Below are 72,089 nucleotides of genomic sequence, written 5' to 3' on the forward strand. Positions count from 1 at the left end.
AAGTAAGTTTGTGCTAGATTCTACGTTGATATGCGCTCCGCAGCAAGTTGGAGCCCGGTTTTCCTCTCAGCGTGCAGTGAATGTCAGAGGGATGTGAGGAGAGTATTGCCTATTTGAATGCAGTGATCTCCTTCTACGGGGTCTATTTCATAGGTTCTCTGTTATCGGTCGTAGAGATTCATCTCTTACCTCCCTTTTCAGATCGACGATATACTCTTATATATACCATTACCTCTGCTGATTCTCGTTTCAGTACTGGTTTGGCTTTCTACAAACATGTAGATGAGTGTCCTGGGGTAAGTAAATCTTATTTTCTGTGACACTCTAAGCTATGGTTGGGCACTTTGTTTATAAAGTTCTAAATATATGTATTCAAACATTTATTTGCCTTGACTCAGAATGTTCAACATTCCTTATTTTTTCAGACAGTCAGTTTCATATTTGGGATAAATGCATCTGTTTCAATCATTTTTTCTTACCTTAAAAAATTTGACTTTTTCCCTGTGGGCTGTTAGGCTTGCGGGGGCAGAAAATGCTTCATTTTATTGCGTCATTCTTGGCGCGGACTTTTTTGGCGCAAAATTTTTTTTTCTGTTTCCGGCGTCATACGTGTTGCCGGAAGTTGCGTCATTTTTTGACTTTTTTTGCGTCAAAAATGTCGGCGTTCCGGATGTGGCGCCATTTTTGGCGCCAAAAGCATTTAGGCGCCAAATAATGTGGGCGTCTTTTTTGGCGCTAAAAAATATGGGCGTCATTTTTGTCTCCACATTATTTAAGTCTCATTATTTATTGCTTCTGGTTGCTAGAAGCTTGTTCACTGGCATTTTTTTCCCATTCCTGAAACTGTCATTTAAGGAATTTGATCAATTTTGCTTTATATGTTGTTTTTTCTATTACATATCGCAAGATGTTCCACGTTGCAACTGAGTCAGAAGATACTTCAGGAAAATCACTGCCCAGTGCTGGAGCTACCAAGCTAAGTGTATCTGCTATAAACTTTTGGTATCTGTTTCTCCAGCTGTTGTTTGTATTGCATGTCATGTCAAACTTATTAATGCAGATAAAATTTCCTTTAGTACTGTTACATTACCTGTTGCTGTTCCGTCAACATCTAATTTTCAGAGTGTTCCTGATAACATAAGAGATTTTATTTTTTAAATCCATTAAGAAGGCTATGTCTGTTATTTCTCCTAGTATACATAAGTCTTTTAAAATTTCTCTTTTTTCAGATGAATTTTTAAATGAACATCATCATTCTGATACTGATAATGGTTCTTCTGGTTCAGAGGTTTCTGTCTCAGAGGTTGATGCTGATAAATCTTTGTATTTGTTCAAGATGGAATTTATTCGTTCTTTACTTAAAGAAGTATTATTTGCATTAGAAATAGAGGATTCTGGTCCTCTTGATACTAAATGTAAACGTTTAAATAAGGTTTTTAAATCTCCTGTAGTTATTCCAGAAGTGTTTAATCACCCTGATGCTATTTCTGAAGTAATTTCCAGGGAATGGAATAATTTGGGTAATTTATTTACTCCTTCTAGACGTTTAAGCAATTATATCCTGTGCCATCTGACAGATTAGAGTTTTTTGGGACAAAAATCCCTAAGGTTATGGGGCTGTCTCTACTCCTGCTAATGTACTACTATTCCTACGGTAGATAGTACTTCATTTAAGGATCCTTTAGATAGGAAAATTGAATCCTTTCTAAGAAAAGCTTACTTATGTTCAGGTAATCTTCTTAGACCTGCTATATTTTTAGCGGATGTTGCTGCAGCTTCAACTTTTTGGTTAGAAGTTTTAGCGCAACAAGTAACAGATCATAATTTTATAGCATTATTATTATTCTATAACATGCTAATAATTTTATTGGTGATACCATCTTTTGATATCATTAGAGTTGATGTCAGGTATATGTGTCTAGCTATTTTAGCTAGAAAAGCTTTATGGATTAAACTTGGAATGCTGATATGTCTTCTAAGTCAACTTTGCTTTCCCTTTCTTTCCAGGGTAAATAATCATTTTCGTTCCTTTCCTCACAACAAGGAACAAAAGCCTGATCCTTCATCCTCAGGAGCGGTATCAGTTTGGAAACTATTTCCAGTTTGGAATATATCCAAGCCTTATAGAAACCTATAGCCAGCTCCTAAGTACCTATGAAGGTGCGGCCCTTATTCCAGCTCAGCTGGTATGGGGCAGATTACGTTTTCTTCAAAGAAATTTGGATCAATTCCGTTCTCAATCTCTGGTTTCAGAACATTGTTTCAGAAAGGTACAGAATTGGTTTCAAGTTAAGGCCTCCTGCTAAGAGATTTTTTTCTTTCCCGTGTCCCAGTTAACACAGCAAGGCTCAGCATTTCTGAAATGTGTTTCAGATCTAGAGTTGGCTGGAGTAATTATGCCAGTTCCAGTTCTGGAACAGGGGCTGGGGTTTTATTTTATCTCTTCATTGTACCAAAGAAGGTCAATTCCTTCAGACCAGTTCCGGATCTACCATTATTGAATCGTTATGTTAGGATACCAACATTCAAGATGGTTACTGTAGGACTATCCTGCCTTTTGTTTAGCAAGGGCATTATATGTCTACAATAGATTTACAGGATGTGTATCTGCATATTCCGATTCATCCAGATCACTTTTAGTGTCTGAGATTCTCTTTTTAGACAAGCATTACCAGTTTTGTGGCTCTACCGTTTGGCCTAGCCTCAGTTCCAAGAATTTTTTTCAAAGGTTCTCGGTGCCCTTCTTTCTGTAATCAGAGAACAGGGTTTTGGTATTTCCGTATTTGGACGATATCTTGGTACTTGCTCAGTCTTCTCATTTTCGAAGAATCTCATACGAATCGATTTGTGTTGTTTCTTCAAGTTCATGGTTGGAGGATCAATTTACCAATCAGTTCATTGATTCCTCAGACAAGGGTAACCTTTTTAGGTTTCTAGATAGATTCAGTGTCTATGACTCTGTCCTTGTCAGACAAGAGAAGTTTAACATTGATATCAGCTTGTCAAAACCTTCAGTCACAATCATTCCCTTTGGTAGCCTTATGCATGGAAATGTTAGGTCTTAGGACTGCCGCATCAGATGCGATCTCCTTTGCTCGTTTTCACATGCGACCTCTTCAGCTCTGTATGCTGAACCAATGGTGCAGGGATTACTCAAAGATATCTCAATTAATATCTTTAAACCGATTTTACGACACTCTCTGACATGGTGGACAGATCACCATCGTTTAGTTCAGGGGGCTTCTTTGTTCTTCCGACCTGGACTATAATCTCAACAGATGCAAGTCTTACAGGTTGGGGAGCTGTGTGGGGGTATCTGACGGCACAAGGGGTTTGGGAATCTCAGGAGGTGAGATTTCTGATCAATATTTTGGAACTCTGTGCAATTTTCAGAGCTCTTCAGTCTTGGCCTCTTCTGAAGAGAGAGTTGTTCATTTGTTTTCAGATAGACAATGTCACAACTGTGGCATACATCAATCATCAAGGAGGGACTCACAGTCCTCTGGCTATGAAAGAAGTATCTCGAATTTTGGTTTGGGCGGAATCCAGCTCCTGTCTGATCTCTGCGGTTCATATCCCAGGTATGGACAATTGGAAAGCGGATTATCTCAGTCGCCAAACGTTGCACTTGGGCGAATGGTCTCTTCACCCAGAGGTATTTCCTCAGATTGTTCAAATGTGGGAACTCCCAGAAATAGATCTGATGGCTTCTCATCTAAACAAGAAACTTCCCTGGTATCTGTCCGGATCCCGGTATCCTCGGGCGGAGGCAGTGGATGCATTTTTCACTTCCTTGGAAGTATCATCCTGCCTATATCTTTCCGCCTCTAGTTTTTCTTCCAAGAGTTATCTCCAAGATTCTGAAGGAATGCTCGTTTGTTCTGCTGGTAGCTCCGGCATGGCCTCACAGGTTTTGGTATGCGGATCTGGTCCGGATGGCCTCTTGCCAACCGTGGATTCTTCCGTTAAGACTAGACCTTCTGTCGCAAGGTCCTTTTTTCCATCAGGATCTGAAATCCTTAAATGTAAAGGTATGGAGATTGAACGCTTGATTCTGGGTCAAAGAGGTTTCTCTGACTCTGTGATTAATACTATGTTACAGGCGCGTAAATCTGTATCTAGAGAGATATATTATAGAGTCTGGAAGACTTATATTTCTTGGTGTCTTTCTCATCATTTTTTGGCATTCTTTTAGAATACCGAGAACAGTTTCTTCAGGATGGTTTAGATAAGGGTTTGTCCGCAAGTTCCTTGAAAGGTCAAATCTCTGCTCTTTCTGTTCTTTTTCATAGAAAGATTGCTATTCTTCCTGATATTCATTGTTTTGATATTCATTGTTTTGTACAAGCTTTGGTTCGTATAAAACCTGTCATTAAGTCAATTTCTCCTCTTTGGAGTTTGAATTTGGTTCTGGGGGCTCTTCAAGTTCCTCCGTTTGAACCTATGCATTCATTGGACATTAAATTACTTTCTTGGAAAGTTTTGTTCCTTTTGGCAATCTCTTCTGCCAGAAGAGTTTCTGAATTATCTGCTCTTTCTTGTGAGTCTCCTTTTCTGATTTTTCATCAGGATAAGGCGGTGTTGCGAACTTCTTTTGATTTTTTACCTAAAGTTGTGAATTCCAACAACATTAGTAGAGAATTTGTGGTTCCTTCATTATGTCCTAATCCTAAGAATTCTAGGGAGAAATCGTTGCATTCTTTGGATGTTGTTAGAGCTTTGAAATATTATGTTGAAGCTACTAAGTATTTCCGTAAGACTTCTAGTTTATTTGTTATCTTTTCCGGTTCTAGAAAAGGCCAGAAAGCTTCTGCCATTTCTTTGGCATCTTGGTTGAAATCTTTATTTCATCATGCTTATGTCGAGTCGGGTAAAACTCCGCCTCTAAGGATTACAGTTCATTCTACTAGTTCAGTTTCTACTTCCTGGGCGTTTAGGAATGAAGCTTCGATTGATCAGATTTGCAAAGCAGCAACTTGGTCCTCTTTGCATACTTTTTCTAAATTCTACCATTTTGATGTGTTTTCTTCTTCTGAAGCAGTTTTTGGTAGAAAAGTACTTCTGGCAGTGGTTTCAGTTTGAATCTTCTGCTTATGTTTTTCATTAAACTTTATTTTGGGTGTGGATTATTTTCAGCAGGAATTGGCTGTCTTTATTTTATCCCTCCCTCTCTAGTGACTCTTGTGTGGAAAGATCCACATCTTGGGTAGTCATTATCCCATACGTCACTAGCTCATGGACTCTTGCTAATTACATGAAAGAAAACATAATTTATGTAAGAACTTACCTGATAAATTCATTTCTTTCATATTAGCAAGAGTCCATGAGGCCCGCCCTTTTTTGTGGTGGTTATGATTTTTTTGTATAAAGCACAATTATTCCAATTCCTTATTTTATATGCTTTCGCACTTTTTTCTTATCACCCCACTTCTTGGCTATTCGTTAAACTGAATTGTGGGTGTGGTGAGGGGTGTATTTATAGGCATTTTTAGGTTTGGGCAACTTTGCCCCTCCTGGTAGGAATGTATATCCCATACGTCACTAGCTCATGGACTCTTGCTAATATGAAAGAAATGAATTTATCAGGTAAGTTCTTACATAAATTATGTTTTTTGGGTCAGTGATAGCATTATTTATTTTCATTAGATACAATAGATGCATATCTTCATTTTCTGTTTTCATTCAGATTATTTTTATTTTCTGAGACTGCGGAATCTCATATGATTCAACTTTGTTTTTTCAAGACATGGTTAGAGGATCTTTTTATCAAAAGCTCTTGATTCCTCACACAAGGGTCACCTTTTTTAGGTTTCCAGATAGTTTGTGTCACTGTCTTTGTCTCTAACAGACAAGTGACAATTTTATTGGGTTCCGTCTGTTGGTACCTTCAGTCTCTATTATTTCCTTCAGTTGCTATATATGCATGGAAGTTTTAGGTCTTATGGCTGCAGCATTGGATTCAATTCCCTTTGCTCATTTTCATAGAAAACCTTTCCAGTTTTTTATGCTGAATAATGGTGCAGGGATTCTAGGTTTTCACTTTTTAAATCTTCGAATCCTAATGTTTATCTATCTTTGATTCGGTGGTTAAGATCACCATCATTTAGTTCTACATGTCTCTTCGATTCTTTCAACCTGGATCATGATCTCTACAGATGCGAGTCTTTTAGGTTGGGAGGCTGTCTGAGGATCTCTGTCAGCACAAGGGGTTTGGAAATCTCAGGAGGCGAGATTACCATTTGATATTTTGGAACTCCGTGCATTCTCAGAGTTCTTCAGTTGGTTTCTTTTTGAAGAAGAGACGTTTATTGTTTTTTTCAGACAATGTCACAACTGTGGTGTATGTCAATCATCAGGGTGGGACTATCAGTCCTTAGGCTGTGACAGAAGTATCTCGGATATTTGCTTGGGCAAAATCCAGCTCCTATCTAAATTCTGTGGTCTTTTTCCCAGGTATAGACATAGATGTGAGGGCTTCCAGAAATAGATCTGTTGGCATCTCATCTAAACAAGGAACTTCCCAGGGGCCTATTCAGGTCCGGGGATCCTCAGGCGGAAGTAGCGTATGCATTGACACTTCCTTGGAATTATCATTCTGCCTATATCTTTCTGCCTCTAGTTCTTCTTCCAATAGTTATTTCTAAAATTCTAATGGAGCGTTCGTTCGTACTGCTGGTGGCTCCAGCATGGCCTCACAGGTTTTGGTATGCGGATCTCATTCGGATGGCCAGTTGCCAACCTTGGACACTTCCGTTAAGACCAGACCTTCTATCTCAAGGCCCATTTTTCCATCAGGATCTCAAATCATTAAATTTGAAGGTATGGAGATTGAACGCTTGATTCTTAGTCATAGAGGTTTCTCTGACTCAGTGATTAATGCTATGTTACAGGCTCGTAAATTTATTATCGAGTTTGGAAGACTTACATTTCTTGGTGTTCTTCTCATAAATTCTGTTGGCATTCTTTTAGAATTCCTAGAATTTTACAATTTCTTCAGGATGGTTTGGATAAGGGTTTGTCTGCAAGTTCTTTGAAAGGACAAAACTACTCTTTCTGTTCTTTTTCACAGAAAGATTGATAATCATCCTGATATTCATTGTTTTGTACAGGCTTTGGTTCGTATCAAGCCTGTCATTAAGTCAATCTCTCCTCCTTGGAGTCTCAATTTGGTTCTGAGGGCTTTACAGGCTCCTCCGTTTGAACCTATGCATTCTCTGGACATTAAATTACTTTCTTGGAAAGTATTGTTCCTTTTGGCTATCTCTTCTGCTAGAAGAGTTTCTGAGTTATCTGCTCTTTTTTGTGGATCTCCTTTTCTGATTTTTCATCAGGATAAGGCAGTGTTACTTCCTGATATTCATTATTTTGTTCAGGCTTTGGTTCGTATCAAACCTGTCATTAAGCCAATTTCTCCTCCTTGGAGTCTTCATTTGGTTCTGAAGGCTTTACAGGCTCTTCTATTTGAGCATATGCTTTCTCTGGACATTATTTACTTTCATGGAAAGTATTGTTCTTTTTAGACATCTCTTCAGCTATAACAGTTTTTGAATTATCTGTTCTTTCTTGTGAATCTCCTTTTTCTGATTTTTTTCATCAGGATAAGGTGGTTTTTGCTGTCGTCATTTCAATTCTTACCTAAAGTTGTGAATTCTAACAACATTAGGGAGGAATTATTGTCTTTTCCTAAGACTTATTTGGTAAGATTCTTACTTTCTTTGGATATGGTAAGAGTTTTGAAATCCTATGTTGAAGCTATTCAGATTTCAGACAGACTTCTAGTCTGTTTGTTATCTTTTCTGGTTTTAGGAAGGTCAAAAGGCTTCTGCCATTTCTTTGGCATCTTGGTTAAACTTTTGATTCATAATGCTTATTTGGAGTCTGGTTGATTCCCGCCTCAGAGGATTACGGCTCATTCTACTAGGTAAGTTTCTACTTCCTGGGCTTTTTAAGAATGAAGCTTCTGTTGATCAGATTTGCAAAGCAATGACTTGGTCTTCTTTGCATACTTTTACTAAATTCTACCATTTTGATGTTTTCTCTTCTTCAGAAGCAGTTTTGGTAGAATGGTACTTCAAGCAGCTGTTTCAGTTTGATTCTTCTGCTTATAATTTCAGTTTTTTTTCATTATAAAAATTGAAACTTTTGATTTGGGTAGTGGATTAATTTTTCAGCGGAATTGGCTGTCTTTATTTTATCCCTCCCTCTCTAGTGACTCTTGTGTGGAAGTTCCACATCTTGGGTATCTGCTATCCCATACGTCACTAGCTCATGGACTCTTGCTAATTACATGAAAGAAAACATAATTTATGTAAGAACTTACCTGATAAATTCATTTCTTTCATATTAGCAAGAGTCCATGAGGCCCACCCTTTTTGTGGTGGTTATGATTTTTTGTATAAAGCACAATTATTCCAATTCCTTATTTTTGATGCTTTCGCTCCTTTCTTATCACCCCACTTCTTGGCTATTCGTTAAACTGAATTGTGGGTGTGGTGAGGGGTGTATTTATAGGCATTTTAAGGTTTGGGAAACTTTGCCCCTCCTGGTAGGAATGTATATCCCATACGTCACTAGCTCATGGACTCTTGCTAATATGAAAGAAATTTATCAGGTAAGTTCTTACATAAATTATGTTTTTTCAAGGTTGTTTGGATAAATTCTGTCCAAAATCAATGGATTCTGAGTATTGTCTCTCAGGGGTACCGAATAGGATTTAGAGTAAGACCTCCTGTGAGAAGATATTTTCTCTCACTCATCCAGTAAAGGCTCAGGCTTTCATGAAGTGTGTTTCAGACCTGGAGTTTTCAGGGGTTATCACGCCAGTTCCGTTTCAGGAACAGGGTCTGGGGTTTTATTCAAATCTATTCATTGTCCCAAAGAAAGAAAATTAATTCAGACCAGTTCTGGATATGAAAATTTTGAATCGTTATGTAAGAGTACCAACTTTCAAAATGGTGACTATAAGGACTATTCTGCCTTTTGTTCAGCAAGGACATTATATGTCCACAATAGACTTGCAGGATGCATATCTTCATATTCCGATTCATCCAGATCATTATCGGTTTCTGAGATTGTCTTTTCTAGACAGCATTACCAATTTGTCGCTCTTCCTTTTGGCCTAGCAACAGCTCCAAGAATCTTTTCAAAGGTTCTCGGTGTCCTACTCTCTGTAATCAGAGAGCGGGGTATTGCGGTGTTTCCTTATTTGGACGGTATCTTGGTACTAGCTCAGTCTTTACGTTCTGCAGAATCTCACACAAATCAATTAGTGTTGTTTCTTCGAAAACATGGTTGGAGGATCAATTTACCAAAACGTTCTTTGATTCCTCAGACAAGGGTCACCTTTTTAGGTTTCCAGATAGATTCAGTGTCCATGACTCTGTCTCCAACAGACGAGACGTTTAAAATTGGTTGCAGCCTGTCGGAACCTTCAGTCTCAGTCATTCCCTTCAGTAGCTATGTGCATGGAAGTTTTAGGTCTCCTGACTTCAGCATCGGACGCGATTCCCTTGTTTTCACATGAGACCTCTTCAGCTTTGTATGCTGAACCAATGGTGCAGGGATTATACAAGGATATCACAATTAGTATCCTTAAATCCCAATGTTCAACTATCTCTGACCTGGTGGTTAGATCACCATCGTATAGTTCAAGGGGCCTCTTTTTGTTCGTCCAACCTGGACTGTGATCACAACAGATGCGAGTCTTTCAGGTTGGGGAGCTGTTTGGGGATCTCTGTCAGCACAAGGGGTTTGGAAATCTCAAGAGGCGAGATTACCAATCAATATTTTGGAACTCCATGCGATTTTCAGGGCTCTTCAGATTTGGCCTCTGTTGACGAGAGATTGTTCATTTGTTTTCAGACAGACAATATCACAACTGTGGCATATGTCAATCATCGGGGGGGGGGGGGGGACTCACAGTCCCCAAGCTATGAAAGAAGTATCTCGGATACTTGCTTGGGCGGAATCCAGCTCCTGTCTAATTTCTGCGGTTCATATCCCAGGTATAGTCAATTGGGAGGCGGATTATCTCAGCCGCCAGACTTTAAATCCGGGGGGATTGTTCATTAAATCCATATGTGCTTTCTCAGGTTGTTCAGATGTTGGGGTCTTCCAGAAATAGATCTGATGGCTTCTCGTCTAAACAAGAAACTTCCCAGGTACCTGTTCAGGTCCAGGGATCCTCAGGTGGAAGCAGTGGATGCGTTGACATTTCTTTGGTGTTATCAACCTGCTTATATTTTCCCGCCTCTAGTTCTTCTTCCAAGAGTGATCTCGAAGATCATCATGGAGCAATTGCTTGTTTTGCAGGTGGCTCCAGCATGGCCTCACAGGTTTTGGTATGTGGCTCTTGTTCGGATGTCCAGTTGCCAACCTTGGCCACTTCCATTAAGGCCGGACCTTCTGTCTCAAGGTCCATTTTTCCATCAGGATCGCAAATTATTAAATTTGAAGGTATGGAAATTGAACGCCTAGTGCTTAGTCATAGAGGTTTCTCTGACTCAGTGATTAATACTATGTTACAGGCTCGTAAATCTGTTTCTAGAAAGATTTATTATCAAGTTTGAAAGATATATATTTCATGGTGTTCTCATTAATTCTCTTGGCATTCTTTCAGAATTCCTAGAATTTTACAGTTTCTTCAGGATAGTTTGGATAACGGTTTGTCTGCAAGTTCCTTGAAGGGACAAATCTCTGCTCTTTCTGTTTTATTTCACAGAAAGATTGCTAAACTTCCTGATTTTCACAGTTTTGTACAGGCTTTGGTTCGTATCAAGACTGTCATTAAATCAATCTCTCCTCCTTAGAGTCTTAACTTGGTTTTGAAGGCTTTACAGGCTCCTCCTTTTGAGCCTTTGCATTCTTTGGACATTAAACTACTTTCTTGGAAAGTGTTGTTCCTTATGGCCATCTCTTCTGCTAGAAGAGTTTCTGAATTATCTGCTCTTTCTTGTGAATCTCCTTTTCTAATTTTTCATCAGGATAAGGCGGTTTTGCGGACTTCATTTAAATTCTTACCCAAGGTTATGAATTCTAACAACATTAATAGAGAAATTGTTGTCCCTTCATTGTGTCCTAATCCTAAGAATTCTTTGGAGAGATCCTTACATTCTTTGGATGTGGTAAGAGCTTTGAAATATTATGTTGAAGCTATTAAAGATTTCAGGAAGACTTCTAGTCTATTTGTTATCTTTTCTGGTTCTAGGAGAGGTCAGAAGGCTTCTGCTGTTTCCTTGGCTTCATGGTTAAAGCTTTTGATTCATCAAGCTTATTTGGAGTTGGGTCAAGCCCCGCCTCAGAGAATTACAGCTCATTCTACTAGATCAGTCTCCACTTGGGCTTTTAAGAATGAAGCTTCAGTTAATCAGATTTGCAAGGCAGCAACTTGGTCGTCTTTGCATAATTTTCAAAATTCTACAGTTTGTGAGATGCCCATATTTCAGATGGCTCTGCTGTTTAGAAGGCTTCTTGCTGTTTTTGCTTCTCTGGAAATCCGGATTTTAAACGGGATTGTTTTTTCCTCAGTTTGCTGCGGGTTGCAGGACAGGTAGGGCACCTCAGTAATTCTGCTGAGGTGTAGAGTGTTGCCTGGGGTATGTTTTCTTCATTTGGTAAATTATTTATTTTAGAACTTTTTTTGTTCTGTATTATATCCTTTGTTAAAAGATTAAAAAAAAAAAGTTGTTTTTTTTTTATATTTGCTTCTTTTTGTATTATGGATCCGGAGGCTTGCAGGATGTTACCTGTAGCTTATGTTTTGATGCCCAGGTGGAACCCCCAGTACCTTTTTGTTCTTCATGTATTGAAAGAACTTTAACTTATAGAAATAGACTTTTTGACCCTGAGCCATCATTAGCTAAGGCGGATGCTGTTCAGGTGCCTCCTGTTTCAGATGTGCTGCAACTTTCTCCTCAAGCGTCCCAATCCTATTCATCTGCACATGCAGTGCCCTGCATGTCCTCTCATGCTTTGTCTGGAGTTATTTTGTAAGATATTGCTGCCCAGGTATCTTCTGCAGTATCTGAGGCGCTGCCTGCTTTTTCCCATGTTGCAGGGAAAACACAAAAGGACATTTAAAGGGACAGTCTAGGCCAAAATAAACGTTCATGATTCAGATAGAGCATGTAATTTTAAACTATTTTCCAATTTACTTTTATCACCAATTTTGCTTTGTTCTCTTGGTAATCTTAGTTGAAAGCTTAACCTAGGAGGTTCATATGCTAATTTCTTAGACCTTGAAGCCCACCTCTTTCAGATTGCATTTTAACAGTTTTTCACCACTAGAGGGTGTTAGTTCACGTATTTCATATAGATAACACTGTGCTCGTGCACGAGAAGTAATCTGGGAGCAGGCACTGATTGGCTAGACTGCAAGTCTGTCAAAAGAACTGAAAAAGGGGCAGTTTGCAAAGGCTTAGATACAAGATAATCACAGAGGTTAAAAGTATATGAATATAACTGTGTTGATTATGCAAAACTGGGAAATGGGTAATAAAGGGATTATCTATCTTTTAAAACAATAAAAATTCTGGTGTCGACTGTCCCTTTAAAGAAACAGTAAGTAAGGTTTCTGATCCTGAAGTGGCTAATCAAAGTATTTCCTCTCAGAAGTCTGAGGATGAAGATTCTTCGGGTGCATCTGAGGGTGAAATTTCAGATTCAGGCAGTATAATTCCTTCTACTGATTCTGAAGTTGTGTGGAAGGCTTGCTCAACTAAGAATTGGTTTAAAGATTTATTTTCTTGTAAAGGTGTATCCAGTCCACGGGTTCATCCATTACTTGTGGGATATTCTCCTTCCCAACAGGAAGCTGCAAGAGGACACCCACAGCAGAGCTGTCTATATAGCTCCTCACCTAACTGCCACCCCCAGTCATTCTCTTGCAGCTCTCGACAAGAAAGGAAGTATCAAGAGAGATGTGGTGACTTAGTGTAGTTTTTACCTTCAATCAAAGGTTTGTTATTTTTAAACGGTACCGGCGTTGTACTGTTTTTACTCTCAGGCAGAAATTGGAAGAAGAATTCTGCCTGGAGGTTTTGATGATCTTAGCGGTTTGTAACTAAGGTCCATTGCTGTTCTCACACATAACTGAAGAGTATGGAAAGAAAACTTCAGTTGGGGGGACGGTCTGCAGATTGCCTGCTTTGAGGTATGTTCAGTATATTTTTGTCTAGAGAGATGATAAGGTCTAGAAAATGCTGACAGTGCCTGGTATATTTAAGGTAAGCCTGATACAGTGATTTAACAACAAATGGGATCATGCTTGCAAATAAGGGTAATATTCATGTTAATACTTATATTACTTAGTGTAAAAACGTTTGCATGATTTATAAAAATAAAAACTTTTTTCTCTGAGGGTGATAAATCTTTATTTGGGGCCTAGTTTTCCACATGGCTTGTTAGATTACTCCTAGGAGTACTCTGACTTTGAGTGCATGGTAGGGAGGGGCCTATTTTCAAGCTCTAAATATGTAGTTGATTTTCAGTCTGAGACATCCAGCTTCCCTGAAGGAGTCCTCTGGCTTATAGGACCTCTATAGAGGGTTTTGTTCCTGCAAAAATCGTTTTTAAGGACAGGTAGGAGCCACAGCACAGCTGTGGCAGTGTGTTTGACTGTTTGTTAGCAGCTTTAATGTTTTTCTAATTCGTTTTTGGGCCTGAGGGGTTAATCATCCATTTGCAAGTGGGTGCAATGCTGCTTTAGTCCCTTATACACACTGTAAAAATTTCGTAGAGTTTATTACTTTTTATCACTGTTTTGCAGTTTATGTGGTAGTTTTTTTTCTCTTAAAGGCACAGTACCGTTTTTATATTATTGCTTTTTTCACATTTATTAAAGTGTTTTCCAAGCTTGCTGGTCTCATTACTAGTCTGTTAAACATGTCTGACATAGAGGAAACTCCTTGTTCATTATGTTTAGAAGCCATTGTGGAACCCCCTCTTAGAATGTGTACCAAATGCACTGACCTTTCTATAAGTTGTAAAGATCATATTATGGCTTTTAAAGATTTATCACCTGAGGTTTCTGAGACTGACAAAAGGGAGGTTATGCCATCTAGCTCTCCCCACGTGTCAGAACCTATAACTCCCGCTCAAGGGACGCCAAGTACATCTAGCGCGTCCAATGCGTTTACCTTATAAGACATGGCAGCAGTTATGAATCATACCCTCACAGAGGTATTGTCCAAACTGCCAGGGTTACAAGGAAAGCGACAGCTCTGGGGCTAGAACAAATACAGAGCTTTCTGACGCTTTAGTAGCTATGTCTGATATACCCTCACAATGTGCAGAAGTTGAAGCAGGAGAGCTTCTATCTGTGGGTGACTTCTCTGATACAGGGAAGGCGTTACTTCAGTCTGACTCTGAAATGACAGCATTTAAATTTGAACACCTCCGTGTGTTGCTCAGGGAGGTTTTAGCGACTCTGGATGACTGTGACACCATTGTAGTCCCAGAGAAATTGTGTAAAATGGACAAATACTTTGCAGTGCCTGTTTACACTGACGTTTTTCCAATCCCTAAGAGGTTTTCAGAAATTATTACTAAGGAATGGGATAGACCAGGTGTACCGTTCTCTCCCCCTCCTGCTTTTAAAAGATGTTTCCTATAGATGCCGCTACACGGGACTCGTGGCAGACGGTCCCTAAGGTAGAGGGAGCAGTCTCTACCCTAGCTAAGCGTACAACTATTCCTGTCGAGGACAGTTGTGCTTTCCTAGATCCTATGGATAAAAAATTAGAGGGTTTCCTTAAGAAAATCTTTATACAACAAGGTTTTATTCTCCAGCCTCTTGCATGCATTGCCCCAGTCACTGCTGCAGCGGCTTTCTGGTTCGAGTCTCTGGAGGAGGCTCTACAGGTAGAAACCCCGTTGGATGATATCCTTGACAGGCTTAAAGCTCTTAAGTTAGCCAATTCATTTATTTCTGACGCCGTTTTTCATTTAACCAAGCTAACGGCTAAAAATTCAGGTTTTGCCATTCAGGCGTGTAGGGCGCTATGGCTTAAATCCTGGTCAGCTGATGTCACTTCAGAGTCTAAACTTCTCAATATCCCCTTCAAAGGGCAGACCCTATTTGGGCCTGGACTGAAGGAGATCATTTTTGATATTACTGGAGGAAAAGACCACGCCCTTCCCCAGGATAGGTCCAACAAGTTAAGGACCAAACAGACTAATTTTCGTTCCTTTCGAAACTTCAAGAGTGGCGCAGCTTCATCTTCCTCTTCTACAAAACAAGAGGGAAATTTTGAACAGTCCAAGCCAGTCTGGAGACCTAACCAGGCTTGGAACAAGGGGAAACAGGCCAAAAAGCCTGCTGCTGCCTCTAAGACAGCATGAAGGAGTAGCCCCTGATCCAGGACCGGATCTAGTGGGGGGCAGACTTTCTCTCTTCGCCCGGGCTTGGGCAAGAGATGTCCAGGATCCCTGGGCTCTGGAGATCGTTTCCCAGGGATATCTTCTGGATTTCAAAGCTTCATCTCCAAAGGGGAGATTTCATCTCCCACAATTATATGCAAACCAGATAAAGAGAGAGGCATTCTTACATTGCGTTCAAGACCTACTAGTTATGGGAGTGATCCACCCAGTTCCAAAGGAGGAACAGGGGCAGGGCTTCTATTCAAATCTGTTTATAGTTCCCAAGAAAGAGGGAACTTTCAGATCAATCTTGGATCTCAAGATCCTAAACAAATTTCTCAGGGTAAGAGCAAAAAAGCGGGTCTCAGGCAAAGAAGTTTTGCAAAACAAAAATAGCACATTTATTGTAGTCAGCACATGTAAAGATTACAATAATGATAAAAACAAGCTACATGTAGCAGGGAATGGTCAGACGCGTTTCGGCTCACGCCTTCATCCGTCATCCTTCAAGATGGAGACTATTCGAACCATCCTACCTATGATCCAGGAGGGTCAATATATGACTACCATGGATTTAAAGGATGCTTATCTACACATTCCGATACACAGGGATCATCATCAGTTTCTCAGGTTCGCCTTCCTAGACAGGCATTACCAGTTTGTGGCTCTTCCCTTCGGGTTAGCCACGGCACCAAGAATCTTTACGAAGGTTCTAGGATCCCTTCTGGCGGTTCTAAGGCCGCGGGGTATAGCAGTGGCCCCTTACCTAGACGACATCCTGATACAGGTGTCGAATTTTCAAATCGCTAGGTCCCATATGGACATTGTTCTGGCATTCCTGAGGTCTCACGGGTGGAAGGTGAACGAAGGAAAGAGTTCTCTCTCCCCTCTCACAAGAGTTTCTTTCCTAGGAACTCTGATAGACTCAGTAGAAATGAAGATTTATCTGACAGAGGTCAGGTTGTCAAAACTTCTAACTTCCTGCCGTGCTCTTTATTCCACTTCACATCCGTCAGTGGCTCAGTGTATGGAGGTAATCGGATTAATGGTAGCGGCAATGGACATAGTTCCGTTTGCCCGCCTACATCTCAGACCACTGCAACTTTGCATGCTCAATCAGGGGAATGGGGATTACACATATTTGTCCCCTCTACTAAATCTGGATCAAGAGACCAGGGATTCTCTTCTCTGGTGGCTATCTTGGGTCCGTCTGTCCAAGGGAATGAGTTTCCGCAGGCCAGAATGGACTATAGTGAAGACCGATGCCAGCCTTCTGGGCTGGGGTACAGTCTGGAACTCCCTGAAGGCTCAGGGTTCGTGGACTCAGGAGGAGGCCCTCCTTCCGATAAACATTCTGGAACTAAGAGCGATATTCAATTCTCTTCAGGCTTGGCCTCAGCTAGCTGCGGTCAGGTTCATCAGATTTCAGTCAGACAACATCACAACTGTAGCCTATATCAACCATCAGGGGGGAACAAGGAGCCCCCTGGCAATGTTGGAGGTTTCAAATATAATTCTATTGGCACAATTTCACTCTTGCCATCTCTCAGCTATCCATATCCCAGGAGTAGAGAACTGGGAGGCGGATTTTCTATGTCGGCAGACTTTTCATCCGGGGGAGTGGGAGCTCCATCCGGAGGTATTTGCCCAGTTGATTCAACTATGGGGCAAACCAGAACTGGATCTCATGGCGTCTCGTCAGAACGCCAAGCTTCCTTGTTACGGGTCCAGGTTCAGGGATCCCAAGGCAGCGCTGATAGATGCTCTAGCAGCGCCCTGGTCCTTCAGCCTGGCTTATGTGTTTCCACCGTTTCCTCTGCTCCCTCGTCTGATTGCCAAGATCAAGCAGGAGAGAGCTTCAGTGATCTTGATAGCCCCTGCGTGGCCATGCAGGACTTGGTATGCAGATCTGGTGGACATGTCATCTTTTCCACCATGGACTCTGCCACTAAGGCAGGACCTTCTACTTCAAGGTCCCTTCAAACATCCAAATCTAATTTCTCTACGTCTGACTTCTTGGAGATTGAACGCTTGATTCTATCAAAGCATGGTTTTTCTGAATCGGTCATTGATACCTTAATTCAGGCTCGAAAGCCTGTCACCAGGAAGATCTATCTTAAGATATGGTGTAAATATCTTCACTGGTGTGAATCCAAGGGTTACTCATGGAGTAAGGTCAGGATTCCTAGGATATTATCTTTTCTCCAAGAAGGATTGGAGAAGGGATTGTCAGCTAGTTCCTTAAAGGGACAGATTTCTGCTCTGTCTATTCTTTTGCACAAACGTCTGGCTGAGGTTCCAGACGTGCAGGCGTTTTGTCAGGCTTTAGTTAGGATCAAGCCTGTGTTTAAACCTGTTGCTCCGCCATGGAGTTTAAATTTAGTTCTTAAAGTTCTTCAAGGGGTTCCGTTTGAACCTTTGCATTCCATAGATATTAAGCTTTTATCTTGGAAAGTTCTGTTTTTAGTAGCTATCTCCTCGGCTCGAAGAGTTTCAGAGTTATCTGCTTTTTAATGTAATTCCCCTTTTCTGATTTTTCATGCAGATAAGGTAGTGTTAAGTACCAAACCTAGGTTTCTTCCTAAGGTGGTATCTAATAAGAATATCAATCAGGAGATTGTTGTTCCTTCACTATGTCCTAATCCTCCTTCAAAGAAGGAATGTCTATTACACAATCTTGATGTGGTTCGTGCTTTAAAGTTTTATTTACAAGCTACGAAAGATTTTCGCCAAACATCTGCTTTGTTTGTTGTCTACTCTGGACAGAGGAGAGGCCAAAAGGCTTCGGCAACTTCTCTTTCTTTTTGGCTAAGAAGTATAATACGCTTAGCTTATGAGACTGCTGGCCAGCAGCCTCCTGAAAGAATTACAGTTCGTTCTACTAGAGCAGTAGCTTCCTCATGGGCTTTTAAACATGAGGCCTCTGTTGAACAGATTTGTAAGGCGGCGACTTGGTCTTCGCTTCATACCTTTTCGAAATTCTATAAATTTAATACTTTTGCTTCTTCGCAGGCTATTTTTGGGAGAAAGGTCTTACAGGCAGTGGTGCCTTCCGTTTAAGTTCCTGCCTTGTCCCTCCCTTCTCCCTCCCTTCATCCGTGTCCTAAAGCTTTGGTATTGGTATCCCACAAGTAATGGATGAACCCGTGGACTGGATAAACCTTTACAAGAGAAATCAAAATTTATGCTTACCTGATAAATTTATTTCTCTTGTGATGTATCCAGTCCACGGCCCGCCCTGTCATTTTAAGGCAGGTGTTTTTTATTTTTAAATTACAGTCACCACTGCACCCTATAGTTTCTCCTTTTTTTCTTGCTCGTCTTTGGTCGAATGACTGGGGGTGGCAGTTAGGGGAGGGGCTATATAGACAGCTCTGCTGTGGGTGTCCTCTTGCAGCTTCCTGTTGGGAAGGAGAATATCCCACAAGTAATGGATGAACCCGTGGACTGGATATACCACAAGAGAAATAAATTTATCAGGTAAGCATAAATTTTGTTTTTTCTGTACCTCTGATTTTGCAAATGCTAATAAATTTACAGATTGGTTTGAACTTTGTCTCCAAGGATGTTGCTGTCAAGGCACTGCCACAGCTTTCTCTTTTTATGTCCCAAGCCTATATGGCGTCACATGCAGTGCCCTGTGGTTCTTCTCAATCTCCTGGAGGAGTGTATTTGCTTACAGAAGTTGCAAGCTCAGGTATCTTCTGCGGTATCTGTGGCTTGGTCTGTTTTCCTTTACTTCAGGGAAAAGGCAAGAGGACATTTTAAGTCTCAGATAAGAGAGTTTCTGCTCCACATGCTGCTACGCAGGTTTGTCTTCTTCCAAGTTAGTGAGGAGGATTCGCCAGTAGTTTCTGAGGCTAAAATCTCAGATCTGGACAGTATAATTCCTTTATTTGTTACTGAAGTGGTATCCTTCAGTTGTTTGGTTCAAAGCCTCTATTGTCCGGAGGTCTTGGCTGACTGGATGACACCGATCCTTATCGTTATATATATTTTTCTTTCCTCTCTGGAAGGGTTCTAGACGTACTTAAAAAAGAGAGTGGATAGTAAGGGCGCTAAGAGCTGAAGATCTTAGGGGGTAGTGTTTTTCGTTAATCTGCTATTATTGCATTAATATTAGTGGTGCATTGGGTATAAGAAATTAATTTCTAAGTGATTTTACATATACACTCTAAACATGTTTTAAATATTTTTAATAAAGGTTAAAATTTCCCATTTATACATAGATACTTGTATGAAATAATTATTAGAGACGTCTCTCTATTATATTGGGGATCCAACCAACAATATCACAAATCAGCAAGGTTTATGCAATCATAAGAAAATTTGTATGATTTAAGAAATGTATCAGTTTATGACAATCTATACAGTGTTAAAAATTAAAAATTAAAAAATTGTAGCAGCCTTGTATATAAAAACAATGTTGAATGAACTTAGTTGTGTTCTTATATAAGAAAGCTCCTCTCCATTTGGAGAGATATAGTAGCTGCAGTTCTTTTACAGCGGTGCTGTGAGAAACTAGTTTAGTGCGTCTGAGTCCAGAGAGTATTAAGTTAAAAGTTTTTTTATTTATTAAATTCAATAAATTTAATACGTTTATCCTCGTGAAAAAATTCGTAAGGAATTTGACCATAAAAAGACACTATCTTAAAAATCCAATAGAAAAACAACTCCATATACAAACCAATGTAATACATTCCAATTTGAAACCTAAATCAAAATTCAACCCGATACAGTCAAAAGGTAACTTTATCGATACATTTCAAAAATTGGTGATAAGATATCACTAGAATTGATCCCCCTTGTCCAAAGAAATTTAATTTAAGTATCAAAGAAAAAACTATAATAAATGACTTACAAAACAACAAAGAGCTAACAATTAAATCTGCGGACAAGGGTGGAGGCATAGTTATAATGGATACTAAGAACGACCTAACAGAAGCATACAGACTTTTAAATAACACAAAGACATATAAAAAATTAAATTTCAATCCTACTTCCAAATATTTAAATCAATTGAATAAGTTATTGGTGGGAGGTAGAGGATCGGATATTCTAAATGAAAAGGAATTTCAATTCCTTTCGCCAAAACATCCCAGAATACCGATCTTCTACTTCCTACCAAAAATTCATAAAAGCCTCACCAATCCCCCTGGGAGGCCAATTATATCGGGGATCGACTCTATATCATCAAACCTTTCTAGATACGTTGATGGCTATCTGCAGAAATATGTGGTGAAATTAAATTCATACCTAAGAGACTCCACTCAGATACTAAACATATTAAACACTTTAAAATGGGAAGAAGACATGTATATGGTCACATGTGATGTAACATCACTGTATACAGTGATCAACCACACACAAGGTCTTGAAGCAGTCAAACATTACCTAAAACAGGATAAAGATATGCCAGCGACACATAGAGAGTTTATTCTAAACAGCATAAAGTTTATTCTTGAAAATAATTACTTCTCATTCGATGAAAAATGTTATCTCCAAATAGAGGGAACAGCTATGGGCACAAGGTTTGCACCTAGCTACGCGAACCTATTTATGGGCTTCTGGGAAGAGGAGTTTCTGGGATCGGGTAGCTATGGTGCAAACCTTGTGCTCTTTAAGAGATATATCGATGACCTGATATTAATCTGGAAGGGAACAAAGAATGACCTTATTAAAATGATAGAAGAGATGAATAAAAATAATTATGGCTTAAATTTCACTTATAATTACAGTAAAGAGTCAATTGTGTTTCTAGATCTAGAAATTATGTCCATAAACAATAAAATTGAAACAAGAACCCATTTCAAAAAAGTTGTCTGCAATAATTTACATGCCAATAGCTGTCACTTAGCTACTTGGAAAAATAATATCCCTATAGGGCAATGTTTAAGAGTAAGAAAGAACTGCTCAAGAACAATAGATTTTGAGGAACAGGTAGGCACACTAGTGGAAAGATTCACATCTAGAGGCTATAATACTGAAAATACTAAAAAAGCACTAGAAAGAGCCAGGAATACCGATAGAGAATCTCTGCTGGTATATAAAGAAAAAACATCTACAGATATGGACACAATAAAGGTCCCATTTGTTACAGACTATAACATTGACCACAATTTAATTAAAAAAATTGTCAGGAAACATTGGCACTTGATTAAAGAGGACAGTATACTAGGAGAAAAAAATATCTAAGAGCCCTAGCTTTGTCTTTAAGAAAGCAGCTAATTTAAAATCACTACTTGCTCCTAGTGAAATGAAAAGACAAAATTAACCAAAAAACCTGATACAAAAAAACTTTCATGGACAAAAAATAGCAGGATTTTTTCCATGCTATTCTTGCAAAGCATGTAAACACAGTAAAAAACAAAGTACTATACAGATAGGGAGCATAGAAGAGTCCATCCAAATAAAAGAAATAATTAGATGTACAAGTAAAGGTATTATATATATTCTAAAATGTACCTGCAACATGTTCTATTTTGGAGAAACAAAAAGAGCAGTAAGGGATCGAATAAGGGAGCACATTTCCAGTATAGAAAATGGAAATGAGGATACATATCTCTACAAACATTTTAAAAATGTCCATAAAGGCAAAACTAAAGATATGTCCTATTGGGGGATATATAAAGTAAAAAATCATTGGAGGGGAGGAGATATCCAGAAAAAACTTTTACTTAAAGAAGAAGAGTTCATCTTTAAGTATAATACCTTATCTCCAAAAGGGTTGAACTCAGAACTAGATATATCACCCTATTTGTTAGATTAATACACTAATTATATTTTCCTAAATTTTCATTAAATTCTTAAATTTTTCCAAAAATTTTTATATTATATTTTCTCCAACATAGGTGTCCGGTCCACGGCGTCATCCTTACTTGTGGGATATTCTCCTCCCCAACAGGAAATGGCAAAGAGCCCAGCAAAGCTGGTCACATGATCCCTCCTAGGCTCCGCCTTCCCCAGTCATTCTCTTTGCCGTTGTACAGGCAACATCTCCACGGAGATGGCTTAGAGTTTTTTGGTGTTTAACTGTAGTTTTTATTATTCAATCAAGAGTTTGTTATTTTAAAATAGTGCTGGTATGTACTATTTACTCTGAAACAGAAAAGAGATGAAGATTTCTGTTTGTAAGAGGAAAATGATTTTAGCAACCGTTACTAAAATCGATGGCTGTTTCCACACAGGACTGTTGAGAGGAATTAACTTCAGTTGGGGGAAACAGGGAGCAGACTTTTGCTGCTTGAGGTATGACACATTTCTAACAAGACGATGTAATGCTGGAAGCTGTCATTTTCCCTATGGGATCCGGTAAGCCATTTTTATTACATAAAGAGAAAAAAGGGCTTCACAAGGGCTTTTAAGACTGTAGACATTTTCAGGGCTAAAACGATTTATATATAAGCATATTTTATACTCCATAGCCTTGAGGAATTATTTTAATCTTGGGAACTATGTAAAATAACCGGCAGGCACTGTATTGGACACCTTATTCTCTAGGGGCTTTCCCTAATCATAGGCAGAGTCTCATTTTCGCGCCTCTATTGCGCACTTGTTTTTGGGAAGCATGACATGCAGATGCATGTGTGAGGAGCTCTGATACATAGAAAAGACTTTCTGAAGGCGTCATTTGGTATCGTATTCCCCTTTGGGCTTGGTTGGGTCTCAGCAAAGCAGATACCAGGGACTGTAAAGGGGTTAAATATAAAAACGGCTCCGGTTCCGTTATTTTAAGGGTTAAAGCTTCCAAATTTGGTGTGCAATACTTTTAAGGCTTTAAGACACTGTGGTGAAATTTTTGGTGAATTTTGAACAATTCCTTCATACTTTTTCACATATGCAGTAATAAAGTGTGTTCAGTTTAAAATTTAAAGTGACAGTAACGGTTTTATTTTAAAACGTTTTTTGTACTTTGTTATCAAGTTTATGCCTGTTTAACATGTCTGAACTACCAGATAGACTGTGTTCTGTATGTGGGGAAGCCAAGGTTCCTTCTCATTTAAATAGATGTGATTTATGTGACACAAAATTTAGAGAAAATGATGCCCAAGATGATTCCTCAAGTGAGGGGAGTAAGCATGGTACTGCATCATCCCCTCCTTCGTCTACACCAGTCTTGCCCACACAGGAGGCCCCTAGTACATCTAGTGCGCCAATACTCCTTACTATGCAACAATTAACGGCTGTAATGGATAATTCTATCAAAAACATTTTAGCCAAAATGCCCACTTATCAGCGAAAGCGCGACTGCTCTGTTTTAGAAAATACTGAAGAGCATGAGGACGCTGATGATATTGGTTCTGAAGTGCCCCTACACCAGTCTGAGGGGGCCAGGGAGGTTTTGTCTGAGGGAGAAATTTCAGATTCAGGGAAAATTTCTCAACAAGCTGAACCTGATGTGATTACATTTAAATTTAAATTGGAACATCTCCGCGCTCTGCTTAAGGAGGTGTTATCTACTCTGGATGATTGTGAGAATTTGGTCATTCCAGAGAAATTATGTAAAATGGACAAGTTCCTAGAGGTCCCGGGGCCCCCCGAAGCTTTTCCTATACCCAAGCGGGTGGCGGACATTGTAAATAAAGAATGGGAAAGGCCCGGTATACCTTTCGTCCCTCCCCCCATATTTAAGAAATTGTTTCCTATGGTCGACCCCAGAAAGGACTTATGGCAGACAGTCCCCAAGGTCGAGGGGGCGGTTTCTACTCTAAACAAACGCACCACTATACCCATAGAAGATAGTTGTGCTTTCAAAGATCCTATGGATAAAAAATTAGAGGGTTTGCTTAAAAAGATGTTTGTTCAGCAAGGTTACCTTCTACAACCAATTTCATGCATTGTTCCTGTCACTACAGCAGCGTGTTTCTGGTTCGATGAACTAGAAAAGGCGCTCAATAATAATTCTTCTTCTTATGAGGAGATTATGGACAGAATTCATGCTCTCAAATTGGCTAATTCTTTCACCCTAGACGCCACTTTGCAATTGGCTAGGTTAGCGGCGAAAAATTCTGGTTTTGCTATTGTGGCGCGCAGAGCGCTTTGGCTAAAATCTTGGTCAGCGGATGCGTCTTCCAAGAACAAATTGCTTAACATTCCTTTCAAGGGGAAAACGCTGTTTGGCCCTGACTTGAAAGAGATTATCTCTGATATCACTGGGGGCAAGGGCCACGCCCTTCCTCAGGATAGGTCTTTCAAAGCCAAAAATAAACCTAATTTTCGTCCCTTTCGCAGAAACGGGGCTTCCCCCAAGGGGGAGGTTCCACAGGTCTCAATTGTCTTCAGACCACATAAAAAAACAGGCATTCTTACATTGTGTAGAAGACCTGTTAAAAATGGGAGTGATTCATCCTGTTCCATTAGGAGAACAAGGGATGGGGTTCTATTCCAATCTGTTCGTAGTTCCCAAAAAAGAGGGAACATTCAGACCAATCTTAGATCTCAAGATCCTAAACAAGTTTCTCAAGGTTCCATCGTTCAAAATGGAAACCATTCGAACAATTCTTCCTTCCATCCAGGAAGGTCAATTCATGACCACGGTGGATTTAAAGGATGCGTATCTACATATTCCTATCCACAAGGAACATCATCGGTTCCTAAGGTTCGCATTCCTGGACAAGCATTACCAGTTTGTGGCACTTCCGTTCGGATTAGCCACTGCTCCAAGAATTTTCACAAAGGTACTAGGGTCCCTTCTAGCGGTGCTAAGACCAAGGGGCATTGCAGTAGTACCTTACTTGGACGACATTCTGATTCAAGCGTCGTCCCTTCCTCAAGCAAAGGCTCACACGGACATTGTCCTGGCCTTTCTCAGATCTCACGGGTGGAAAGTGAACGTAGAAAAAAGTTCGCTATCTCCGTCAACAAGGGTTCCCTTCTTGGGAACAATAATAGACTCCTTAGAAATGAGGATTTTTCTGACAGAGGCCAGAAAATCAAAACTTCTAAACTCTTGTCAAATACTTCATTCTGTTCCTCTTCCTTCCATAGCGCAGTGCATGGAAGTAATAGGTTTGATGGTAGCGGCAATGGACATAGTTCCTTTTGCGCGAATTCATCTAAGACCATTACAACTGTGCATGCTCAGTCAGTGGAATGGGGACTATACAGACTTGTCTCCGACGATACAAGTAGATCAGAGGACCAGAGATTCACTCCGTTGGTGGCTGTCCCTGGACAACCTGTCACAGGGGATGAGCTTCCGCAGACCAGAGTGGGTCATTGTCACGACCGACGCCAGTCTGGTGGGCTGGGGCGCGGTCTGGGGACCCCTGAAAGCTCAGGGTCTTTGGTCTCGGGAAGAATCTCTTCTCCCGATAAATATTCTGGAACTGAGAGCGATATTCAATGCTCTCAAGGCTTGGCCTCAGCTAGCAAAGGCCAAGTTCATACGGTTTCAATCAGACAACATGACGACTGTTGCGTACATCAACCATCAGGGGGGAACAAGGAGTTCCCTGGCGATGGAAGAAGTGACCAAAATCATTCAATGGGCGGAGACTCACTCCTGCCACTTGTCTGCAATCCACATCCCAGGAGTGGAGAATTGGGAAGCGGATTTTCTGAGTCGTCAGATATTTCATCCGGGGGAGTGGGAACTCCATCCGGAAATCTTTGCCCAAATTACTCAATTGTGGGGCATTCCAGACATGGATCTGATGGCCTCTCGTCAGAACTTCAAGGTTCCTTGCTACGGGTCCAGATCCAGGGATCCCAAGGCGACTCTAGTAGATGCACTAGTAGCACCTTGGACCTTCAAACTAGCTTATGTATTCCCGCCGTTTCCTCTCATCCCCAGGCTGGTAGCCAGGATCAATCAGGAGAGGGCATCGGTGATCTTGATAGCTCCTGCGTGGCCACGCAGGACTTGGTATGCAGACCTGGTGAATATGTCATCGGCTCCACCATGGAAGCTACCTTTGAGACGAGACCTTCTTGTTCAAGGTCCGTTCGAACATCCGAATCTGGTCTCACTCCAACTAACTGCTTGGAGATTGAACGCTTGATCTTATCAAAGCGAGGGTTCTCAGATTCTGTCATTGATACTCTTGTTCAGGCCAGAAAGCCTGTAACTAGAAAAATCTACCACAAAATATGGAAAAAATATATCTGTTGGTGTGAATCTAAAGGATTCCCTTGGGACAAGGTAAAAATTCCTAAGATTCTATCCTTTCTTCAAGAAGGTTTGGAGAAAGGATTATCTGCAAGTTCTTTGAAGGGACAGATTTCTGCCTTGTCTGTGTTACTTCACAAAAAGCTGGCAGCTGTGCCAGATGTTCTAGCCTTTGTTCAGGCTCTGGTTAGAATCAAGCCTGTTTACAAACATTTGACTCCTCCTTGGAGTCTCAATTTAGTTCTTTCAGTTCTTCAGGGGGTTCCGTTTGAACCCTTACATTCCGTTGATATTAAGTTATTATCTTGGAAAGTTTTGGTTGCAATTTCTTCTGCTAGAAGAGTTTCAGAATTATCTGCTCTGCAGTGTTCTCCTCCTTATCTGGTGTTCCATGCAGATAAGGTGGTTTTACGTACTAAACCTGGTTTTCTTCCGAAAGTTGTTTCTAACAAAAACATTAACCAGGAGATAGTCGTGCCTTCTTTGTGTCCGAATCCAGTTTCAAAGAAGGAACGTTTGTTGCACAATTTGGATGTAGTTCGTGCTCTAAAATTCTATTTAGATGCTACAAAGAATTTTAGACAAACATCTTCCTTGTTTGTTGTTTATTCTGGTAAAAGGAGAGGTCAAAAAGCAACTTCTACCTCTCTCTCTTTTTGGATTAAAAGCATCATCAGATTGGCTTACGAGACTGCCGGACGGCAGCCTCCTGAAAGAATCACAGCTTATTCTACTAGGGCTGTGGCTTCCACATGGGCCTTCAAGAACGAGGCTTCTGTTGATCAGATATGTAAGGCAGCGACTTGGTCTTCACTGCACACTTTTACTAAATTTTACAAATTTGATACTTTTGCTTCTTCTGAGGCTATTTTTGGGAGAAAGGTTTTGCAAGCCGTGGTGCCTTCCATCTAGGTGACCTGATTTGCTCCCTCCCTTCATCCGTGTCCTAAAGCTTTGGTATTGGTTCCCACAAGTAAGGATGACGCCGTGGACCGGACACACCTATGTTGGAGAAAACAGAATTTATGTTTACCTGATAAATTACTTTCTCCAACGGTGTGTCCGGTCCACGGCCCGCCCTGGTTTTTTAATCAGGTCTGATAATTTATTTTCTTTAACTACAGTCACCACGGTATCATATAATTTCTCCTATGCAAATATTCCTCCTTTACGTCGGTCGAATGACTGGGGAAGGCGGAGCCTAGGAGGGATCATGTGACCAGCTTTGCTGGGCTCTTTGCCATTTCCTGTTGGGGAGGAGAATATCCCACAAGTAAGGATGACGCCGTGGACCGGACACACCGTTGGAGAAAGTAATTTATCAGGTAAACATAAATTCTGTTTTTCTTAAATTTTCACAAATACCCCCAGATTAGCACCCTATCACTTTTAGCTTAAATGCACTTTAAATAAAGTTTAAACACATAAAAACCTCACATATTAATAAGTTTCCTGCAAAATAAAAAATTTTCCTTACATAAAACCAGTTAGATATCTCACAATGTATAAGTAGAATAAAACAAGCACAAAGTATATATTTACAATGTACAAGTAGAATAACACAAGCACAAATTATAAATATATTATATACCCCTAAGTAAAAATTCCTCTCAGACATTTACTATTTATTTTATCTATTAGTAATATTGCATTCATTTTTATTTTTATGTAATTATATAATAATTTATGTAACAAATGACACTTTATGGAATTAGAAAGCCTTGTAAAAATGTTTATAAGAAGGTGCATCTAATAGTGCTGAAGAGAGTATATAGAAAAAATCCACCTTAAAAAATGAAGAAGAGAACACATATGACAAAAATCAAGTTAAAATTCAGCCAATAAGAAAAGGACTGTCCCTTTAAAAGAAAGGTGCATAATGGTCTCAGGTCATTCTTGATAAAGCTCCTAAGGGAGTAAAATGCGTAGAAGTGAGAGGACCTTGCACCAGAGTTCTACTGCAATTTGACAACCCGGGTTGACCCTTTAAAATTGGAACTGTTCCTGGTAACAGAACACCTGTTGAACAAAAACAACCTGCGTGCCCAAAGCACTAAGAGCAGGTTACCACAAGATAAGGGACTTGTCCTAAGGATCGCCAATACTGGCGGCATCAGAATACATTTTATTTGGAACTAACTGCATCAAGTGGTAACTACCTAAGAGTGTCTCCGGGGAAAGTGATTGACACCTGTGGGGCGGCTCCTGTGGATAACCGGGTGTGACGTCAGACGCCTGTTTCACAAGGCAAAGACAAGCCGCGGAAGAAGCACAGCTCACCTCACGGCCTTTGGATACCAGAAAAGAGAGGTACGTTACCACTAGAAGATAACAAATATCATCTGAGAAACACTGTATCTGTGGGACGCTTATACATATAAAAAAACTTTTAACTTAATACTCTCTGGACTCAGACGCACTAAACTAGTTTCTCACAGCACCGCTGTAAAAGAACTCCAGCTACTATATCTCTCCAAATGGAGAGGAGCTTTCTTATATAAGAACACAACTAAGTTCATTCAACATTGTTTTTATATACAAGGCTGCTACAATTTTTTAATTTTTAACACTGTATAGATTGTCATAAACTGATACATTTCTTAAATCATACAAATTTTCTTATGATTGCATAAACCTTGCTGATTTGTGATATTGTTGGTTGGATCCCCAATATAATAGAGAGACGTCTCTAATAATTATTTCATACAAGTATCTATGTATAAATGGGAAATTTTAACCTTTATTAAAAATATTTAAAACATGTTTAGAGTGTATATGTAGAATCACTTAGAAATTAATTTCTTATACCCAATGCACCACTAATATTAATGCAATAATAGCAGATTAACGAAAAACACTACCCCCTAAGATCTTCAGCTCTTAGCACCCTTACTATCCACTCTCTTTTTTAAGTACATCATTGTTGCTTAGATTGAAGGATCTAAGCATACCCAGTAAGGTGTTTGATCTCTTCCCCTGACACTAGCGCACTATTCCACTCACCTTTTTAATAAGGGTTCTAGATGTGCTGTGAGATGTTCACAGGATTGTTATAGAGAATCTGGGCATATTTCTCCCTGTCTCACGTCCTTTTTAGGATTTCCTGTCACTATCTCTCTTGAAATGCATGGTGTCTTTAGTAGAAGGGAACTTTCTACTTTTAATCAGAGAACTTAGATCTCTGCGGAAATAATCTAGTTTTCTTTCTGACATAGGTAAGAAGCTGGAGGTTAATATTGTTCTTTTAGGTCTTATTAGACTTGCTGTACTAGCCGCCGAGCATTGTGGCTGAAATCTATGGTCAGCTGAGAAGCCTACCAGTGGTTTAGTGGTGCAGCCTAGGCTTTATAGTTCTGCAGTTGCAGATTCAATTATTTCTGTTTTCTCCAAATACACACTTCTAGTGTCTCCTTTTAAGGATGAGACTTTGTTTGGGCCATGCCTTTTCGAGTCCAATCTAAGTTTTCCTCCCAGGGGCAGATTTCTCTTTCTAGAGTATCTGCAATCCAAGTAGGATGAGAGGCATTCCTTGAACTGGATTCAGGGTCTTCATCTCTGGGAGTGACAGTTCCAGTTTGAGAAAGGGATATAGGTATTTACCTCATATATTTCAGATTCTGTCCTTCAAAGTAGTATCCTTTGGTTCTAGTGGGCCTGTTTATAACAAATTTAGTCCTGAGAGATTTATTGTTTCATTTATCAGAATCTTCTCTACTTTTCTTAGTTTGCGCCATCCCAGTCAGACCTTTAGGTCTTGGGATATTGCAAGTGTGTTTTTCTGGACAATATGTAGTTCAGGTATCATCCTGACTTCGAGCTAACTCTCTTTTAAGAGATCTTGTCCAATCTTCTTTTCTGGGGATGGGAAATGAATCTGGAAAAGAGTTACCTTGTTTTGTTTGATCTTGGAAGTTATGCAGGGTCAGGTCTAGTCAGTACCTGTATAGGAGACCGCCTAGGAACACCAGGTGCGGTATGCTTGGACCTTATTTGATTCTTTATCTAGGAGATTTCTTTCAGAGGTCAGAAAATCAAGGATTTATTCCTTATCACCACTCTACATTCTTCTGTACGGCCAACAGTAAGCTCTAGTGGCCGGTGGATAGCTTAGCCATCTTGCAACCAGGAGTTTGGATTGAGCTGCACTTTATATTTTTTCTCTTTTCTGTGACCCTGTGTATGGAGGGAATTGGTTTGATGGTATTCCATGGACATCATTCCTTTTGCTTTTCTCCATGACATGGAGAACTTTTGGATCGGTCTTAAAGGATAGATTTAGATCAGATGACAAGAGACTTCCTTCTGAAGTATTTTTTCAGGTGTATCTATCTCTGGGCACGTGCTTCTGAAAATATTCCTGGGTGATGTGACCACGGATGCCAACCTGCTGGGCTGGTAAGCTGTCTGGGTCTTGTTTAAGGATTATGGACTCGGAATTGTCTGCTGACCTCAGTCGTCCCTAGCTTGGTTCCAGTCGGACAATATCACCTCAAGAGTTTATATCAACTATTAGGAAGGAACTAGGGGTTCCTTAGCCATGTAGGAAGTGACTTGGATTGTTCAGTGGGAGAAAGCTCACATTTGCTGTCGGTCATCCACTTTCCAGGGGTGGACAATTGGGAGTTTGACTTCTAAACAGACTGATAATTCATCCCGGGGAGTGAGCATTTCCATCCGGAAGTTTTCTCTAGGTAGACCCTCACATGGGTTTCAGGAGTTGGCTTCTGTGGGCGTTTCAACAAAACTCCAAGTTTTGAAGGTACGGTTTATGGTCATGTGATGCGCAGACCGTCCTGATAGATGTTCTGACGTTTTTCTTGGTTTTCAGTCTTGCATACCTTTTTCCTCTGTTTGTTCTCTTTCCACAAGTCATTACTCGTATTTTCAGGTGAGAGTGGCAGTGATTTTATTAGCCCCTGCGTGGCCTCGCAGGATCTGGTATGCAGACCTAGTGGAAATGTTGTCTCTCCACCTTGGAGACTACCTCTGAGGAAGGACTTCTGATTTTTGGTCTCTTTCCTTCATCTAAATCTCTGAAGCTGACTGCTTGAAGATTGGTCGCTTAGTTTTGTCTAAGCGGGGGGTTTTCTGATTTTTTTTATCCTTTCTCCACGGTGGTCTGGAGAAGGGTTTGTCAGTCATTCCCCTGAAGGGTCAGTTTTCTGCATTGTCTTATTTGCTACATAAGCATCTGGTGGACGTGCCAGATGTGCAATCTTTTTGCCAGGCACTGGCCTACATCAGGCCTGTTTTTAAGTTGGTTGCTTCCCCTTAGGGTTTTACCCTTGTTCTTAAAGTTTTGCAGTAGGCTCTGTTTGAACCTTTAAACAAATAGGTGGGTGGGTGTACACTATTCCTTAGAGATTGCAGTGCAAGCCTCCTAACTATTCTAATTTCTCACAAATTAGAATAAAAGTAGTAGATAGAAAGTGGTGTGTTGTTAGGGGCGCCCCAAAAGTTGACTGTGAATGTGACTCTACTAAGAGTGTTTATGCTGAAAATTTCGATTATTCAAAAATTGCTGTTAGTACCATGTACAAAAAAAAAACTTTTTATGTGCGAGTTATTTTGCTAGCTCTATATTATGAACCTAGGTTGGAATAGGAATCTAAAGATCAGAGAATATTTGACTAAAGGACCCAATGTTCGCTCTAATTGTAGTTGCCAAATAAAGGGTGTAATACCATAGATAGAAATAATTAAATTTTATTCTATACATAAAAAATAAAATAAAAATGTAAAATATAAAAAATAAATTGACAGACAGATATCTCGCTAATTACTAAAATTATTAAAAAATGGACACCGGTGTCCCCAACTATTAAATATTCAGTTATTTAAAGCTTTGCATAAAAACATATGTGTACATTTTAATGATTAAGGCGTTTCTGAATTAGCTACTACTAGCCATGTATTACATGCATAGAGTAAATCTTAAGCACTTCTGATGTATTACACAATGCTCAATTCTATCTCAGTATATATGTTCTTATCTTCAGTAGATTATAAATATTACATTAGTCCATAAATTTTGACTTTTTTCTTCAGCGTGTGAGAGATGAATATTAAATGTCAAATGTCCAATCCTTGTGAAGTATGATGAGTGCGCGCACTTTTTGAAAATTGTCAACAATTTTCAAAAAGTGCGCACACTCATCATATTTCACAAGGATTGGATAAAGATTCGACACATCACAAACAGACTGTAAGCGGTCCAGTCGGTCAAAGCAAAGAATGAAACAAAGTAGCTTCTAAGAGTAAGTACACGAATAATATCAACAGCTCTGAAGCCGAAGAAACAACAGTGAGTATCAATTGAAGCCACAATATAGCCACCACCTGGATTATAAAACAAAGTACATCTCGAATTAACTGCTCATCTAACGATACAATTGAACAGTTGATAATTATTGTACTCAAACACACTACGATACAGACCTGGACATTTGACATTTAATATTCATCTCTCACACGCTGAAGAAAAAAGTCAAAATTTATGGACTAATGTAATATTTATAATCTACTGAAGATAAGAACATATATACTGATAGAATAGAGCATTGTGTAATACATCAGAAGTGCTTAAGATTTACTCTATGCATGTAATACATGGCTAGTAGTAGCTAATTCAGAAACGCCTTAATCATTAAAATGTACACATATGTTTTTATGCAAAGCTTTAAATAACTGAATATTTAATAGTTGGGGACACCGGTGTCTATTTTTTAATAATTTTAGTAATTAGCGAGATATCTGTCTGTCAATTTATTTTTTATATTTTACATTTTTATTTTATTTTTTATGTATAGAATAAAATTTAATTATTTCTATCTATGGTATTACACCCTTTATTTGGCAATTACAATTAGAGCGAACATTGGGTCCGTTAGTCAAATAGTCTCTGATCTTTAGATTCCTATTCCAACCTAGGTTCATAATATAGAGCTAGCAAAATAACTCGCACATAAAGTTTTTTTTTTTTTTGTACATAGTACTAACAGCAATTTTTGAATAATCGAAATTTTCAGCATAAACACTCTTAGTAGAGTCACATTCACAGTCAGCCTTTTGGGGCGCCCCTAACAACACACCACTTTCTATCTGTTTGAACCTTTACTTTCAATAGATATTAAGTTGCTTGGAGAGTCTCGGAGCTCTCAGTATTGCAGTGTGATTTGCCTTATCTTATCTTTCATGCAGTTAAGGCGGTTATTCTTACTAGTTAGGTTTTCTTATTAAGTGGTTTCGGATAGATATATTAATCAGAAAATTGTTGTTCCTTCTCTGTGTCCTTATCTTTCTTCTTATAAGGAACGTTTGTTGCACAACTTTGCATGCTTTTATTTTCTATCTACAGGCAACTAAAGATTTTCGCAAGTTTGCGGTTTCTCTGGCAAACATAAAGGTCAGAAAGCTTCAGCTACTTCTTTCTCTTTGGTTGAGTAGTATGTGTTTGGTTTATGAGACTGCTGGACAGCAGCCTCCTGAGAGAATTTCAGCTCATTTCACTAGGGCTGTCCCTTCTTCTTGGGCTTTCAAGAAGGAAGTTTTTTGTCGAACAGATTTGCAAGGCTGCAACTTGGTCCTCTCTGCATACTATTTCCAAATTTGATATTTTTGTCGTAGCTGAGGCTTCTTTTGGGAGAAAGGTTCTTTGTGCAGTGGTGCCTTCTGTTTAAGTCTTGTCCCTCCCTAATCATCTGTGTCCTCTAGCTTGGGTAATGGTTCCCACTAGTAATTGACGTTTCCGTGGACTCACCATATCTTAGGAAAGAAAACATAATTTATGCTTACCTGATAAATGTATTTCTTTCCGGATATGGTGAGTCCACCCTTTATTTTAAGACAGTTATTTTTAACTAAAACCTCAGGCACCTCTACACCTTTGTGTTATCTTCTTTTTCCATTTTCCCTTAGGCTGAATAACTGGAGGGTATGGGTAAGGGAAGTGACATATATAGCAACTTTGCTGTGGTTCTCTTTGCCTCCTCCTGCTTGCCAGGAGTGATATTCCCACTAGTAATAGATGTTTACGTGGACTCACCATATCCGGAAATAAATAATTTTATCAGGTAAGCATAAATTATGTTTTTCTTACCTGGGGTTCCAGTTAATTGTAACTTGGAATCTGTTTTTCAAAATTTTTGACGTGAAGTTGCGCCTCTCGTGGCGCGTCGCCTCATTCCTGAGCATTGTTCTTTTACTTCAACATGCTAATCATTTCATTTGTGATGCTATATGTGATATCATTTAAATTGATATTAAATCTGTCTTTAGCTATTCTAACTAGAAGTGTTTTATGGCTTAAATCTTGGAATGCTGACATGGTGTCTAAATCTACATTACTATATCATTTCAGTGTAATAATTTATATGGTTCTCAATTGGATTATATTATCTCCACTATCACTGGGGGAAAGGGAGTTTTTCTGCCCCAAGATAATAAATCTAAGGGTAAGTTTTTAAAGCTCCCAATCGTTTTTGTTCCTTTCGTCAGAATAGAGAACAAAATACATCTCCTTTCCCTAAGGCCCCTGGCTCTAATTGGAGACCATCTCTGAATTGGAATAAATCCAAGCCTTATAAGAAACCAAATCCAGCCCCTAAGACTGCATAAAGGTGTGGCCCTCAAACCAGTTAAACTGGTGGGGGGCAGTTTGAAATTATTTCAAGACATTTGGACAGATTCTGTTCAAAATCAGTGGATTCAGGACATTGTTTCTCATGGGTATCAAATAGGTTTCAGAATAAGAACTCCCATGGGAAGATTCTTTCTTTCTCATGTTCCAGCAAACCCTGTGAAGGCTCAGGCTTTTCAGAAGTGTGTTTCAGACCTAGAGCTTTCAGGGGTGATTGTCCCAGTTCCTCAGCAGGAACAAGGTTTGGGGTTTTATTCAAATCTGTTCATTGTCCCAAAGAAAGAAGATTTATTCAGACCAATCCTAGATCTGAAATTTTTAAATCGTTTTGTAAGATTCCCAACTTTCAAGATGGTGACTATAAGGACTATTGTGCCTTTGGTTCAGCAAGGTCATTTCATGTCCACATTAGACTTACAGGACACTTATCTTCACATTCCGATTCATCTAGACCACTATCGTTTTCTGAGATTCTCTTTCCTAGACAAGCATTACCAATTTGTTGCTCTTCTGCTTGGCCTAGCGGCAGCTCCAGGCATTTTCTCGAAGGTTCTCTGTGCCCTTCTATCTGTAATCAGAGAGCAGGGTATTGCGTTCTTTCCTTATTTGGACGATCTCTTGGTACTAGCTCAATCTTTTCATTTAGCAGAATCTCACACAAAGCACACTAGTGTGGTTTCTTCAAAGACATGGTAGGAGGATCAATTGACAAGAGTTTGATTCCTCAGATAAGGGTCACCTTTTTAGTTTTCCAAATTCAGTGTCCATGACTTTCTCTAACAGACAAGAGACAAATGAAGTTGGATTTAGCTTGTCTAAACCTTCAGTCTCTATCATTCCCTTCAGTGGCTATGTGCATGGAAGTTTTAGGTCTCATGACTGATGCATCGGACACAATCTTCTTTGCTCGTTTTCATATGTGACCTCTACAGCTTTGCATGTTGCACCAAAGGTGCAGGGATTATACTTAGATATCACAGTTGATCTTCTTAAATCCCAACACTCAACTCTCTCTGACTTGGTGGTTAAACCATCACCTTATTGTTCAAGGGGCCTCCTTTGTTCGTCCTTCCTGGACTGTGATCTCAACAGATGCAAGTCTTAGAGGTTGGGGAGCTGTCTGGGGGTCTCTGACAGCACAAGTGGGTTGGAATCCTCAAGAGGCGAGAGTACCAATCAATATTTTAGAACACTGTGCTATTTTCAGAGCTCTTCAGGCTTGGCCTCTATTGAAGAGAGAACTTTACATTTGTTTTCAGACATACAATATCACAACAGTGGCATATGTAAATCATCAAGGAGGGACTTGCAGTCCTTCAGCAATGAAAGAAGTATCTTGGATATTTTCTTGGGCGGAATCCAACTCTTGTCAAATTTCTGCGATTCATATATCAGGTATAGACAATTGGGAAGCGGATTATCACAGCCGTCAGACTTTACACCTGGGGGAGTGGTCTCTCCATCCACATGTGTTTTTTTTTATCTTGTACAGATCTAAACAAGAAGCTTCCCAGATACCTGTGGTTGCTTTTGCAGTTCCTTGGTTCTATCAACCTGCTTACATTTTTCCGCCTCTGGTTCTTCTTCCAAGGGTGATCTCCAAGATTATATTGGAACAATTTTATGTGTTTTTGATAGCACCAGCATGGCCTCACAGGTTTTGGTATGTGGCTCTTGTCCGGATGTCCAGTTTCCAGCCTTAGCCACTTCATTTAAGGCCAGACCTTCTGTCTCAAGGGCCGTTTTTCCATCAGGATCTCAAATCTCTAAATTTGAAGGTATGGAAATTGAACGTTTAGTGCTTAGTCATAGAGGTTTCTCTGACTCAGTGATTAGCACTATGATACAGGCTTGTAAGTCGATTTCAAGGAAGATTTATCATCAGGTTTGGAAAACCTATATTTCATGGTGTTCCACTCATGATTATTCTTGGCATTCTTTCAGAATTCCTAGAATTTTACGGTTTCTTCAGGATGGTTTGGATAAAGGATTGTCTGCAAATACTTAAAGGACAAATCACTGCTCTTTCTGTCTTATTTCATAGAAAGATTGCTAAACTTCCTGATATTCACTGTTTTGTTCAGGCTTTGATTCATATTTAACCTGTTATTAAATCTATTTTCTTTCTAATGACACGGTGAGTCCACAGATCATCATCAATTACTGTCGGGAATATCACTCCTGGCCAGCAGGAGGAGGCAGAGAGAAACTGTTAAGTATCACTTCCCTTCCCACAACCCCTGTCATTCTCTTTGCCTGCGTTGCAAGGAGGTGGTAAAGTTTAGGTGTCTGAAAGAAATTTTCTTCAATCAAGAGTTTATTATTTTAAAGCAGAGCAGGTTTGCCCTGATCTTTTCTGGGGTTTAGCCGTAGTCCATGTCAGTCTCTTCAGTAGAGCAGTGGTGACTTTTAAGCAATTGGGAACTTGTGGGGTAGTTATTGCTGCCCTAACTTGAAAGCCTGAGAAAGATTATTCAGTCTTTCTTCTTTCCACGGGTCCATGTGAGGGACGAAACCCTCTCAAACCAAGTGAGCTGTCCTGCTGCCTGGCAGATCTACATTGAGGTAAGTGCAAATTTTAATTTTCTGACAGATGAAAGGAAATATTTGGCACTTTAACAGTTAGTTCTGTTTGGGATATTAATACATTTGATCCTATTATGGCATAATGTGTGGCAGTTTGTGCAGGCACTGGGGACGAGAGGAACTTTATTAATAAGTCTCAGTAGTGTGTGTTGTCCGGTGTGTTCCAGTCAGGGTTCACAGAGAGGAAGGGTTTAACTTTCTCAAATAAAAGGGTTTTTAGACAATTTTATTAAGTTTTCCTGCCTGTGAATGTGACAACCCTGTTAAGATCCTAAGTTGGTCTGCAGTGTAGAGCGGAAGAGCGGTCTCAGGTCTGACAGCAAAATTGAATTGTCTATGCCAGGGGACCGTTAGAGCGCGATGGCGCCATTTTTAAGAGGACTGCGTGGATGTGTTTGTGTCATCCTGAGCACACATTGTGGTTAGCCTTTGAATTTTGCAACTCTGCTTTTAGAACTGTTTCAGGAGTCTGCACAATGGTGCCAGTGTCCTGCTGGGGTAAGTCAATGATTCTGCAAGAATTCCTCATATTAGAGGGAATTTAGTCGACGGAGTGAAGCTCTATTCCGTACCGACTTTTGGCCACGCCTCCTTCCTTGCATTATCGGAGCGGTGCCATTTCAGAGGAGCTGAGTGTATACTTTAACTCCAGAATGAGAACGGAACAGAGTTGTTGTTCTGTTTACCTCGAGTAGCTAAAGCATACGGATGCTATGTTCTAATCTAGATGCCTTCTTGGAGTATAGTAGATTCTCTCCAATTTGGATGTCTGTTAAAAAGGACAGGCTGCTATAGCAGTATGGGTATACACTAGAACTTGTGATACCTTGGTGGCATTGAAGATTGTTACAGTATGCTCATCAAACATACGGATGTCGTGTATATATATATATATATATATATATATATATCACTTTCTAGTTTTCTCTGTGATATAGACATAAGGTATGATGATTGATAGGTTGATATGTTTTCCTTTGCAAATAAAGATAGAAAGAGGAACATACTGCTTTAAACTATCATCTGTTCCTTTGGAAATATATATTATAAATATATATATATATATTATATATTTTAAATATTATAAAATATTGTAGAATTAAGATTTTATAAAATAATTTTTTTATGGAAATAAAATGTTTCTTTTCTGGAGTCTTTTCCTCTAAGAAGAAAGTTAGACAGTTTTAGATGTCAATGTTTTTGTGCCACCTTGTCAGTTGAACTTTTGATGGTACTGTTCAATATGAGCCTTATGTCTCACAGGATGATGCTGTTTAGGCAATGCCCCAGCTCTCTCCTTTTATGGCCCAAGCATTTTTGGCGTCCCATGCAGTGCCCTGCGGTTCCTCTAAATCTCCAGGAGTAGTATGTTTGCTTCCAGATTTTGCAGCTCAGGTATCCTCTGCGATATATGTGTTTTTTTTCCTTTCTTTCAGGAAATATGCAAGATGATTTGTTATATTTCAGATTTTAAGGTTTCTGCTCCATGTTTTACAATGCTGGTGGCTCTCCCTCTTCTATGCTGGTGAGGAGTTTTCACCTGTAGGTTTCTGAGGGTGAATTCTCAGATTTGGACAGTTTAATTCCTTCATCTGACGCTGAAGTCATATCATTCAGATGTATGCTTGATTACCTCATGTAGTTTTAAAGGAGGTTTTGGCTACTTGGACGACATCGATCCCTTGTCATTGTCAACCTTTGAAAGTTTTGTGAACTTTATCATTTCAATGATGTTCCTTCCTATGAGGAAGTGTTTTCGGACATGCCTGGGATATTGTCACAGGAATAGGAGAAGCTAGGTATACCATCTCCCTGTCTCCCGTCCTTTAAGGGATTTTCCTGTCACCAACTCCATTATAATGCACGGTGCCCTGAGTAGAAGGAAGCTTTTCTACTATGGCTCAGAGAACTTCGATCCCTAAGGATCCAAAGATAAGAAGTTGGAGGTTCTATTGTTCATATAGAGATATGCCTTGTCTTGCAAGACTTACTGTGCTAACCCGCCGGGCATTGTGGCTTACATTTTGGTCAGCTGAGAAGCCTTAATGGAACTTAGTGGTATGGTTTAGGCTTATAGTTCTGCAGTGGCAGTTTCAATTTTTTAGGTTTTCTCCAAATCCACGCTTCTAGCGTTTCTTTTTCAAGGATGAGACCTTGTTTGGACTCGGACTCGGTCTGGCAGAATTATCCTCTGACTGTATGTTTTTTTTTCTACCAAACGTCAAGAGAGTAAGACTAAAGGAAAATTTTCCTTTTTTCCTCTTTATGCAGTGTCAGTCCATGTTTTTGGAGTCCAATCTAAGTTTCCCTCCCAAGGGCAGATTTCTCCTTCCGAGTATCTGCAATCCAGGTATGATGAGAGAATTTGCTTGAATTGGGTTCAGGACTTTTCTCTCTGGGAGTGATAGTTCCAGTCTGGGAACAAGAACTAGGTATTTACCTCAAGTTTTCTCAGGTTCTAACTAGGGTTGCACGGATACCATTTTTTTATGACCGAGTACAAGTACCGATACTTGTTTTCAAATACTCGCCGATACCAATTACCGATACTTTTTTTTTTTAATGTCATGTGACAGTTTACCAAGCACAATACAGACTAATTATTTAAGATTCCTTCTTTATAATTATAAAGGGCTGTAATTCAAAAGACATTATGAAATAATAAAAGCTTTATTTGTTACAAAGTTCACTGAACATGTTTATAAATAAAAAATATTACAATAAAATATTACATTTAAAGGGGTGATACAATTGGGTTGTTGGACTGTTATATAACATCAATCTGACATTTGTATGCTGAGCTGAACAGTCTTTCACTTTCCACACTACTGCATGGTGCATAAAGATATTTTTGGGCCATTTTAGCCAGAGCTGGAAATCTGTTTATTAACTGACCAGTACTTCAGGGGTTTGTCTGAACGAGGTACAGTGATCTCTCCTACAATAATACAAATAACAACAATTCGTATTGGCAGAACAGTAGTAAACAATTTTTAGTTTAGTTTAGTCTCCACTCCAGTTTAAAATGAAATGGGGACATGCAGTTTGAAAAAAACACCACAAGATAGAATATGGGTAGGAAGTGGAGGTATCGGTTTAAGTATCGGTGCATTTGCACGAGTACAAGTACTCATGCAAATACTTGGTATCGGTACCGATACTAGTATCGGTATCGGTGCAACCCTAGTTCTAACCCTCAATATAGTATCCATTCTCTTTTGGTTCAAGAGGGCCTGTTCAGACCGAACATAGACCTGAAGGATGTGTATTTATTGTTTTTGTGATCGGGATCTTCTCAAGTTTCTGAGTTTCGTCTTCCTAGTAGGACGTTTAGGTCCTGGGGACGTGCATGGGTGATTTTCTGGACAATATAGGGTTCAGGTGTCATCCTTCCTTTGAACAAACTCCCTTTCAAGAGATCTTGTCCAATCTATTTTCCCATGGATGGGAAATGAACCTGGAGGAGAGTTCCCTTGTTCCATCTTCAAGGGTGTTTTTTTTGGGGGACCTTATTACGTTCTCTATCTTGGAGAAGATTCCTAACAGAGGTCAGACAATCAAGGATTTTTCCCTCTCCGCAGTCTCCTGTCCGACCATCAGCAAGCGTTATTGGTCTAGTCAATATAGCCATCTTGCTACCAGAGGTGGGAGTCTGGATCTAACTGCAGTTGATTTTTTCTTCAGTTTCTTATGGTAGGAGGGAATTGGTCTGATGATCCAGTGGACATCATTTCTTGTTATTTTCATAAGAGGAGATCATTCAGATCTGTCTCAGAGGATAGATCTAGATCAGTTGGCAAGAGACTTTCTCCCGTAATGGGTTTCAGCAGTATCTGTCTCAGGGCGCGTGTTTCTGGAGACATTCCTGGGTGATGTGACCACAGACCCCAACCTGCTGGGCTTGGAAGCAGTCTGGTATTTGCTTTTAAGTGCGGGGAGGATGCACTCTGAGTGTCTGCTTTCCTCCTTTTCATATTGGATTGGAGAGCGATTTACAGTGCTCTGAATTGGTCTTAGTCGTCCTTGGTTTGGTTCCAGTCGGACAATTTCACCTAAATGGCTTTTATTATTCACCAGGAAGGAACTAGGAGTTTCTTAGTCATGTAGGAGGTGACTGTGATTGTTCAGTGGGCGGAATCTCACTATTGCTGTCTGTCATGAACTGTCAGTTATTTCATCCTGGAGAGTGGGAACTCCTTTTCAGAGGTGTTCTCCAGTTGATCCCTCAAAAGGGGGATGCCGGAGTTGGATTTGATGGCGTCTCAGCTAAATACTAAGCTTCTAAGGTATGGTTCTAGGTCAAGGGATCCTCAGGCCACTCTGATAGATGCTTTGGCAGTCCTTTGGGATTTCGGACTTACTTACCTGGTTTATCCGTTTGCTCTCCTTCCACGAGTCATCGCTCGTAGCACATAGTAGCGAGTGTCTGTAATTCTAATAGCCCCTGCGTGGCTTTGCAGGATCTGGTGTGCAGACGTAGTTGAGATGTCGTCTCTCCCATCTTGGAGGCTACCTCTGAGGAAGGACTTCTGAATCGGCATCTCTTCCTTCATCAAAATCTGGTTTCTCTAAAAGCTGAATGCTTGGAGATTGAAGGCTTAGTTCTAGTCGAGTCTGGATTCCTTGAATTTTTTCCTTTCTCCAGGATGGCCTGGAGAAGGGTTTGTCAGCAAGTATCCTGAAGTTTTGTTCCATTGTCTATTTTCATTCCAGTTGGGCAATTTTCTTATCAGGCTCTGGTCAGTATCAGGCCTGTATTTAAATCGGTTACTCCTTCTAGGGGTCTTAACCGGGTTCTTAAAGTTTTGCAGCAAGCTCCGTTTGAACCAATGCATTCTATAGATTTCTTGGAAGGTTTGTTTCTTGTTGCTCGGAGAGTATCAGAACTCTCAGCTCTGCAGTATGATTCCCCTTATCTTTCATGATGATAAGGTGGGGTTTCGTACTAAGTAAGTTTTCCTTCCTAAAAGATGTTTCGTACAGGAATTTTAATCAGGAAATTATTGTTCATTCTCTATGTCCTAATCCTCCTTCTCATAAGGATCGTTTTGTTACACAACCTGGATGTTGTGCATGCTTTTCATTTCTTCTTACAGGCGACTAATGTTTTTCGCTGGTATTCTGTCTTGTTTGTTTGTTTCTCTGGGAAACACAATGGTCAGAAAGCTACAGATTCTTCTGTTTTTCTCGGGTTGAGAAGTATACTTCGGTTGTTTTATAAGACTGCTAGACAGCAGCTTCTTGAGAGAATTACAGCTCATTCTACGAAGGCTGTCTCCTCTTCCCGGGCTTCCACAAATGAAGCTTCCGTGGCACAATTTTGCAGGCTGCAACTTGCTTTTCTCTTCATACTTTTCCAGATTTAACACTTTTGTCTCGGCTGAGGTTTCTTTGGGAGAAAGATTCTGCAAGCAGTGGTGCCTTCTGTTTAGGTTACCTGTCTTGCCCTCCCTTATCATCTGTGTCCTCTAGCTTGGGTATTGATTCCCAACAGTAATTGATGATGATCCGTTGACTCACCATGTCATTAGAAAGAAAATAAAATTTATGCTTACCTGATAAATTTCTTTTTCTTTCATGTAATTAGCAAGAGTCCATAAGCTAGTGACGTATGGGATATACATTCCTACCAGGAGGGGCAAAGTTTCCCAAACCTCAAAATGCCTACAAATACACCCCTCACCACACCCACAAATCAGTTTTACAAACTTTGCCTCCTATGGAGGTGGTGAAGTAAGTTTGTGCTAGATTCTACGTTGATATGCGCTCCGCAGCAGGTTGGAGCCCGGTTTTCCTCTCAGCGTGCAGTGAATGTCAGAGGGATGTGAGGAGAGTATTGCCTATTTGAATTCAATGATCTCCTTCTATGGGGTCTATTTCATAGGTTCTCTGTTATCGGTCGTAGAGATTCATCTCTTACCTCCCTTTTCAGATTGACGATATACTCTTATATATACCATTACCTCTACTGATTCTCGTTTCAGTACTGGTTTGGCTTTCTACTACATGTAGATGAGTGTCCTGGGGTAAGTAAGTCTTATTTTCTGTGACACTCTAAGCTATGGTTGGGCACTTTTATATAAAGTTCTAAATATATGTATTCAAACATTTATTTGCCTTGACTCAGGATGTTCAACGTTCCTTATTTCAGACAGTCAGTTTCATATTTGGGATAATGCATATGAATAAATCAATTTTTTTCTTACCTTAAAATTTGACTTTTTTCCCTGTGGGCTGTTAGGCTCGCGGGGGCTGAAAATGCTTCATTTTATTGCGTCATTCTTGGCGCGGACTTTTTTGGCGCAAAACATTTTTTCTGTTTCCCACGTCATACGTGTCGCCGGAAGTTGCGTCATTTTTGAATTTTTTTTGCGCCAAAAGTGTCGGCGTTCCGGATGTGGCGTCATTTTTGGCGCCAAAAGCATTTAGGCGCCAAATAATGTGGGCGCCTTTTTTGTCGCTAAAAAATATGGGCGTCACTATTGTCTCCACATTATTTAAGTCTCATTATTTATTGCTTCTGGTTGCTAGAAGCTTGTTCACTGGCATTTTTTCCCATTCCTGAAACTGTCATTTAAGGAATTTGATCAATTTTGCTTTATATGTTGTTTTTTCTATTACATATTGCAAGATGTCCCAGATTGACACTGAGTCAGAAGATACTTCTGGAAAAACGCTGCCTGGTGCTGGATCTACCAAAGTTAAGTGTATCTGCTGTAAACTTGTGGTATCTGCTCCTCCAGCTGTTTGTAATGAATGTCATGACAAACTTCTTAATGCAGATAATATTTCCTTTAGTAATGTTACATTACCTGTTGCTGTTCCGTCAACATCTAATACTCAGAGTGTTCCTGTTCACATAAGAGATTTTGTTTCTAAATCCATTAAGAAGGCTATGTCTGTTATTCCTCCTTCTAGTAAACGTAAAAGGTCTTTTGAAACTTCTCATTTTTCAGATGAATTTTTAAATGATCATCATTCTGATTCTGATAATGGTTCCTCCGTTTCAGAGGATTCTGTCTCAGAGGTTGATGCTGATAAATCTTCATTTCTTTCATGTAATTAGCAAGAGTCCATGAGCTAGTGACGTATGGGATGTACATTCCTACCAGGAGGGGCAAAGTTTCCCAAACCTCAAAATGCCTATAAATACACCCCTCACCACACCCACAATTCAGTTTTACAAACTTTGCCTCCTATGGAGGTGGTGAAGTAAGTTTGTGCTAGATTCTACGTTGATATGCGCTCCGCAGCAAGTTGGAGCCCGGTTTTCCTCTCAGCGTGCAGTGAATGTCAGAGGGATGTGAGGAGAGTATTGCCTATTTTGAATGCAGTGATCTCCTTCTACGGGGTCTATTTCATAGTTTCTCTGTTATCGGTCGTAGAGATTCATCTCTTACCTCCCTTTTCAGATCGACGATATACTCTTATTTATATACCATTACCTCTGCTGATTTTCGTTTCAGTACTGGTTTGGCTTTCTACAAACATGTAGATGAGTGTAAATCTTATTTTCTGTGACACTCTAAGCTATGGTTGGGCACTTTATTTATAAAGTTCTAAATATATGTATTCAAACATTTATTTGCCTTGACTCAGGATGTTCAACATTCCTTATTTTCAGACAGTCAGTTTCATATTTGGGATAATGCATTTGAATTAATCATTTTTTCTTACCTTTAAAAAAAAAATTTGACTCTTTTTTTTCCCTGTGGGCTGTTAGGCTCGCGGGGGCTGAAAATGCTTCATTTTATTGCGTCATTCTTGGCGCGGACTTTTTTGGCGCAAAAAATCTTTTCTGTTTCCGGCGTCATACGTGTCGCCGGAAGTTGCGTCATTTTTTACGTCCTTTTGCGCCAAAAATGTCGGCGTTCCGGATGTGGCGTCATTTTTGGCGCCAAAAAGCATTTAGGCGCCAAATAATGTGGGCGTCTTATTTGGCGCTAAAATATATTGGCTTCGCTTTTGTCTCCACATTATTTCAGTCTCATTTTTTCTTTGCTTCTGATTACTAGAAGCTTGTTTATTGGCATTTTTTCCCATTCCTGAAACTGTCATTTAAGGAATTTGATCAATTTTGCTTTATATGTTGTTTTTTCTCTTACATATTGCAAGATGTCTCACGTTGCATCTGAGTCAGAAGATACTTCAGGAAAATCGCTGTCTAGTGCTGGAACTACCAAAGCTAAGTGTATCTGCTGTAAACTTTTGGTAGCTATTCCTCCGGCTGTTGTTTGTATTAATTGTCATGACAAACTTGTTAAAGCAGATAATATTTCCTTTAGTAATGTACCATTGCCTGTTGCAGTTCCTTCAACATCTAAGGTGCAGAATGTTCCTGATAACATAAGAGATTTTGTTTCTGAATCCATCAAGAAGGCTATGTCTGTTATTTCTCCTTCTAGTAAACATAAAAAATCTTTTAAAACTTCTCTCTCTACAGATGAATTTTTAAATGAACATCATCATTCTGATGACTCTTCTGGTTCAGAGGATTCTGTCTCAGAGATTGATGCTGATAAATCTTCATATTTATTTAAAATGGAATTTATTCGTTCTTTACTTAAAGAAGTACTAATTGCTTTAGAAATAGAGGATTCTGGTCCTCTTGATACTAATTCTAAACGTTTAGATAAGGTATTTAAATCTCCTGTGGTTATTCCAGAAGTTTTTCCTGTTCCTAATGCTATTTCTGAAGTAATTTCCAGAGAATGGGATAAATTGGGTAATTCATTTACTCCTTCTAAACGTTTTAAGCAATTATATCCTGTGCCGTCTGACAGATTAGAATTTTGGGACAAAATCCCTAGAGTTGATGGGGCTATTTCTACCCTTGCTAAACGTACTACTATTCCTACGTCAGATGGTACTTCGTTTAAGGATCCTTTAGATAGGAAAATTGAATCCTTTCTAAGAAAAGCTTATCTGTGTTCAGGTAATCTTCTTAGACCTGCTATATCATTGGCTGATGTTGCTGCAGCTTCAACTTTTTGGTTGGAAACTTTAGCGCAACAAGTAACAGATCATGATTCTCATAATATTATTATTCTTCTTCAGCATGCTAATAATTTTATCTGTGATGCCATTTTTGATATTATCAGAGTTGATGTCAGGTTTATGTCTCTAGCTATTTTAGCTAGAATAGCTTTATGGCTTAAAACTTGGAATGCTGATATGGCTTCTAAATCAACTCTACTTTCCATTTCTTTCCAGGGTAACAAATTATTTGGTTCTCAGTTGGATTCTATTATCTCAACTGTTACTGGTGGGAAAGGAACTTTTTTACCACAAGATAAAAAATCTAAGGGTAAAAACAGGGCTAATAATCGTTTTCGTTCCTTTCGTTTCAACAAAGAACAAAAGCCTGATCCTTCATCCTCAGGAGCAGTTTCAGTTTGGAAACCATCTCCAGTCTGGAATAAATCCAAGCCTTCTAGAAAGGCAAAGCCTGCTTCTAAGTCCACATGAAGGTGCGGCCCTCATTCCAGCTCAGCTGGTAGGGGCCAGGTTACGTTTTTTCAAAGAAATTTGGATCAATTCTGTTCACAATCTTTGGATTCAGAACATTGTTTCAGAAGGGTACAGAATTGGTTTCAAGATGAGACCTCCTGCAAAGAGATTTTTTCTTTCCCGTGTCCCAGTAAATCCAGTGAAAGCTCAAGCATTTCTGAATTGTGTTTCAGATCTAGAGTTGGCTGGAGTAATTATGCCAGTTCCAGTTCTGGAACAGGGGATGGGGTTTTATTCAAATCTCTTCATTGTACCAAAGAAGGAGAATTCCTTCAGACCAGTTCTGGATCTAAAAATATTGAATCGTTATGTAAGGATACCAACGTTCAAAATGGTAACTGTAAGGACTATCTTGCCTTTTGTTCAGCAAGGGCATTATATGTCCACAATAGATTTACAGGATGCATATCTGCATATTCCGATTCATCCAGATCATTATCAGTTCCTGAGATTCTCTTTTCTGGACAAGCATTACCAGTTTGTGGCTCTGCCGTTTGGCCTAGCTACAGCTCCAAGAATTTTTACAAAGGTTCTCGGTGCCCTTCTGTCTGTAATCAGAGAACAGGGTATTGTGGTATTTCCTTATTTGGACGATATCTTGGTACTTGCTCAGTCTTTACATTTAGCAGAATCTCATACGAATCGACTTGTGTTGTTTCTTCAAGATCATGGTTGGAGGATCAATTCACCAAAAAGTTCATTGATTCCTCAGACAAGGGTAACCTTTCTGGGTTTCCAGATAGATTCAGTGTCCATGACTCTGTCTTTAACAGACAAGAGACGTCTAAAATTGATTTCAGCTTGTCGAAACCTTCAGTCACAATCATTCCCTTCGGTAGCCTTATGCATGGAAATTCTAGGTCTTATGACTGCTGCATCGGACGCGATCCCCTTTGCTCGTTTTCACATGCGACCTCTTCAGCTCTGTATGCTGAATCAATGGTGCAAGGATTACACAAAGATATCTCAATTAATATCTTTAAAACCGATTGTACGACACTCTCTAACGTGGTGGACAGATCACCATCGTTTAATTCAGGGGGCTTCTTTTGTGCTTCCGACCTGGACTGTAATTTCAACAGATGCAAGTCTCACAGGTTGGGGAGCTGTGTGGGGATCTCTGACGGCACAAGGAGTTTGGGAATCTCAGGAGGTGAGATTACCGATCAATATTTTGGAACTCCGTGCAATTTTCAGAGCTCTTCAGTCTTGGCCTCTTCTGAAGAGAGAATCGTTCATTTGTTTTCAGACAATGTCACAACTGTGGCATACATCAATCATCAAGGAGGGACTCACAGTCCTCTGGCTATTAAAGAAGTATCTCGAATTCTGGTTTGGGCGGAATCCAGCTCCTGTCTAATCTCTGCGGTTCATATCCCAGGTATAGACAATTGGGAAGCGGATTATCTCAGTCGCCAAACGTTGCATCCGGGCGAATGGTCTCTTCACCCAGAGGTATTTCTTCAGATTGTTCAAATGTGGGAGCTTCCAGAAATAGATCTGATGGCGTCTCATCTAAACAAGAAACTTCCCAGGTATCTGTCCAGATCCCGGGATCCTCAGGCGGAAGCAGTGGATGCATTATCACTTCCTTGGAAGTATCATCCTGCTTATATCTTTCCGCCTCTAGTTCTTCTTCCAAGAGTAATCTCCAAGATTCTGAAGGAATGCTCGTTTGTTCTGCTGGTAGCTCCGGCATGGCCTCACAGGTTTTGGTATGCGGATCTTGTCCGGATGGCCTCTTGCCATCCGTGGACTCTTCCGCTACGACCAGACCTTCTGTCGCAAGGTCCTTTTTTCCATCAGGATCTCAAATCCTTAAATTTAAAGGTATGGAGATTGAACGCTTGATTCTTGGTCAAAGAGGTTTCTCTGACTCTGTGATTAATACTATGTTACAGGCTCGTAAATCTGTATCCAGAGAGATATATTATAGAGTCTGGAAGACTTATATTTCTTGGTGTCTTTCTCATCATTTTTCTTGGCATTCTTTTAGAATTCCGAGAATTTTACAGTTTCTTCAGGATGGTTTAGATAAAGGTTTATCCGCAAGTTCTTTGAAAGGACAAATCTCTGCTCTTTCTGTTCTTTTTCACAGAAAGATTGCTAATCTTCCTGATATTCATTGTTTTGTACAAGCTTTGGTTCGTATAAAACCTGTCATTAAGTCAATTTCTCCTCCTTGGAGTTTGAATTTGGTTCTGGGGGCTCTTCAAGCTCCTCCGTTTGAACCTATGCATTCATTGGACATTAAATTACTTTCTTGGAAAGTTTTGTTCCTTTTGGCCATCTCTTCTGCCAGAAGAGTTTCTGAATTATCTGCTCTTTCTTGTGAGTCTCCTTTTCTGATTTTTCATCAGGATAAGGCGGTGTTGCGAACTTCTTTTGAATTTTTACCTAAAGTTGTGAATTCCAACAACATTAGTAGAGAAATTGTGGTTCCTTCATTATGTCCTAATCCTAAGAATTCTAAGGAGAAATCGTTGCATTCTTTGGATGTTGTTAGAGCTTTGAAATATTATGTTGAAGCTACTAAGTCTTTCCGAAAGACTTCTAGTTTATTTGTTATCTTTTCCGGTTCTAGAAAAGGCCAGAAAGCTTCTGCCATTTCTTTGGCATCTTGGTTGAAATCTTTAATTCATCTTGCCTAAGTTGAGTCGGGTAAAACTCTGCCTCAAAGGATTACAGCTCATTCTACTAGGTCAGTTTCTACTTCCTGGGCGTTTAGGAATGAAGCTTCGGTTGATCAGATTTGCAAAGCAGCAACTTGGTCTTCTTTGCATACTTTTACTAAATTCTACCATTTTGATGTATTTTCTTCTTCTGAAGCAGTTTTTGGTAGAAAAGTACTTCAGGCAGCGGTTTCAGTTTGAATCTTCTGCTTATGTTTTTCATTAAACTTTATTTTGGGTGTGGATTATTTTCAGCAGGAATTGGCTGTCTTTATTTTATCCCTCCCTCTCTAGTGACTCTTGCGTGGAAAGATCCACATCTTGGGTAATCATTATCCCATACGTCACTAGCTCATGGACTCTTGCTAATTACATGAAAGAAAACATAATTTATGTAAGAACTTACCTGATAAATTCATTTCTTTCATATTAGCAAGAGTCCATGAGGCCCGCCCTTTTTTTGTGGTGGTTATGATTTTTGTATAAAGCACAATTATTCCAATTCCTTATTTTATATGCTTTCGCACTTTTTTTATCACCCCACTTCTTGGCTATTCGTTAAACTGAATTGTGGGTGTGGTGAGGGGTGTATTTATAGGCATTTTGAGGTTTGGGAAACTTTGCCCCTCCTGGTAGGAATGTATATCCCATACGTCACTAGCTCATGGACTCTTGCTAATATGAAAGAAATGAATTTATCAGGTAAGGTCTTACATAAATTGTTATTTATTCAAAATGGAATTTATTCGTTCTTTACTTAAAGAAGTCTTAATTGCATTAGAAATAGAGGATTCTGGTCCTCTTGATACTAAATCTAAACGTTTAAATAAGGTTTTTAAATCTCCTGTAGTTATTCCAGAAGTTTTTCCTGTCCCTGATGCTATTTCTGAAGTAATCTCCAGGGAATGGAATTATTTGGGTAATTCATTTACTCCTTCCAAACGTTTTAAGCAATTTATATCCTGTGCCATCTGACAGATTAGAATTTTGGGACAAAATCCCTAAAGTTGATGGGGCTGTCTCTACTCTTGCTAAACGTACTACTATTCCTACGGCAGATAGTACTTCCTTTAAGGATCCTTTAGATAGGAAGATTGAATCCTTTCTAAGGAAAGCTTACTTATGTTCAGGTAATCTTCTTAGACCTGCTATATCTTTAGCGGATGTTGCTGCAGCTTCAACTTTTTGGTTAGAAGCTTTAGCGCAACAAGTAACAGATCATAATTCTCATAGCATTGTTAATCTTCTTCAACATGCTGATAACTTTATTTGTGATGCCATCTTTGATATCATTAGAGTTGATGTCAGGTATATGTCTCTAGCTATTTTAGCTAGAAGAGCTTTATGGCTTAAAACTTGGAATGCTGATATGTCTTCTAAGTCAACTTTGCTTTCCCTTTCTTTCCAGGGTAATAAATTATTTGGTTCTCAGTTGGATTCTATTATCTCAACTGGTACTGGAGGGAAAGGAACTTTTTTACCACAGAATAAAAAAATCTAAAGGTAAATTTAGGTCTAATAATCGTTTTCGTTCCTTTCGTCACAATAAGGAACAAAAGCCTGATCCTTCACCCACAGGAGCGGTATCAGTTTGGAAACCATCTCCAGTCTGGAATAAATCCAAGCCTTTTAGAAAATCAAAGCCAGCTCCCAAGTCCACATGAAGGTGCGGCCCTCATTCCAGCCCAGCTGGTAGGGGGCAGATTACGATTTTTCAAAGAAATTTGGATCAATTCAATTCACAATCTTTGGATTCAAAACATTGTTTCAGAAGGGTACAGAATTGGCTTCAAGATAAGGCCTCCTGCAAAGAGATTTTTTCTTTCCCGTGTCCCAGTAAATCCAGCGAAGGCTCAAGCATTTCTGAAATGTGGTTCAGATCTAGAGTTGGCTGGAGTAATTATGCCAGTTCCAGTTCTGGAACAGGGGCTGGGGTTTTATTAAAATCTCTTCATTGTACCAAAGAAGGAGAATTCCTTCAGACCAGTTCTGGATCTAAAAATATTGAATCGTTATGTAAGGATACCAACATTCAAAATGGTAACTATAAGGACTATCCTGCCTTTTGTTCAGCAAGGGCATTATATGTCTACAATAGATTTACAGGATGCATATCTGCATATTCCGATTCATCCAGATCACTATCAGTTTCTGAGATTCTCTTTCCTAGACAAGCATTACCAGTTTGTGGCTCTGCCGTTTGGCCTAGCAACAGCTCCAAGAATTTTTACAAAGGTTCTCGGTGCCCTTCTGTCTGTAATCAGAGAACAGGGTATTGTGGTATTTCCTTATTTGGACGATATCTTGGTACTTGCTCAGTCTTCACATTTAGCAGAATCTCATACGAATCGACTTGTGTTGTTTCTTCAAGATCATGGTTGGAGGATCAATTTACCGAAAAGTTCATTGATTCCTCAGACAAGGGTAACCTTTTTTAGGTTTCCAGATAGATTCAGCGTCCATGACTCTGTCTCTGACAGACAAGAGACGTCTAAAATTGATCTCAGCTTGTCGAAACCTTCAATCACAATCATTCCCTTCGGTAGCCTTATGCATGGAAATTCTAGGTCTTATGACTGCTGCATTGGACGCGATCCCCTTTGCTCGTTTTCACATGCGACCTCTTCAGCTCTGTATGCTGAACCAGTGGTGCAGGGATTACACAAAGATATCTCAACTAATATCTTTAAAACTGATTGTACGACACACTCTGACGTGGTGGACAGATCACCATCATTTAGTTCAGGGGGCTTCTTTTGTTCTTCCGACCTGGACTGTAATTTCAACAGATGCAAGTCTGACAGGTTGGGGAGCTGTTTGGGGGTCTCTGACAGCACAAGGGGTTTGGGAATCTCAGGAGGTGAGATTACCAATCAATATTTTGTAACTCCGTGCAATTTTCAGAGCTCTTCAGTCATGGCCTCTTCTAAAGAGAGAATCGTTCATTTGTTTTCAGACAGACAATGTCACAACTGTGGCATACATCAATCATCAAGGAGGGACTCACAGTCCTCTGGCTATGAAAGAAGTATCTCGAATACTGGTATGGGCGGAATCCAGCTCCTGTCTAGTTTCTGCGGTTCATATCCCAGGTATAGACAATTGGGAAGCGGATTATCTCAGTCGCCAAACGTTACATCCGGGCGAATGTTCTCTTCACCCAGAGGTATTTCTTCAGATTGTTCAAATGTGGGGACTTCCAGAAATAGATCTGATGGCTTCTCATCTAAACAAGAAACTTCCCAGGTATCTGTCCAGATCCAGGGATCCTCAAGCGGAAGCAGTGGATGCATTGTCACTTCCTTGGAAGTATCATCCTGCCTATATCTTTCCGCCTCTAGTTCTTCTTCCAAGAGTAATCTCCAAGATTCTGAAGGAATGCTCGTTTGTTCTGCTGGTGGCTCCAGCATGGCCTCACAGGTTTTGGTATGCGGATCTTGTCCGGATGGCCTCTTGCCAACCGTGGACTCTTCCGTTAAGACCAGACCTTCTGTCACAAGGTCCTTTTTTCCATCAGGATCTCAAATCCTTAAATTTAAAGGTATGGAGATTGAACGCTTGATTCTTAGTCAAAGAGGTTTCTCTGACTCTGTGATTAATACTATGTTACAGGCTCGTAAATCTGTATCTAGGAAGATATATTATAGAGTCTGAAAGACTTACATTTCTTGGTGTCTTTCTCATCATTTTTCCTGGCATTCTTTTAGAATTCCGAGAATTTTACAGTTTCTTCAGGATGGTTTGGATAAAGGTTTGTCTGCAAGTTCCTTGAAAGGACAAATCTCTGCTCTTTCTGTTTTTTTTTTCACAGAAAGATTGCTAATCTTCCTGATATTCATTGTTTTGTACAAGCTTTGGTTCGTATAAAACCTGTCATTAAGTCAATTTCTCCTTCTTGGAGTTTGAATTTGGTTCTGGGGGCTCTTCAAGCTCCTTCGTTTGAACCTATGCATTCATTGGACATTAAATTACTTTCTTGGAAAGTTTTGTTTCTTTTGGCCATCTCTTCTGCTAGAAGAGTTTCTGAATTATCTGCTCTTTCTTGTGAGTCTCCTTTTCTGATTTTTCATCAGGATAAGGCGGTGTTGCGAACTTCTTTGAAATTTTTACCTAAGGTTGTGAATTCTAACAACATTAGTAGAGAAATTGTGGTTCCTTCATTATGTCCTAATCCTAAGAATTCTAAGGAGAGATCATTGCATTCTTTGGATGTAGTTAGAGCTTTGAAATATTATGTTGAAGCTACTAAGAATTTCCGAAAGACTTCTAGTCTATTTGTTATCTTTTCCGGTTCTAGGAAAGGTCAGAAGGCCTCTGCCATTTCTTTGGCATCTTGGTTGAAATCTTTAATTCATCATGCTTATGTTGAGTCGGGTAAAACTCCGCCTCAAAGGATTACAGCTCATTCTACTAGGTCAGTTTCTACTTCCTGGGCGTTTAGGAATGAAGCTTTGGTTGATCAGATTTGCAAAGCAGCAACTTGGTCTTCTTTGCATACTTTTACTAAATTCTACCATTTTGATGTGTTTTCTTCTTCTGAAGCAGTTTTTGGTAGAAAAGTACTTCAGGCAGCTGTTTCAGTTTGATTCTTCTGCTTATAATTTGTTTTTTTCATTATAAGATTTAAACTTTATTTTGGGTGTGGATTATTTTCAGCGGAATTGGCTGTCTTTATTTTATCCCTCCCTCTCTAGTGACTCTTGCGTGGAAGATCCACATCTTGGGTAGTCATTATCCCATACGTCACTAGCTCATGGACTCTTGCTAATTACATGAAAGAAAACATAATTTATGTAAGAACTTACCTGATAAATTCATTTCTTTCATATTAGCAAGAGTCCATGAGGCCCACCCTTTTTGTGGTGGTTATGATTTTTTCGTGTAAAGCACAATTATTCCAATTCCTTATTTTTTATGCTTTCGCACTTTTTTCTTATCACCCCACTTCTTGGCTATGCGTTAAACTGATTTGTGGGTGTGGTGAGGGGTGTATTTATAGGCATTTTGAGGTTTGGGAAACTTTGCCCCTCCTGGTAGGAATGTATATCCCATACGTCACTAGCTTATAGACTCTTGCTAATATGAAAGAAATTAATTTATCAGGTAAGTTCTTACATAAATTATGTTTTTTCTTGACACGATGAGTCCACGGCCCTCCCTGTTTTTCAGACAGTTTATATAAACTCAGGCACCTCTGCACCTTGTGTTGTTTCCTTTCTCTCCTTTTTCTTCAGTCGAATTACTGTGGGTTGTGGGAAGGGAAGTGATACTTAACAGTTCCCTGTGGTGCTTTTTGCCTCATCCTGCTGGCCAGGAGTGATATTCCGGACAGTAATTTATGATCCGTGGACTCACCGTGTCAAGAAAGAAATACATTTATCAGGTAAGCATTCATTTTGTTTCTTCTCCTTGGAGTCTCAATTTGGTATTGAAGATTTTACAGGCTGCTTCTTTTGAGCCTATGCATTCTCTGGATATTAAATTACTTACTTGGAAAGTGTTATTTCTTTTGGCTATCTCTTCTGCTAGAAGAGTTTCTGAATTGTCTGCTCTCTCTTGTGAGTCTCCTTATCTGATTTTCCATCACAATAAAAAGCTGTTTTGCGGACTTCGTTTAAATTTTTGCCTAAAGTTTTGAATTCTAACAGCATTAATAGGGAAATTGTTGTTCCTTCCTTGTGTCCTAATCCTAAGAATACTCTTGACAGGTCTTTACATTCTTTGGATGTGGTAAGAGCTTTGAAATATTATGTTGAGGCTACTAAAGATTTCTGAAAGACTTCTAGACTTCTATTTGTTATTTTTTTTCTGCCTACAGGAAAGGTCAGAAAGCCTCTGCCATTTCTCTGGCATCTTGGTTGAAACTTTTGATTCACAAAGCTTATTTAGAGACGGGGCAGTCTCCGCCTCAGTGAATGTCAGCTCATTCTACTAGATCAGTTGCCACATCTTGGGCTTTCAAGAATGAAGCTTCAGTTGATCAAATTTGCAAAGCAGCAACTTGATCTTCTTTGCATACTTTTACTAAATTTTACCATTTTGATGTGTTTGCTTCTTTGGAAACAGCCTTTGGTAGAAAGGTTCTTCAGGCAGCTGTCTGTTTGATCCTAGTGCCTTTGATTTGAGTTATTTGAAATGTTTAAGAAAACGTAATTATTTTTTTGGATTTAATTTCTCAGCAGATATAGCTGTTTTTATTCCCCCCCCCCCCATAGTGCAGAATTATATAACATTATATTAGTGTTATCGTTATAAAACCTTATTTCCCCTTTGAATTTTTTTAAAATATGACAGGTTTTCAGACCCACTCTTCTGAGCAGGTCTGTTTTTATTACACAGTGCATCGGGCCTGCTGTATAGTCACAGCCCGGCCCGATCGCGCCATAACACTGTCTGACAGAGCAGGAGCGAGCTGCACTTAGTGTTATGGCGCGGTCGGGCCGTGACTATACAGCTGGCACGATGCGCTGTGTAATAAAAACAGACCCGCTCAGAAGAGCGCAGAGAGCGGGTCTGTATAACGATAACACTAATATAATGTTATATAATTCTGCACTATGTGCAGAATTATATAACATTATTTTTTTAGGTTTACTGACACTTTAAATTGAGTATATGCTTTTAAACAATTTTCTTCTGTATTTTCTATTGACATATATTTGTATGCCTTAAACTGAACCTCAATAAATATATATATATATATATAAGGACAGAAAACAGATTCTTTTAAAAAAAAAGCCCTCCATAGAGCCAAAAAAATAAATAAAAAATACTGCAGCTGCTCAGTGCACCAGTGGGGCTTGTATCTTGTCAGCAATTAACAAAATGGAGTCATTACCAGATGGTACAAGCATATTAGGCTCTCTGAGCAAGTGCTGGTTTAAAATGCTGGTGCGTGGTGCATACTTAAATACACTTTTGAAATAGCTATAGCTTTTATTAGAAGCATTTTTGTTAATACATGTATATTAAAAAAATGCTTCTATTCAAAACTGAAATTCATTCAATTGGATTCCAATTTTGGCTGGAATTTCCTTTTAATTTCCCTATATAGGTTTGGTTCTCTTTCTGCTTCAACCTTTTGCAAGAAGTAATTTTCTTGCCCTGTAAATTCATTCCTAGAGCTTCTAAAAATGCACCACCAGGGGCTTCTTATTAATTTGGCCGTTCATACATTGTTTTTACTTGAACTCTGAAGAATGGTCTAGGCCTAATCAGAAAATAAATCTTCTATTTGTTTCATGTGCTCAAGGTGGATACACTTTTTTCAGATTATAAAAATATTCCATGGTTCCTTTAAAATTATAGTTTTGTAGAAATTGTATTTACAAGAGAACAGATTTTGATCTCAAATGTATGTTATTACAGTGATACTCTATGCACTTGAAACCATTTATATACTCATTGGTTCCTCTGTTCGTAACACTCCTGAGGCTTCTGTTTCCAAAAAACTTTCATTGGCCATCACTAAAATGCTCCATGTTGCATCTGCTTAGATGTCAACCTAGTGAGATTAACACCACTGCGTTTCACTGCATGTAGTGTATGGGATGGACAGGATTAATTAAGACTCCTGGACAGTTTACAAGAATTTGTATGCCCATCAGTGAAGCTTCAAATGGTATCACTTCAAATATACAAATACATAATTATGATCTGTAGTTAATACATTTTTGTTTTTCCTATCTCAATTCAATCTAATTGGCTGTATTTTCTTATAATCCCTTTACCAGCATGTCTCTGATTTTTATGTGTGGGTTTAATATGGGGAATTAGAAAAAATGTATAAAATGTGTTTGTGTTGTTTTTTTATTTCTTTCCAAAGGCAGGGAGAGTCCACAACTTCATTCCTTACTGTTGGGAATATCAACACTTGGCCATCAGGAGGAGGCAAAGACACCCCAGCCAAAGGCTATAAATATACCTCCCACTTCCACCATTCCCCCAGTCATTCTATGCCTTTCATCACTATAGGAGGATGGTAGAGGGGGTGTATAGAAGAAATAGAGTCCTTTGACGGGTATTTTCCCTTCAAGAGAGCACTGGGGTGTTTGAGTAACCATGTAATCCTTTCAGTGAGAGTTGTGGTGAATTTTAGCTACTAGATGTCGCAGGGAACGATCTCTATCTAGTAATTTAATGCTATCACCCTGTTGGAAACCAGTGTTAATATTTTACACTGCTTTCCCTTATTCTCAGGTCCCTGTCAGAATTGTAAGTACACTGTCAGACTTTGAGGTGCTGTGACTGCTCCGCAGCACGGATCCAGGAGGGTAAGTCCTTATTTTTTACTAAATGGGAATAATGCCTAGTGGACTTCTTTAAAGGGACAGTCAACACAAAAGTAGTTTTAACATATATCAATAAAGTTGCCCTAGATCGTTTAAAAAAAAATAAAATAAAAAAAATAGATAATCCATTTTCAAGTTAAATCACTTTCCCCCCTGTTGTTGTTTTAAAATGTCAGTGTAGCTCCACCCCTTTTTCGTCATCCGTGACATCATGAAAATCCTGTGTTCCTGTAATTGTTTTAAGTTACTCGTAACCCGTTTTCTCCTGTTAAGTGTAGTCAGTCCACGGGTCATCATTACTTATGGGATATTAACTCCTCCCCAACAGGAAGTGCAAGAGGATCACCCAAGCAGAGCTGCTATATAGCTCCTCCCCTCTACGTCACACCCAGTCATTCTCTTGCACCCAACTAATAGATAGGATGTGTGAGAGGACTGTGGTGATTAAACTTAGTTTTTTATATCTTCAATCAAAAGTTTGTTATTTTAAACGACACCGGAGTGTGTTTCCTTCTCAGGCAGAATTTGAAGAAGAATCTACCTGAGTTTTTTGTATATGATCTTAGCGGACGTAACTAAGATCCGTTTGCTGTTCTCGGCCATTCTGAGGAGTAAGGTAACTTCAGATCAGGGGACAGCGGGCAGGTTCACCTGCAAAGAGGTATGTTGCAGTATATTATTTTCTAAGGAATGGAATTGACTTTGAAAATACTGCTAATACCGATATAATGTAAGTACAGCCTTAAATGCAGTAGTAGCAACTGGTATCAGGCTGACATGTATATATGTTAACACTTAAGTATTTCTGGGGAATGGCACTTCACTGGGAAAATACTGTATGCATATAACTTTTAGCCTAACTTGCAGTGTGAGCGACTAGCAGCAGGCTTTTTAATGACATTTCATATATTAGATTTTAAACGTTTACTGGCATGTTAAATCGTTTAATTATCTGAGGTACTTGGTGAAAATTGTTTTGGGCTTTATTTTCCACATGGCTGTCGTTGTTTTAAATTAAAACAGTTTACTGAGCTTCCCTCACTGTTGTAGTGTGAGTGGGAGGGGCCTATTTTGGCGCTTTTACTACGCATCAGAAATTCAGTCACAGTCTGCCTTTTTCTCCCTGCATGATCCAGGACGTCTCCACAGAGCTCAGGGGTCTTCAAAACTAGTTTTGAGGGAGGTAATCACTCACAGCAGACCTGTGAGACTGTGCTTTGACTGTGATAAAAACGCTTATATTGTCAATTATTATACGTTTTTTTCTGACATTAAGGGTTAATCATCCATTGCTAATGTGTGCAATCCTTTGCTAAATTTGGTTTATATAACTAATCCGGTTCATTGTTATTCAACTGTGACAGTTTTTGTGTGCTTCTTAAAGGCACAGTAACGTTTTTACATATTGCTTGTAAATTTAGTTGAAAAGTATTTCCAAGCTTGCTAGTCTAATTGCTAGTTTGTTTAAACATGTCTGACACAGAGGAAACTCTTTGTGCAATATGTTCAAAAGCCAAGGTGGAGCCCAATAGAAATGTATGTACTAATTGCATTGATGCTACTTTAAATAAAAGTCAATCTGTACATGTTAAGCAACATTCACCAGACAACGAGGGGGAAGTTATGCCGACTAACTTGCCTCACGTGTCAGTACCTGCATCTCCCGCTCAGGAGGTGCGTGATATTGTAACGCCAAGTACATCAGGGCGGCCATTACAAATCACTTTACAAGACATGGCTAATGTTATGACTGAGGTTTTGTCTAAATTGCCAGAACTTAGAGGTAAACGAGATCACTCTGGAATGAGAACAGAGTATACTGATAATGCTAGGGCCATGTCTGATACTGCGTCACAATATGCAGAACATGAGGACGGAGAGCTTCATTCTGCGGGTGACGGATCTGATCCAAATAAATTGGATTCAGACATTTCAAATTTTAAGTTTAAGCTGGAAAACCTCCGTGTATTGCTAGGGGAGGTGTTAGCGGCTCTGAATGATTGTAACACAGTTGCAATCCCAGAGAAAATGTGTAGGTTGGATAAATATTTTGCGGTACCGACGAGTACTGACGTTTTTCCTATACCTAAGAGACTTACTGAAATTATTACTAAGGAGTGGGACAGACCCGGTGTGCCTTTCTCACCCCCTCCTATATTCAGAAAAATGTTTCCAATAGACGCCACCACACGGGACTTATGGCAAACGGTCCCTAAGGTGGAGGGAGCAGTTTCTACTTTAGCTAAGCGTACCACTATCCCAGTGGAGGATAGCTGTGCTTTTTCAGATCCAATGGATAAAAAGTTAGAGGATTACCTTAAGAAAATGTTTGTTCAACAAGGTTTTATATTACAACCCCTTGCATGCATTGCGCCTGTCACGGCTGCGGCAGCATTTTGGTTTGAGTCTCTGGAAGACACCCTTGACTCAGCGACATTAGATGAGATTTCACTTAAGCTTAAAACCCTTAAGCTAGCTAATTCATTTATTTCTGATTCCGTAGTACATTTAACTAAACTTACGGCTAAGAATTCCGGATTCGCCATTCAGGCACGCAGAGCGCTGTGGCTAAAATCCTGGTCAGCTGATGTAATTTCTAAATGGAAACTACTTAACATACCTTTCAAGGGGCAGACTTTATTCGGGCCCGGTTTGAAAGAAATTATCGCTGATATTACGGGAGGTAAAGGCCATGCCCTGCCTCAAGACAGAGCCAAACACAGGGCTAGACAGTCTAATTTTCGTGCCTTTCGTAATTTCAAGGCAGGAGCAGCTTCAACTTCCTCGGCTCCAAAACAGGAAGGAGCTGTTGCTCGCTACAGACAAGGCTGGAAACCTAACCAGGCCTGGAACAAGGGCAAGCAGGCCAGAAAGCCTGCTGCTGCCCCTAAGACAGCATGAAGTGAGGGCCCCCGATCCGGTAACGGATCTAGTGGGGGGCAAACTCTCTCTCTTTGCCCAGGCTTGGGCAAGAGATGTCCAGGATCCCTGGGCGTTGGCGATCATATCTCAGGGATATCTTCTGGACTTCAAAGCTTCTCCTCCACAAGGGAGATTTCACCTTTCAAGGTTGTCAACAAACCAGATAAAGAAAGAGGCGTTTATACGCTGTGTACAAGACCTTTTACTAATGGGAGTGATCCATCCAGTTCCGCGGTCGGAACACGGAGAAGGGTTTTACTCAAACCTGTTTCTGGTTCCCAAAAAAGAGGGAACCTTCAGACCAATATTGGATTTAAAGATCCTAAACAAATTCCTAAGAGTTCCATCATTCAAGATGGAAACTATTCGGACAATCTTACCCATGATCCAAAGAGGTCAGTACATGACCACAGTGGATTTAAAGGATGCTTACCTTCACATACCGATTCACAGAGAACATTACCGGTATCTAAGGTTTGCCTTCCTAGACAAACATTACCAGTTTGTAGCTCTTCCCTTCGGGTTGGCTACGGCTCCAAGAATCTTTACAAAGATTCTGGGCTCTCTTCTGGCGGTACTAAGACCGCGAGGAATTTCGGTAGCTCCGTACCTAGACGACATTCTGATACAAGCGTCAAGCTTTCAAACTGCCAAGTCTCATACAGAGTTAGTACTGGCATTTCTGAGATCACATGGGTGGAAAGTAAACGAGGAGAAGAGTTCTCTCTTACCACTCACAAGAGTTCCCTTCTTGGGGACTCTTATAGATTCTGTAGAAATGAAAATTTACCTGACAGAGGACAGGTTAACAAAGCTTCTAAATGCTTGCCGTGCCCTTCATTCCATTCAACACCCGTCAGTGGCTCAATGCATGGAGGTAATCGGCTTAATGGTAGCGGCAATGGACATAGTTCCTTTTGCACGCCTGCACCTCAGACCGCTTCAATTGTGCATGCTAAGTCAGTGGAATGGGGATTACTCAGATTTGTCCCCTACGCTGAATCTGGATCAGGAGACCAGATATTCTCTTCTATGGTGGCTTTCTCGGCCACATCTGTCCAGAGGGATGCCCTTCAGCAGGCCAGACTGGACAATTGTAACTACAGACGCCAGCCTTCTAGGTTGGGGCGCTGTCTGGAATTCCCTGAAGGCTCAGGGATCATGGACTCAAGAGAAGAGTCTCCTTCCAATAAACATTCTGGAATTGAGAGCAGTTCTCAATGCCCTACTGGCTTGGCCTCAGTTAGCAACTCTGAGGTTTATCAGGTTTCAGTCGGACAACATCACGACTGTGGCTTACATCAACCATCAGGGAGGGACAAGAAGTTCCCTAGTGATGATGGAAGTATCAAAGATAATTCGCTGGGCAGAGTCTCACTCTTGCCACCTGTCAGCGATCCACATCCCAGGAGTGGAGAACTGGGAGGCGGATTTCCTAAGTCGCCAGACTTTTCATCCGGGGGAGTGGGAACTTCATCCGGAGGTCTTTGCCCAAATACTTCGACGTTGGGGCAAACCAGATATGGATCTCATGGCGTCTCGCCGGAACGCCAAGCTTCCTCGTTACGGGTCCAGGTCCAGGGACCCGGGAGCGGTCCTTATAGATGCCTTGACAGCACCTTGGACCTTCAGGATGGCTTATGTGTTTCCACCCTTCCCGATGCTTCCTCGTTTGATTGCAAGGATCAAACAGGAGAAAGCATCAGTGATTCTAATAGCGCCTGCGTGGCCACGCAGGACCTGGTATGCAGATCTAGTGGACATGTCATCCTGTCCACCTTGGTCTCTGCCTCTGAGACAGGACCTTCTAATTCAGGGTCCTTTCAAACATCAAAATCTAATTTCTCTGAAGCTGACTGCATGGAAATTGAACGCTTAATTTTATCAAAGCGTGGATTTTCAGAGCCAGTAATTGATACCTTAATACAGGCTAGGAAACTTGTTACCAGGAGAATTTACCATAAGATATGGCGTAAATACTTACACTGGTGCGAATCCAAGGGTTACTCATGGAGTAAGGTTAGGATTCCTAGGATATTGTCTTTTCTACAAGAAGGTTTAGAAAAGGGTTTATCTGCTAGTTCGTTAAAGGGACAGATCTCAGCTCTGTCCATCCTTTTACACAAGCGTCTGTCAGAAGTTCCAGACGTTCAGGCTTTTTGTCAGGCTTTGGCCAGGATTAAGCCTGTGTTTAAATCTGTTGCTCCGCCGTGGAGCTTAAACTTAGTTCTTAACGTTTTACAGGGTGTTCCGTTTGAACCCCTTCACTCCATTGATATCAAGCTGTTATCTTGGAAAGTTCTGTTTTTAATGGCTATTTCCTCGGCTCGTAGAGTCTCTGAATTATCAGCCTTACATTGTGATTCTCCGTATCTGATTTTTCATTCAGATAAGGTAGTTCTGCGTACTAAACCTGGGTTCTTACCTAAGGTAGTCACTAACAAGAATATCAATCAAGAGATTGTTGTTCCATCATTGTGTCCTAACCCTTCTTCAAAGAAGGAACGACTTCTGCACAATCTAGATGTAGTCCGTGCCCTGAAATTTTATTTACAGGCAACTAAAGATTTTCGACAAACTTCTTCCCTGTTTGTTGTTTATTCTGGACAGAGGAGAGGTCAAAAAGCATCTGCTACCTCTCTATCCTTTTGGCTTCGTAGCATAATACGTTTAGCTTATGAGACTGCTGGACAGCAACCTCCTGAAAGGATTACAGCTCATTCTACTAGAGCTGTGGCTTCCACTTGGGCCTTTAAGAACGAGGCCTCTGTTGAACAGATTTGCAAGGCTGCAACTTGGTCTTCTCTTCATACTTTTTCCAAATTTTACAAATTTGACACTTTTGCTTCTTCGGAGGCTGTTTTTGGGAGAAAGGTTCTTCAGGCAGTGGTTCCTTCCGTATAGAGATCCTGCCTGTCCCTCCCGTCATCCGTGTACTTAGCTTTGGTATTGGTATCCCATAAGTAATGATGACCCGTGGACTGACTACACTTAACAGGAGAAAACATAATTTATGCTTACCTGATAAATTCCTTTCTCCTGTAGTGTAGTCAGTCCACGGCCCGCCCTGTTTTTTAAGGCAGGTCTAAATTTTTAAATTATACTCCAGTCACCACTGCACCCTATAGTTTCTCCTTTCTCGTTTGGTTCTTGGTCGAATGACTGGGTGTGACGTAGAGGGGAGGAGCTATATAGCAGCTCTGCTTGGGTGATCCTCTTGCACTTCCTGTTGGGGAGGAGTTAATATCCCATAAGTAATGATGACCCGTGGACTGACTACACTACAGGAGAAAGGAATTTATCAGGTAAGCATAAATTATGTTTTTTGCGCATGCGCAATGCGCCTATTGTACTCTGGGCAATTTCAACAATTTGCGCTATAGTGCAGCCCCCATCTCCTATTTATATTCTGGTATCTCAAAGTGAAACTGGGAACCCCTAAATAACAGCTCAGCCCACTGACTGCCCAGCTCTCCCTACCCCTCAGTGCCACTATAAACATCACACATTAATGGAAGCCACTTGTTAGACCAATAGTAGAGTTGTTTACTGTCTTTGCAGTCAAAGGGACACAAAACACCTTTGAGACTGTAATATAAAATCTTTTATTATGTTTCATAAAACAACTTTATTGGTCCCCAGCTGCTGTGCGCCTATAATCCTGTGAAAATGTGCCCAGAGTACAAAAAGCGCATTGCGCATGCACAAGCGCAAAAAACGGGTTACAAGTAACTTAGAACAATTACAGGAACACAGGATTTTCATGTCACAGATGACGAAAAAGGGGCGGAGCTACAACAACATTTTAAAACAACAGGGGGAAAAGTAATTTAACTTTAAAACGGATTATCTTTAAAAACTGACATATATTTTGAATAAACGATACAACTTTGATACATGTTAAACTACTTTTGTGTTGACTGTCCCTTTAAGGATAAGGGCTTTGTATTAGAAGATCACAGTGTGATACTTTATTGCTTTAAAGGATCAGGGGAAATGTTTGAGCACCTCCGGTATGGAGGTGATTTTATTGAGCAAATGGGGCGTGTATGTGCTGCTTGCTCCTTAATATATTGGAGCACTTTGTGAGGTATAGTGTGAGGTGTGACTAGCTCATGAAGGAATTGTGATTTCGGGGACGCAGAAGCGCTACAGAGCTTTAATTTAGCTTGCACGCTTTTACTCCTCTTTGGGGGCGGTCTCTGATATTGTGGTCATGTGACCGGGTGCGGTTGGGTAGTCAGAAGCTTCTATTGCCGCAAGCTGACTGTTTTGCCGACATCTGCGATACAGCTTGGAGAGAAGAGCTTTTACTGTTGCAACATTTTCTGGCTGCTGGGCAGAGGTGCCAATCTAAATTAAAATAACTTTTGATTTAATTTCTTACTGTTTAAACCGCTTCCCCACTATGGAGGATACTGATCTGAGGGTTCCTCTATAATTGTTTCTAATAACTGTTTTGTGAGGAAAGCATGGTTTGTGCGCCTGCTCAATTTTGTTCTACTTGTCTAAATTTGATTTTAAAAGCCAAGAACGGGTCTTAGCCTGTCCCTCCCTGCTTTCTGAGCCTTCCACCTCTCAGTACTCTGTTGTCCAGGATATGCCAGTGCTTTTCGCAGTCCCTTTTTAACCCTACTTTACATGCAGTGCCCCGCAGAGGATTTGTTCCTCCCGTTGGAGGTGTTTTTTCGGCAGCAGATTTTGCTTCTCAGCTACAATCTGCTGTCTCAGCTGCGCTAAATACTATCCCTATCTCTAGTAAACGCAAGAGAAAGGTTGAACATATTTCTACTGAACTGGGGGTTAATCCTTCTACTCAGTCTGAATTAACTAGTTTGTCTCTACCTTCTGAGGATGAGTTAACTTCTGTAGCTTCTGAAGTTGAGTTTTCAGAGTCAGAGATTTCAGAGGTTAAATCTGTTATCCTTGAGGAATCAAACTTCAGACTTAAATTAGAGAACTTCTGTTTTTCTACTGAAGGAGGTCCTGTCTACCTTAGACGTTCCTGACGCTAAGCAGTCTGAAGAACCCAAGATCCCTAAACTAGACGGTCTATGATGTCAAGAAACCTCCTGAGACTTTGCTGGTCCCCTTCTGGATGGCGGACATTATCTTGAAGGAGTGGGAAAGAATAGGAACTCCCTTTTCTCCTTTCGCAACTTTTAAGAAAATGTTGGCAGACTCCAATTTGGAACTTTGAAGTTCCATCCCTAAGGGGGATGGAGCAATTCCAACTCTTTCTATGAGGACCACTATTCCTCTTGAGGATAGTACATCTTTTAAGGACCCCATGGACAGGAAGTTGGAGGGTTACTTAGGGAGAATATTTCAACACATGGGTTTTCTTTTCAAACCTGCCGCTGCAGTGGCTGCCGTTGGAGGTGCAGCAACCTACTGGTGTGACTCTTTATCAGAGTTGATCGAAGTTGATTCTTCTAGATGAGATCCATGATCGGATCAAGGCTATTAAGATAGCTAATTCTTTAATTTGCAATGCTAACATACAGATTATCCGCCTGAATGCTAAGTCCTCAGGTTTGGCAGTCCTATCTTGCAGGGCCCTTTGGTTAAAATCCTGGTCCGCAGATATGGTTTCCAAAACTAGTCTCCTGTCTCTTCCCTTCAAGGGAAAATTTTTGTTTGGTCCAGGTCTGGACTCCATTATTTCAACGGTTACTGGGGAGGGAAGAATAATTTCTTCCCCAGGATAAGAAGGCTAAGGGTCGACAGTCTTCTAATTTTCGTTCCTTTCATTCAGACAAGGCTCAGAGGAATCAGTACTCCTCCAAGCCCGACCAGTCTAAGGGCATATGGAAACCCAGTCAGTCTTGGAACAAGGCCAAGCAGGCCAAGAAATCAAGAGATAACAAATCGGAATGAAGGAGTGGCCCCCCGATCCGGGACCCGATTAGGTAGGGGGCGGATTGTCCTTTTTCTCAGAGGCTTGGATTCAGGACGTCCAGGACCCTTGGGTCTTGGACGTGGTTTCTCAGGGTTACATAATAGGGTTCAAATCTCTGTGGCCGGACTTTTGGCCTACGGACATTTGGCCGACGGACATTTGGCCGAAACACAAGTGGCTGTCAGATAAGTCCGGCCACGAGATAGATAGATTTGATAGATAGATAGATACATAGATTAGATAGATAGATCAATAGATGCAATAGATACATTTGATAGATACGATAGATAGATTTGATAGATAAATAGATAGATTTGATAGATAGATAATTTCCCAGACAGAGAATTACAAGACGTGCGCCTGGGACCCATGGTAAGGTTCCCAGAGGCAGTTGCGGCGCCCGAGGCTCTGATTAGAACAGAGCACTCTGGAACGCATCTGCCCTCGGCCATCATCGGAACATTCTTTAGCTTTCTGTCTGTCGGCCAAATGTCCGTCTGCCAAATGTCCTCCTGCATTTTGTCAGAGCACCCAAATCTCACCCTGGGGCAGATTCCTACTCTCAAGGCTTTCCACAAAGCCAGAAAAGAGAACAGCTTTCTTAGATTGCGTGTGAGAGCTTCCCTCTCTGGGAGTAATTGTTCCAGTTCCCCCGTCAAACCTGTTTGTGGTTCCCAAGAATGAGAAATCCTTTCGTCCAGTCTTGGATTTAAAATGCCTCAACAAATTCCTCAGAGTACCATCGTTCAATATGGAAACTATCAGTTCCATTCTCCCATTGATCCAGTAGGGTCAATTTATGACGACTGTTGACCTAAAGGACGCATACTTGCACGTTCCGATCCACAAGGATCACGTTCATTTCCTGAGGTTTGCTTTTCTGAATCAACATTTCCAATTCATAGCTCTGCTGTTCGGCTTAGCCACTGCTCCCAGAATATTCACAAAGGTATTGGGAGCTCTCCTTGCGGTAGCCAGATCTCAGGGTATCACAGTGGCTCCTTACCTGGACGATATCTTGGTTCAGGCTCCATTTTATCATTTGGCAAAATGTCACACGGAATCTCTCCTTTGGACTCACGGTAAAAAGATCAATGTAGACAAGAGTTCCCTGGTTCCCAGTACGAGAGTAGTGTTTCTGGGTACAATTATCTACTCGATTTCCATGAAGAATACTCTTCAGGCAACCTCAAATCCTTCGGTGTCTCTGTGCATAGAAGTAATTGGTCTCATGGTGTCCTCCATGGACATTTTTTCCTTTTGCTCGCTTCCATCTTTGACCTCCACAGTTATGTATGCTGAGGCAATGGAACGGCGATCACTCATACCTGTCCCAACAGATTGTCTTGGACAATCTAGCGAAAGACTCTCTCTTGGTGACTCTCAATATCACCTGTCCCAGGCCACGTGCTTCTTAACACCATCCTGGGAGATTGGGACTACGGATGCCAGCCTTTCAGTCTGTGGAGCAGTCTGGGGTTCCATTAAGGCTCAGGGGATTTGGTCTCCAGAAGATTCAATTCTTCCTATAAATATACTGGAACTGCAGGCCAGTATATTTATACTCCGCTCTGTCCGGTATATCAGATTACAATCAGACAACATCACTTCAGTTGCTTACATAATCAGGGAGGAACGAGAGGATTCATAGCGATGATGGAAGTGTCTCAGATTCTCCAGTGGGCAGAATCTCACTCCTGTCTTCTATCTGCGATCCACATCCCAGTTGTGGACAATTGGTAAGTGGACTTTCTAAGCAGACAGTCCTTTCACCCGGGGAAGTGGTCGCTTCACCCAGACGTATTCTCAGAAATAATCCTCAGGTGGGGGGGTTCCAGAGATAGACGTCATGACTTCTCGACTCAATGCCAAGCTTTCCACTGATCCTCAGGCGGTTTTAGAGGACACGTTAGCGGTTCATTGGAGGGTCACGCTCATATATCTGTTTCCTACATTGGCTTTTCTCCCTCGAGTCATTGCCCGCATCAAGCAGGAACAAGCCTCTGTGATTCTAATAGCTTGGCCCTGCAGAACCTGGTTCGCGGACCTGGTGAGGATGTCTTCCTCTCCTCCATGGAGATTTCCATCTCGGACGGATCTACTAAGTCAGGATCCTTTCCTTCATCAAAATCTAGGTTCTCTGAGGCTGACTGCATGGAGATTGAACGCCTAGTCTTGTCTAAGAGAGACTTTTCTGAGAGTGTTATTGATACTCTGATTCAAGCTTGTAAGCCGGTTACTCGCCATATTTACCATAGTGTGGTGTACCTATCTAAATTGGTGTGAGGAACGTGGCTTTCCTTGGCACAAGGTGAGAGTTAATCAGATTCTGTCCTTTCTCCAGGATGATTTGGAGAAGGGTCTATCGGCCAGCTCCCTCAAGGGTCAGATATCTGCCCTGTCTGTCTTACAAGAGATTGGCGGATCTTTCTCAACAGTCCTTTGTTCAGGCCTTGACTAGAATCACACCTGTATTTAAACCAGTTGCTCCTCCTTGGAGCCTTAACCTTGTTCTTCATGTTTTGCAGTGTGCTTCGTTTGAGCCTATGCATTCTGTTGATTTTAAACTTTTATATTGGAAAGTTTTGTTTTTGTTGGCTCTAGCTTCTGCTCGCAGAGTTTCTGAGATTTCTGCTTTACAATGTGATCCCCTGTTAAAACCACTACAAAGCTTAGTGGTTCAGATGGTTAGGTTATCTGCAAAATGTACTAAAAAGATAAGGTTGTTGAGACAATAGGGTTAACAACTATAGAATATAGTGATAGTTAACCCCCCTGTCTTAATCTGGCCAAACAAACAGTCAATGTACACTGAAGTATACATGCACATATATATTGGCTAGGTGGCATTCAGGTTTTCAGCTTACTTTAGTATAGCAGTGTTAAGCAGTAAAAACTATAGGACAATATCTTAGATGTGATCAGCAGAATGAATTCGGTACAGTGCAATCAATAATTCCATAATTAACATCTATGTGTATGGATAGTAGAATGCAAGAGAATAAACTTTAACAGCAGTTAACTTTTAGTATAGGCATGAGAGAAGAGCAGTTATATAGGTATCCGCAATATGACAAAATAATACGACCTGGATCCAAGAGTCCTGGAACAGGGTATGATGCTGAAAGGAGCATGGTCCGTAATCGGTTTGCAAGGACAAGCCGGAATCTTACGAGAGAGGCAAGGGGCGCTTCGGGCGGTAGCTGATGACGTCAGCAGCTCGGATGCGCGCTCTCACAAACAGGAGGCAGATACACTGGAGCGGCTGAGCCGCAATAGGAAGAGCGTGCACTCAGTTGTAGCAGCTGTTCTCAGGAAGTGCTGATCAGGTACAGGAAAATGTAGCCAAAGGATGATAAGTGTGAGAGCTGAATGTAGCTGAAGTAACTCAGAGATAGGAGTTCCAAAATAATCCAGCAACGTAACATAGGAGGGAGGAGCCTTATATAGTGAATGGAATTGTTAAGCCTTAAAGGTACAGGCTGAAAAAAGCAGTAAGAAGAATGGAAGGATTCTGACATCCCCCCTTGTGTTTCACGCAGATAAAGTGGTTTTACGTACTAAATTAGGTTTTCTGCCTAAGGTGATTTCGGGTCGTAACATCAATTAGGAGATTGTTGTTCCTTCTTTCTGTCCTAATCCTTCCTCTCCAAAGGAATGTTTGCTTTACAATCTGGATGTAGTTCACGCCTTAAAGTTTTATCTTCAGGCGACTAAAGATTTCAGACAATCCAATTCCTTGTTTGTGTTATATGATGGTAAATGCAGGGGCCAGAAGGCTACTGCAACTTCACTCTCGTTCTGGTTGAGAAGTGTCATACGTTTGGCCTATGAGAAAGCTGGTCAACAGCCTCCTGAGGGGATTACAGCTCATTCCACTAGGGTGGTATATTCTTCTTGGGCTTTTAGGAACAAAGCTTCTGTGGATCAGATTTGTAAGGCGGCTACCTGGTCTTCCTTGCATACTTTTTCCAAATTCTATAAGTTTGATATTTTTGCTTCGGTGGAAGCTGCTTTTGGGAAAAAGGTGTTACAAGCGGTGGTGCTTCAGATTAGGGTCCGCATTTTCCCTCCTGTGTTCATTCCATCTCCTCTATAGCTTGGGTATTGGTTCCCAACAGTAAGGAATTAAGTTGTGGACTCTACCTGCCTTTATGCTTACCAGATAAATTCCTTTCTTTCCTAGCAGGGAGAGTCCACGACCCTGTACGCATTTTGTTTGACAGATCCCTATTTTTATCTTCTGGCACCTCTACCCCTAATGTATGTTCTGCTTTTCCTTGTTCCCTCGGCCGAATGACTGGGGAAGTGGGAGGGATATTTATAGCCTTTGGCTGGGGTATCTTTGCCTCCTCCTGGTGGCCAGGTGTTGATATTCTCAACAGTAAGGAATGAGGTTGTGGACTCTCCCTTCCAGGAAAGAAAGGAATTTATCTGGTAAGCCTAAATTATTATTATTATTTAATTCTCAATTTTTTTTCTTTATTTTTTTCTTATCTGCAGATAGCCTTACAATTTCCTTATAGGTTTTGGGACAGCAAAATCCAAGGAGCTGATTTCTTTGGACATATCCCATCTAATTCTAGTAAACGTGGTCTGTTTGGGGTGTTCTATGACATGGACCCAGAGGTATTTCTTTTCTACTCTACATTTTAAATAAACATTAAGCTCAGACTTTCTACTGTGCATATAAAATAACAATATCTAAACATGTTAAAAGCTTTGTAGTATTATTTCTCAACTCTAGTCCTCATGTACACCTTGTGACGGACTCCAGCTACCCCAACTGGGACGCACCGCCAAAAGGATCCTTCCTGTATCTGAAACTTATAGCTTTAGAGTAGATAGTGATTTTAGCAAGAGCCCACCCTAATAACCAGACAAGACCAGTATTAAGGTGAAACATGAACAGACTTTGAGGAAACCACACAGCTTTTATACACAATCTTATCTTGATAAGAGCCTTATCTGATCCCAATATCTCCTGCCATTCCTGCCTCTCTAGACAGACTGGCGCCTCCATAAAACCATATTCACAAAGCTAGGTCGTAGTTTTGGGGTGATCCCGAGGGAGCGGCGGCTATTCGTTAGCGAGCTCCTG

The sequence above is a fragment of the Bombina bombina genome, unplaced genomic scaffold (assembly GCF_027579735.1).
Source record: "Bombina bombina isolate aBomBom1 unplaced genomic scaffold, aBomBom1.pri scaffold_919, whole genome shotgun sequence".
NCBI lineage: Eukaryota > Metazoa > Chordata > Amphibia > Anura > Bombinatoridae > Bombina > Bombina bombina.